The sequence below is a fragment of the Sander lucioperca genome, chromosome 18, assembly GCF_008315115.2.
Source record: "Sander lucioperca isolate FBNREF2018 chromosome 18, SLUC_FBN_1.2, whole genome shotgun sequence".
In the NCBI taxonomy this organism is placed as follows: Eukaryota; Metazoa; Chordata; class Actinopteri; order Perciformes; family Percidae; genus Sander; species Sander lucioperca.
In genome coordinates this window covers 13,130,535-13,202,623 of record NC_050190.1, presented here as the reverse complement: position 1 = coordinate 13,202,623, position 72,089 = coordinate 13,130,535, and the positions used below count along the sequence as shown (strand labels likewise).

General features: G+C 42.1%; 2 protein-coding genes and 2 long non-coding RNA genes across 5 annotated transcripts; 1 reads left to right on the top strand and 3 right to left on the bottom strand.

Moving 5' to 3' along the window:
- Positions 1 to 11,670: 11,670 nt before the first annotated feature.
- On the bottom strand, positions 11,671 to 16,635 carry LOC116035613. The gene is made up of 3 exons (XR_004101407.2): positions 15,644 to 16,635; positions 14,814 to 14,921; positions 11,671 to 12,053 (listed from the first exon to the last, which is right to left on the bottom strand). It is a non-coding gene; the product is annotated as an uncharacterized LOC116035613 (long non-coding RNA).
- A 183-nt stretch (positions 16,636 to 16,818) lies between these two features.
- On the top strand, positions 16,819 to 22,086 carry otx2b (orthodenticle homeobox 2b). Its single transcript, XM_031278774.2, has 4 exons — positions 16,819 to 17,079; positions 19,041 to 19,249; positions 19,772 to 19,923; positions 20,534 to 22,086. The coding sequence occupies exons 2-4, from the start codon at positions 19,153 to 19,155 to the stop codon at positions 21,155 to 21,157; spliced, it is 873 nt and encodes a 290-aa protein (XP_031134634.1). The 5' UTR covers positions 16,819 to 17,079; positions 19,041 to 19,152; the 3' UTR covers positions 21,158 to 22,086.
- Positions 22,087 to 34,643: 12,557 nt separating this feature from the next.
- Positions 34,644 to 41,473, bottom strand: LOC116035616. Its single transcript, XR_004101411.2, has 2 exons — positions 35,575 to 41,473; positions 34,644 to 35,350 (listed from the first exon to the last, which is right to left on the bottom strand). It is a non-coding gene; the product is annotated as an uncharacterized LOC116035616 (long non-coding RNA).
- A 33-nt stretch (positions 41,474 to 41,506) lies between these two features.
- tmem260 (transmembrane protein 260) lies at positions 41,507 to 67,654 on the bottom strand. Of its 2 annotated transcripts, none has more exons than XM_031278711.2 (16): positions 67,208 to 67,654; positions 63,923 to 63,954; positions 62,196 to 62,347; positions 51,202 to 51,379; positions 50,978 to 51,091; positions 50,499 to 50,678; positions 50,313 to 50,353; positions 48,947 to 49,033; positions 47,476 to 47,584; positions 47,056 to 47,228; positions 45,387 to 45,558; positions 44,463 to 44,602; positions 43,634 to 43,810; positions 42,401 to 42,454; positions 42,047 to 42,131; positions 41,507 to 41,904 (listed from the first exon to the last, which is right to left on the bottom strand). In XM_031278711.2, the coding sequence occupies exons 1-16, from the start codon at positions 67,314 to 67,316 to the stop codon at positions 41,644 to 41,646; spliced, it is 2,064 nt and encodes a 687-aa protein (XP_031134571.1). In that variant the 5' UTR covers positions 67,317 to 67,654; the 3' UTR covers positions 41,507 to 41,643. The 2 variants fall into 2 exon arrangements, with proteins under 2 accessions (XP_031134571.1, XP_035850496.1); XM_035994603.1 differs by lacking the exon at positions 67,208 to 67,654 and adding an exon at positions 64,090 to 64,323.
- Positions 67,655 to 72,089: the final 4,435 nt, after the last annotated feature.

Sequence of the window (72,089 nt, the reverse complement as noted above, 5' to 3'; positions counted from 1 at the left end):
TAAATACAATTTTGGACGCAGGACTTTAACATGTAATGTAGTATTTTTATATCACAATGTTGCTACTTTTACTTCAGGTAAGGATCTCAACATAATGCAATGTCAACATTTACATTGTGGCATTTTCGAAAAAAAAAATCCTTATTATGTGGAATTTTATTATATTTACTTTACAGGAACTTTGAAACAATTATCATACTGAAACTGGAATATGGATAGTACATAAAGTATTTTGTTTGTTAAGTTTTGGCAATTACAGTTCTGTAAATAAAAGTCTTTGTCTAAAGTGCACTCCAGTGTCAGCAGTTTCCTATCCTCTATCATTCCTAACTAAACCTTTAATGCTTTCAAGCTCTTTATTCTACTTTATTATATGAATTAATGATTCAAGAAGAAATCAAGCTTAGTTTGACTTTTTAAATTGGTACCTTGACCTTTGAAATCCCTCAGTGGCATCAGGTTGTTAAATTTAAGGGTTGGCTGGAGTTAAGGAGAGGATTTACCTAGCTGGAGTTCCACCTGAGAGTGAACAGTAAAAAGCAGTTTAGATATACAGTATGTGCTGTGGAGAGACAACTCAGGATCTAGTTGAAACATTGTCAAGAATTAATCCTACTTTTAGTGTGACTTAAAAAGAAAAACAAACCTCTTGGATGGATCAGGTTGGTATCTACAATTGATAATGTACCAGGCCATGATTGCCTATGTTGCCAGATCCACCAGTGGTCAGCCAGCTCTCTCCAAAACCTCACCCCAGCATCACGGCCCAGCACTCTCTCTGCACTCTGTTTGTTAGATAGCAGCTGTTACACTCTCTCCTGGTGAAGCAATGTCTGTTGCTGAACAAACGAGGGAAAAACAAACAAACTCTGGGCTTGATCAGGCCATGTGTAGCGTGCGGCGCGTTGCGCGCCCTGCCCCACTCCGCTAGCTACCCCGGCAGCTAGCCCTCGCCATGCACCAAATTAGAAACCCTCGCCATCAGGCAGACAGCTGGCAGCCTTCCCTCGGGAATGCCAATTAAGTTCGTAAATCATTTAGACAACAAAACTGTACAAGAGAAAAACATCCCATAGAGGCGGACGTCCCCACAACTCCCAACAGTCCTCACCATGACCTCCACTGCACCCCCCCATCTGCAACAGCCTCAGGAAACACCACCTCAGAGCATGCACAGACCCAAGAGATCAGCAAATATGCTCAGAGAAATACATGAATACCAACTCAAAGCCATTGATTTTGTCATGCTAATGTGTTGTTATAGCAAATTAAGAGATGATGTTTTATTAATAAGTTGGTGCCTACTCCATCAGATAAAGATTGGCATAACAGTCTTCTCCTAAACAATATTAATTGACAGCTCCAAAGCATTGTAGTTCTGAACACTTAGTTTGACAGTAGAATCAGTAGAAGACAGGTAGAAGACAGGTAGGTATTGAATACATCAAACCTGCCATTGTTATCTTCTTATGCCACACACAGTGTTGTAACAAACTAAACCACGGCTTCAAACTTTAGCACTACGCATGATCAAGTGTCCAAAGTGGTAACCTGAGTTGTTGGCCTTGGGGGGGAAAAGGCTGGGTAGGGATTAGAATAATACCTAAGTAGCTTTCTGAAAATTGAACCCTTGAGTAGGAAAGGAATATGGTGGCCTTAGGCAAGAGTGTGACCCACGCTCTCCTTGTTGTTGTTTGTTGATCTCAGGCAGCCCACTCCACAGTCATTTCAGATGTAACAGACAGAGTGACAGCGTGAGTAACTAATTGAGACGGGATGCAAAAAAGATCCTCTGAGCTTTAAGTACATGGAAGTGGGAGAATGCCCTCGTCTCCCAGCACCCCCCAACCATCCACATACACAGAGCACTATCCCTGCTCAGGGCATCTCTATCAATGTTAATTAGCCGAGCAATGATTAATATGGAAGCTAAATTAGGTTATTTCATGTAATCGGTGTTTCCTTTGGAAGATCATTCATTATGTCAATACAACTCTGAATTCCTGTAAGACAACATTGTTACAGCAAGAGGGGAGAGGTGACGGAGCTGAAAGAGCGAAAATGAAGAAACGCAGCTATGAAGAATGTAGTCTGCAAATTACCAAATTCTCCATACGGGCCCAATTTATTCATTCATGACAGAGATTTTCTTTCATCTCTGCCTTTTGAACCAAAATGCCCTTCTTCACAGTTCCCTCTCTGACTAGCACTGATTCATAAATGTTCACACAAGTACTTGTAGCTCCAGTACATCCATGTGTTCACCATTTTCTGCTGTACCTTGTTTAAAGTGCCATAAGGGCACACATTTAGACAAACTAAACAACATCATTTAGATGAAAAAACAGCATACAAAATCAGTATTCTAGCAGTGTCCTATAACTAGCATTGAAAAATATGATGAAGTTCATCAATATCATTATTATAGTAACATTAGCTTAAGTAAATGCAACATCACTTTTAATTGACTTATATTATACTGTGTTTTTTACATGTTCATGCGCATGAACCACATATCATGTATACTTTAGGCACACTTTAGTGTAGCATTTCTGTAAAGCCAGAGACTCAATCTCCACTCATTACTGCATTATTACACAATGATAATGTAATTCAGACAATAAAAGCAGACATCATGATCGTTGTGATGGGTAACCTTCATCTAGCAGGTTCCAAGTCATATCATTATCAGTTCATATTGAAATGATTGGAAACTGTGGCTGCATGGGAGGCAGCAAAAACACTTCCTGAAACCTAAAACGGTCAGCAGTGATGCATAGTAGACACATCTGCAGTAAATTGGCTGCAACACATGAAACTGTTGTTTTAAGGTAAATAGAATGTAGCCTGTAGCCAAGAATAATTTAGTGCAGCACAATGTTTTGTCTTTTTGAAAGACTGCGGGGAGTGGAACAAGCTGTAAACACAACTGACATATTACCACCATATGAAGATGGTATGGCAAACAAGTTAGCAGTTGCCTATATACACCATCAGACATCAGAGCAACATCAGCGTTCATTTCCACCAACTCCTGAGAACCATTTCTGTCTCTCTGACTGCTAAATGCTCCACTATGTTGACCAGTTAGTTGCTAACTTCTGCTTATCTGCTGTGTTCTAGGCACATGTAGCACACAGTGGGTTTCTCTCAGCTTTGTCGCTGAAAATTATGGTAGCTGAGTGCAGTGTGCAGTGAGAATGAACTAAGACAATAAAGTTGCAGGCCTTCAAACCAAAACAATGAGCTGAAAGATGCTAAAACATCATAAAACAAATTGTTAAAATAAAAAATATTATTCACTGCAGGTTTAAGCGTAGAGATAACTTCTACTAAAAATATGTATCAAACAACAACAATGGCTCTTCCCCTTCAAGTTGTGATAGCCAATAAGAACACTCACCATTAAAAACTCTTACTGTCTGCTTCTGTTGACCAGGAAACCTTACGTGCACTTATATCACAAATATCATCTTCCTGACTTTAATTCACCAATTGCATTTAAACTGCTGAAGTTGACTCCATCTGCCTCTATGGTAATAAACAACAGAGCACATTATGGGTGGAGCAGAGCATCTGCCACTGGAGGCAGTGCAGCACAAAGACTGCAAATCTAACTTTCCAATGTTTCAGCTCGCTTGTAAATCAAAAGCAGCAATCAGTAGATTAAACTGTTGCCATTGTCAGTGTTTCTGCGCCTGATTTACTCCTCCTCTCTCTCATCATCGCTGCTATCAGATGACCTCGCTTTCCACAGATGGCACAAGAGCAGACGCTGACAGCTTCATAATTCTCCTGACAAACAGCTCAGTAAATGATCACGTTGCCCCTATGTTAACTGCCAGAGTGGATGTAAAGCACTCAGACCCAGGAATGAAGCCAGAATTTAATTTCAGCAGACTGTGTGCTCCATCTAGATATACTTTTATTAAGAAAAGAAAGCTGGCAATTTTAGATACAAGCAGTGTAAATGCACAGACAGCTAATGGAGTTCCATTTGAGAGAGGCCTTTTCCTTTTTGGGGGCTTTTAGAATCTAATCTCAGCCTATTGTCAGGATGGTCAGGGTGTATAATCACCCTTAACCTTGCATCAGTGCCATAACCCCTTTTTTTTTTCTTTGCCCTCCAACAATTTAAACCTCATTTTAACATAATGACGAGACTTTAAGCATCCTAGTGACTGCACCTTCTACCAGAATCACCACAACTAATGGGATCTAATCTATACAATAAGGGACATTAATATATATGCAAATCAGCTTAGGCTACATCTCTCATGGGGGAGATAGACCGAGTTGGCATACACTTGTATCATTTCTGTCACATGTGTCACTTAGTTGTTAATTACTGTTAACATTCCTAAAATGCAAATATGTAGTTCTGCAAATACTGCAGCACATGTATCCTTAAGTAATAATGTTCTGGGAGGATAAAGCCCCCCTTCCCCCTTGAAGGTCCAGCAGTGTGGGGGGAATTTGAGGCATTGGGGGTTGAGGGCTGCAGGTCGGCTGTTCAAAGCCACTCTGTGCATTGTTGGGTAGTAGGGGATTAGGTCTCTCCAGGCTGCAGAATTTGCTTTCTAATTAAAAGGGATAAGATGTAGAAAAATAGTGAGGGGCATTACTACTGTAGAAAAGAAGGAGGTGGAAAGGAGAAATGCTGAAAAGAGGGGATAGAAGTTTGTAGTGTCACCACTGGTGTTTGATCCCAAGACTAAGCAAGAGTTACCAACCTCTTTTTCTGACTCTCACTGCCCATTTTTCCCCGTGTACTCCATCTCCAGCCTCCATCTCATTAACTCGACACACACACTTTGAACCTTATTTTTCCATATCACTATTGTTATGTGATGGCGGTAAATATGCATTATTAGATAACTGTCTGCAGAAAGTACAGTAGTCTCCAGTTTTTATTCCAATCCCCTTTTTTAAAATAACATTTAAAATCTTATTTAGTAGAGTTAAAGATCACTCTTCAGTACATTATCCTGTTAGTTACCATAATAAATACAGAACTCACACAAACAACAAATGGCTATAAGACTTCATTTATTGTGTGTAGTATAAGCAACTGGGGCATTATTGATTTCACTGTGGCACATACAAATAATGCAACTAAATACATTTACTCAAGTACTGTAGTTAAGTACATTTTTGAAGTAGCCCACTTGTAGTTTTCTTGAGTAGCCTATTAAAATGTAATTCTACTATTAGTAATAGTTCAACATTTTGGGAAATCCGCTTATTTTCTTTCTGGTGGAAAGTTAGATGAGAAGATCAATACTGCTCTGAGGGTGGTATGAATCTTCTCTTGTGACTTTCTGCCAGAAAGCTAATAAGCACATTTCACAAAATGTCCAATTATTGCTTTACTACTTTTATTTCACAATTATTCAGAGGAAAATATTGCTATTCTATGCTTCACTATATTTATCTGACAGCTATAGTTAGTTTTCAGATTACAATTTACAAAATGTGTGACCATCTCATAAACTATTTGTAACAGTAGTTAGAATTAGCACCACCTGAAACCACTACAACAGTAAAATGCCACTTACACATCAAAAAAGGTAATACTATACTAATATAATTATCACAGGCAGTACTTTTCTGCAAAAGAAGTACTTTATTTTGATACTTAAACCACTTATAAAAAAAGACAAGATGAATGAGATCAAGTATTGTGTTAAAGGTAAGTGTAAAGGAGAATATGGAAACACTTCATTTGAGCCACTTAACTGTAGAATACTGAGGCCAGGGGGCTGGTCTGTGACCCAGCATGTGTTTTTATTCGACCCTTTACTCCAGTGTCCATCCCTCCTTTAGTCAGCATGCTGCTGTTTTGTTACCTTGTCCTCCAGCAGGGGTCCAGCTCTCCCCAGGCACCTTACAAACGAAGCCTGACTTTTAAGCACACACACAGGTTTGCTTATTTTCCCCTGAGCCCTGGTAGGTTAACGACATGCCGTTGGAGAACAAGGCCTCCGCCTCACTCCCCTCCTCTCTTGGCTAACCCCCTTACCAGCGCACATGCACGTTTTTTTGTTGTTGTTCTGCACCGGCACAAACTCCTCTAAAACCACAAGCCCTGGAAACTCCATCTCAAACAGAGCTCATTTCTTGGTAGTGTCTGGTTGCAAGAACACCCCCCACACCACCACCACAACCTCCTCTATTTTAACCAAGCTCCATGAAGCTCTCACCTTTTACTCCCAGGCAATCCGATCCTATTTGGAGTGTGTGACGAGGGCCATTCTCCATCACCTCACTGATCAAGAGACCCCCTGTAAAGCGGGCCCAGGGATGAGCAGGTACAGATTTGGAGAGAAGAGGGAGTGGGGCATGTAGTGAAAGAATCTGCAGTGAGCCAAGGAGAAGATTAAACGGCGGCTAACCGTCAGTGCTCCTCTATCCCCCCTCCCTCTGCCTTCAGCACTCCCCTCTACTTCACTGGTATCCTGAGGGGGAGTACCATAGGGAGGGAGGGGAGGAAGAAAGCAAGGGGAGGCTAGTGGCACAGTGGTGGCTGAGCCATCTTGTCATCATAGCAGGACAAGCACATTCAACCGTGTCCTCTGTACCCTCCCATCTTATTCCAGACACTGTATTGCCCTCCGCTGAAATCCATCAAAACCCCTCTCTCGGCCCCTGCCCCTCCCCTTGTTGGAAGAGTGGTCTCCGCTGGTGTCTTTTCTTTTTTAAAGGGCAGAGATGAGTCCTCTGCAGTCTTTCCAGGCATCCAAATTAATTTGCGTCTGGACAGCAACATAAGCAGCACGGGGCTATTTGATGAGAGTGTAGGGCAATGACATGCACTGGCAGTAATGCCTTGATCTCTTGCTTTCTTTCCTTGTCACTTTCCACCTCACCTTAGTGCCAGACTCATGCCCGCCTCATCCACATGGGTGGCACATAGATCAAACCTCGTGTTTCTAAGAGGAGTAATAACTGGTATTATAACCGATACTTCAAATCAAGTGTTTGTGTTTTTTTGTTCATTAAATATCCTTCCTGATACAATCTTAAATTACCAAACTAAAACCACCACTAACCCCAAAATCCCATAAATCATAAAGTGTATTGTCCTCACAGCGAATAAATTGCAATTTGTGAAAATCCCTCTGCTAATTTTGTGATCAATACCTCAAGAACAGATCAGTTTCATAATAATGAACACACACTAGGACATCTACAAAACAGCATTCCTTTAGTTTGATAAATGGATGTCAAAGTGAACCTAATGCAATTTGACATGCATTTGAAGTTGTGATCCAAAAAGGGGACGACAGTTAATGCCTAATTAGCGTCCCTAAATAATAAAGCAACTTAGACTAATAATTATTGCATGTACCCATTCTACCAGTTGCACTGACAATTAACCTTTCTCAACTGGTGATTCGCAATTTGAGTAAATCCTGTTATCAGCAAATATAACACATGGCGCACACGCACACACACACACACACACACACACACACACACACACACACATTTCAAACACCACTTAAGGAAATCTATGCAGTGTTTACGGTCGGCAAGCAGAACAACAAAACAAACAGCAGATATCCACTTTCAGTAAACACCACCCAACCACTTATAAAATATCTTCCCAAAGCTTAGAGTGGGTGGGGAATCAACTTTAGGTGGCTGCTGTGAATGTCATTGAACTACTTGTGTTTACGCAGGCTTAATATTGCCATGACAAGGTCTCTTTAAACACACAACGAATGCTTCAGAATGTATCGGGTCAATTCTGCCTGAGGGTGTAGTTTTTTTAAATGCCTGGTGATGCTGTCAAGAAATTGACAATTCAAATTTTAGAGCCTAAAGAGCGGTTTAAGTAAAATGGAGCAGTGGTGGAGAACCGTACAACACAAAGTGTTGTTGTCTCTGCTGCTGCTGCTACTGCTGACCACTGTTCAAATAACAAATGCTGTCCAAGTCTCTGATATTAGATCACTGGAGCCAAAAACACGATTACCCAGAGACAAAATAAAGGTGAAAAGATTCAGGATTGAGCATTCTCCCAAAATGTCTCTCCCTCATCCCAATTTGGCAGCACTTGGCTTGTTGCCCACTCACATTGTGTGGAAGGCCCTGCCACTGTTGCCATGGGGATGTGTGGACCTGCGCAGGCCCTGAAGGCAGAATGGCCTGGTGACGAGGTGGGGGTTATCATCAGCAGCAGACTCCACTGGGCCCTCATCCAGAGGCCTGGGTGCAGGAGGAGCTGTGAGGCAGTGGAGGTACCCAGCTCCCGCCCCCTCCTCATCTCTGCAGGGCCTCTCTCCCGGTGGACGCTGCCGCTGTTTCGAACCCAGCAGAGGCTCTGAGATGGGCTCAGTAGTGTAGGGCTCCAGCCTGTCCACTGGGGGTCGGCTGCCTGACTCCCGTAAGCCTGGGCCAGACGGGGTGGGCTGGGGTGGGAAGGGGCCAGGCGAGGCGAGCTGGACTGTGGCCCAGTGCAGTGACTGCCTGTCTGCCCAGGCGCTGGGCCACGCTGCCACTCCTCCCTGGGCTCGTGCCCCTGCACTTGGATTTCAAAGGGATGTGACAGGGGGACTGGCTTTCCCTCTCCATTGCAGGATGCCTGCCCCACCAACTTCTCCAAAGCCCCCCCCTCAAACAGCTTTCAGTCCCCACTCTCCCCCAGCCCCCAAATACCCCTCCAACAGCTTTCCTGTTTCAGCCATGAACCCAGGCTCCCCTTCACACTGTGCCATTCCCACCACTGCTGCCTCACATTTGGGAGGAGAAGGGGGAGGTTGTGCTGCTACACTGCACCCATCTGCCCCATGTCTTTCCATGCTGTGGACCATGATGCTGCAGCATGGCTCTCTGGGCGCCGTAAAGACTTTGGCAAGTACACTGGGCCTTCGAGCACCCCTCCTTTTGTACTCTCCCTGTCCGCCACATGCACACACTGATGCACACCATCTGATTTAAAATGTACTTACACAAAAACTAGTGCATGTGTAATCATGCTCATGTCTTGGATAGACAGATGGTGGTTAATACAGATGGATGATTTACCCTGAAACTGTAAAACAATGATGTGTTTAAAATGCACTGACTTTACTTCAAGCTACCTCAGTTACACCCACTGAACCCCAAGCCATCTGCGAAAGATCTGAGTCAGATGCGGTGCCACTGTGTCTGTGTGGCAACCAGCTCATTCAGCAACTGGCCCATCATCAGTAAGCATCCTACAAAACCAATATGACACTGACAGGCTGCGTTTCAATTGGCTGAGATCTCCTTTTCTCCCTCTCTCTCCATCTAGGTTTCTCTCTTCATCACTCCCCGCATGGCATTTCTCTGGCAGGTCCTCCAGTGAAATTCCTCCCCTCCTGGTCTCAGCATTCCCGCAGCCAGCCTCCCTGCCTGGACAGAGCGGAGTGGCTGGGGTTGGGTGGGATGGCGCTCCCCCCGAGCTGGTCCCAAGCTACAGCTACAACTCCAGCCCACAACACATTCCTCCAGCCGCTGACCAGTCCCCCTAGCAACCAGGAGAGAGGTGAAGAGAGGAGGGACCGAGGCTTAGTGGTGGTTTATTTTATGTTATCTGCTGGGGTGCTACACTGGTCAAACTGTAGGCATGAAATACCTTGCAGGAAACAGCTTTTACTCATCAACATGTTCTTCTCTACATGTTTGGATCTGAATAGCTTTCAGATCATCTTGAGTTATCAGCTTCTTTGTACTTTCTCTACAAAGGTTCCGTTCAATAAAAAGCCTCCTCGGTGGTTCACTGATGCTCAACAAGGTACAAATGGAAATCTGATGTTTCTCAGCATGTTAAGGAGAGTACGCTCTCCTCCCCATCTCAGTCCGTCACCGAGAGTGATAGGGTGCATATCATAGTCTGGCAGTCCAAAGTTGTTCCTGGACAGCTCAAGTAGCAGTAGGACAGAAGCCGGACGGTCCCCTCCTCTACTCCCTCCTACTTCAACCCCAAGCAGAGCCAGGCGCTGTGTTTACTCTCCTAATTACAGGGGAGGGGCCGGCTGACAGGCGAGCCATCACAGATTCCCCACAGGCCCAGGGCTGGGAATGCTAGAAACACCCGTCGCTGTCTCCCAAATGTGAGGGCAATGTCCAACTGTCACAGGGGAGCCTTCACTGGCAAAACCCAAGGGCCCAAAGAGAGATATTAAAGACATGAGAGGAATTGGCAGAGTTGGCACTAACAGGGGGTATGCTTGAGAAGTCGAATTGGGAAGCTGGGGGCATCGCCAAAGTGTCATTCAAAGCAAAGTGGGGTTTGGACAGGGCACAAACACTGATTTACACACACACACACACACACACACACACACACACACTACTGCTCTCGCTCTTATCACTAAGGCGGGAGAGTTACGTGTCCCAGACAAGAAATCCAAGCAGTGGAGCCACCAAACCATGAGATGGACCATGTTCGTAAAATAAGTTAATCCACTGGATAACATTATTCACTCCTTCTGCGCGATCTAAAAAAACCAAGCCCCCCTCCACTCGAAAATGTTTTGCTTATTGTTTCATTACTTGGATGTTTTACCTTCACTGAGCAGAATGACATATGTGCAGAGTTTGACAATACAAAGCTGCTTTCAAATTAATTTGTTAAAGGAGAAACATTTCTCTGTGCTCACCTTAAATACGAGTTCAAGATTGTATTACATCACAACGAGTCTGGATGTCAATCGTGGTCCAATAAGCCACTCACACAAGTGTTATGTGGAAGGTAACTGAACTTTTTCCATATCAGACACAAATTATTATTCAACGCTGAGTATCTTATATGTCGTAAAACATGTCTGGAGGGGGCCTTAAAAATTTGACTCATTAGACTATATTATTTAATATTTTTGCTATAATATATAAGTACAACACGATACAGACGCACAGTTTTCTACTTAAATGTATTAATGCAAAGTACGAAGCACTTTACAAGTCAGGTTGGAGAAAAGAGAACAGTTTATTAATCTATGACTGGCTTTGACAAAATATAAACTGTACCTTCAGTGTGTGTGTGTGTGTGTGTGTGTGTGTGTGTGTGTGTGTGTGTGTGTGTGTGTGTGTGTGTGTGTGTGTGTGTGTCTATACACTAACCCTCCTACCAGGGAGGTATAATCCACTAGGATTGTAATGCTCCAGTGCTGTTGGGGGGTCTGAAAGCATCCCTCTGGAGGCACGGTGGCTGACCCTATCACATATTCAGGTCAATTTTTTTTCATTTTTTTTTTAAACTGTCGAGAGAAAGGTTAAAACGTAGGACTCGTCTCCCTACCGGCTCTCCCAACCAACGGCCAAGATCTCCCCTTTCCCTGCCAGCAACACACACCTCACCCCCGAGAGGCAAGACAAGAAAACCATTTGATAAATCATGAATAGTCACAGTTGTGCAAGTGCTGTGACCATTTCTAAAATTTATTATGGGGATTACACACAAAATCACACAATGTAACATTTTCAAATGTGTTATGAATGCCTCCCAGAATCCAATTCAAATCCTAGGTTACCAAATAAGCCTGAACAAATCCCCCACATTGAGTTCCTATCCTTTGAAGACTTGAGAGGTCCGATCTGCAGGGCAGGTTTTACCACGCCACGCAAACACCTCAGCACACAGAGGAGGCGACTACTGATGGCTAAGGTAAAGAGGGAGAGAGTAAGCGAGCAGTGCGGTGGTTTGACAATGATAGTCTTTATTTGCAAACTATTTTTTATTACTTCCAAGACAGTGTGGTGGCAATGAAGAAACAGAAGATTTTTTTTTAGCAAATATCCCAAAAAATAACATCAATTAAGAGTTATATCAGGCTGTAAATGATAAGGATGTATAAAATAAAAAACAGCTTGTGATGTGTGTTTGTAGAAGAAGTAAGATCTATCCAGATTGTGTGAAGTTGGGCTCTTAACACAGTTCTAGTGTAACCTTGAAGCAGCAGAGTCTTCTTCCGTCTTACATTTGTCCTTGTTGGTTTTTCCACCCGTCTTGACTTTGCCTCCTCATTGATGATCTGAAGGCGAGTGTGTTTAATTGCATCCGTTTGTTTGTTGGCGAACTCCTGCACAAACACAACACAAACAATTATGACACTAATTAAAAGGCATGTCATATTAATGGAAAGAGCAAACTTGGCAAACACACACACAGCAGCACACAGCCACGGCATTATCAAGGCACTTTTGAATTCATGGAAAAATTGTGTGTGGAAAATAAACCCAATCATTTCATGATCATGACACCTTTTTCACTACAGAAGCAAAGCACTAAAACACTAGAATACAGACTCATTCAACAGAATTTTCTATAATCATTTTAAGCTTTGAGCCAAAATTAAATTTGTAACATTGTGCATAATTGTAGAGATAAAAATCCCAGATGCAGAGTGCTGCCTGGTGAATCTGTCTGAGTGCCTCTGTGTTAAACTGTGTAAACTCTCCCCAAACTGACACTGAATGGGGTTTCTCCCCCTTTAATCCCTGGGGAGGAGACTGAATGTGTTTTGATGACCTTTAGGGTCAGTTACATGTTACATTACACAATCTTTTAGCTGCTTTGTGATAAGAGAACAGTGTGGGGAAAGCCCTGTTTAGACACCTTTCTCACTACGCAGTGCACCTTTTTTTGCGAAGCAGCAGCAGCAGCAGCAGCAAAGTATCCATCAAACCTGCCAAGCTAATTAAAATACAGCTTGTGATTATCCTACTTCAGCGCCTCTCTTTCTTTCTCTTTCTCTCTCTCTCTCTCACCCACACACTCACAACCAAACACACACACACACACACACACACACACACACACACACACAGACACACACTCACCACATTATCTATTCACAACAAATAATAATTACCTTCTACAGCCAGGTTTAAAAAATAGATTATAACCTCATCAACTTTGCTGTGCTACATACATATGACCCTAAATTAAATAATAAAGAATTTGAAAAAACATTACTAAATTTGTAAGTCAATTTTTCAGTCAAAATAATGACTAAGATATGTAATTTTGTAAAGCGAGAGTTTAAAAGTGGTGGGAAGATGTAAGAAGAAGAGGGGGAAAAATGTTGATAAAAGTAGGCTCTCTCTAAAGTAACTTATTGTTTTATAGTCAAAAGGCAATATCAACTGAGGTCAATTTAAATCCAAATGAAGAAGGAAAAGCTTTGTCTTGACATTCCCGATTATCATCATTTCTATATGAATTGGCTTTCTAGGATTTTATTCCTTTTTTTCTGGCTCTTTTTTTTAAGCTTAGAATGAATTCCACCAACACATTCCTCATATTCAGCCATGCGATATCAAACAAGGAGGGAAAAAGGCAGAGGAGAAGAGAGGAAAGCTGCCTACACACACACACACACACACACATATACATATATATATACATATATATATATATATATATATATATATATATATATATGTGTGTGTGTGTGTGTGTGTGTGTGTGTGTGTATATATATATATACACACACACACATATATATATATATATATATATATATATATATATATGTGTGTGTGTGTGTGTGTGTGTGTGTGTGTGTGTGTGTGTGTATATACACACACACACACACACATATATATATATATATATATATATACATATACATATACACACACACACACACACACACACACACACACACATATATATATATATATATATATATATATATATATATATATATATATTTATACATATACACACACACACACACACACACACACACATATATGGGGAATATATTGCTTTAAATTCAGAAAACTCACTATCAATGTTTGGGATTTATTTTACAAAAGAGCCAACATTGAATTTTTGGGCTGTGTTTTTATTTGGTCTATTTCATTTTTTTTAAAACGTACATTTATCCATGCAATAATGTATTGATTATTTCTTTTTATGCCTGGATAAGGCGATGAGCAGGGGGAGAAGGGGGCTGCCAGCCCGGAAATGATCCAATCTTGAAATAAGAATTTTCTTTTCAAGGCTATCAAACGAGGGTCAAGCATCCATGCCTTTGCAATGCATTAGTGAAGATGTATAGGCTACGCATTAACTGGTAGAAATCCCAGGTTGGAGCAGGCCTGGTGCAATCCTCAGCCTCAGGTTGAGTGGAGTAGAGGCGGAGATAAAAGCCGTCGTCGTCAATTAGCCGGGAGTCAGTGGGAGCCTGCTCGCCAGAGGCGTTTAACTCCTTCTCCCTTTAAACGTCCTTTTAAGATACAAAGTCCCTGCGGAGGGCCTGGCTTTACACTTTAATAAATTATTTAGCAATTTAAACGGTGAGATCCAGCAGATAACTGCATCACACGTCATGATTTTCCACGCAGCAGTTTGAAAGTCTCGCGTTAGAGTACAATACCATGCAGCTGCTAAAATATGAGGAAATATTCACGATTTTTTCTAAACATTTTGTTTTTAGCTGCAAGCTAATTATTCCAATGTTGCATTCTGAAATTATCCTCTTAAGGACCCGAACTGTTCAGGCGTGAATATAGAATTTTTTTCAGTCTCTATAGCATCATTTCAACTTTACATCCCCCTAAACATCTTGATTTTTGGCTGGAGTCTGGTGGAGTCTGTTGCAGTAAAAATGTAGAAAGACTAACCGTGACCTTTGTGATGGTCATAAAGCAAACAGCAACATAATTAAACTTCCATACCCAAAACTTGATCTTTGAAAATAAACCGGTGAGTTTGTGGTTTTACTCCACTGTTTCCATCCTATTAGATGACAATAGTCATCCGGCAATTGGTATTATCCGGCATTAAAAACATAAATAAAAACACACCAAAGATAAACAAACAGGGATACCTGAATGTGTAGTTCCTCGCAGACTCACAGCCAAACTTTTCCTCTGCGGATGGTTGTTAAAAGAAGTCCGGGGTTATGATCCATTCAGCCGCTTCCTTTCGTCGAAATCTGTCAAACGAGATGTCACTGAGTGTGAAAAGTTGATACATGTTGTACCAGTTTGTGTTTGCCCCAGCAGGCTGCATCTCTGAGTGAAAACCAGTTCTCCCAGCAGCTGTCACTGCACCTTTGACTCTGGCCTTCCACACAGCCACAGACAGAGGCAAAATGAAGATTCATAAAACCCACGGTCTGCCTGTGTTTATAAATCTAAATCAATATTCAAATCTGTTTGAAGTGAGCGGGTGTGTCCGTGCAAGCGCACTGTGTGTGTGTGTGTGTGTGTGTGTGTGTGTGTTTGTGTGTGTGTGTGTGTGTGTGTGTGTGTGTGTGTGTGTGTGTGTGTGTGTGTGTGTGTGTGTGTGTGTGTGTGTGTGTGTGTGTGTGTGTAGGTGTTCTTCAAAGCCTCTTAAGATGAGACATTTACCAAGCCGTGACAAAAACCTTCGGCATATTATTTTGAGATGGGCACGTAGGTTCAAAATTCAAGTGACATAGAGGGAGCGTATGTGTCCCTTGCAGTTAGGTCCTCCAGTAAATAAGAAATGATATGAATCCTGAAATAAATGGCTATTATAATATCACATTTTTATAAACGATATATTATTATTATTATTATTATTATTATTATTATTATTATTATTATTATTATTAGCCTACTACATGCTACAATGTCCCGAAAAAAACCTTCAAAAACTCAATGAATCAAATCTAAAATAAAACAGGCCTACCTTCATATTTATCTTCACATCGTCTTCTTGCAGAACGCGTGCCAGGTGAAATAAGTGAAAGTCTCCATTAGCAGAAGCGGCCTATATCTGTCTCCCCCCCCCCCCCGCTTTATTTCTCCTCATCTCTGGGTGTATGCACACTGCAGCTCCGGTGCCTTTAAATAGTCCTCGGCTGCTCGGTGTCTCTCGGTGGGAAGTCCCCAGTAAATATTCTGGGTGAATTTTTGTGCAGGCCCGTATCAGGCTGATGGGAGCAGACTGGCTGGCTCTGTGGATGGGAGGACAGTTTTCAGAAAATAAGTCGCTCTAAATCCCCTTTTTTTGCGACGCGCTGGAATGTGAGAGGACCGTGCAGCCTTCACATGGAGAGCCCTGCTTCAGTCCAGGCGATTTTTCCCACTGTCTTTTTGTCACGCTTATTGTTACACACTATTTAACACCATACAGAATTATAAACAGTAAAAAAATAAAATAAAATAATAAGCTTTCATTCGTTTTGTTCGGGTGTCCGCAGATTCATGTTAGGATGTTTTGATTTTCCTCGATTGTCTGGAACTTTTGAAATGTCAATCTGAAAAAAAAAAAAATGACATTATTGGATGACTTTTATACGCACTCAGTGAAGATGCACTGGAATATAGTGATGTACTGGAATAGAGATATACATAGGCCTATATATTTTAATGAGAAATAGGACTATGTATTCACATCACTATTATACTGTGCATGCATTATGTTTTCAGAAAACTCTTTATTTGCGCATATATCACCCCTCCTCCTCCGTGTGACTTTCCTTAGTTGAATGCATCCACTGGGTAACAGCGATGTCGAATATAAAATGTCATAAAAAGGTGGCTAAACTGACTTTTCCTCTCGGTTTAAACTCCACTTCTTGACATCCACCGGCACACCGTTGATTTATTATCAATGTACCCACACTGCGGAGGGGTGGGGTTGTTGTCAGTCGCCCTCTCGCTGCCATTGGCTGAGGACTGTGCGTCAAAAAAGTAGCTGGAGACATTTGTTTCCCAGAAGAAAAAAAAGGGAGAAAAAAAAATCCTCATCCTCCCCACCGGTGTAAGAGACTGAGACAGAGACAGACCTCAGCTCAGTCCTGCGGCTCCCATTGGCTGGCAGTTTGTACAAAATCCAACTCGAACCACTTCACTCACAACACACCAACAAATGTTAAAGGCGTACGTGCAGCCTCCTCCATCACTCCGCTGCTGTCGCACCGCTTCTAAACCTGATGCACGCGCTCAACTTTTAACTTTTATCCGCGCTGTTGTTCTGCCACTGAAGAAGACGGCTACTTCTGCTTTTGGTTGGGTTTGTGTTTTTTTATGCGCCAGGACGCTGTTCATCTGCACTGAGTTGTATTATTTCTCCTGGAGGAAACCAAGTAGACAAAGAACTTTACTGTAGTCGGTACCAGGGTAAGTTTGACTTTAATTACTAGTAGCCTGTTATTATTAAACTTATCGTTATTAGTATTATTTATATTGTTATCATTATTATTATCATTAGCCTATAGAAATAAGGAATCGCGATAGAGTCAAAGATGTAAAAAAGTAAAAACCGAAAAGGTATCACACCTGTTATAACACCACATGTAAAGAGCTTACAAAATATTTGTTTCTTCAAAAGACGGAATGCAACGTTTCAACAGTGGCACTGGTGCTAAAATAAAACCCACAAAGAAGCTCTGAGAAATGGCAGTGAGAAGGCTGCAGATGAAGGCTACATCACGATAGTCTGCTTATGGAAACAAAGACAATTCAAAGCTAAATGAAAGCTTTTCAGATAGTATAATTGCCTTTTTATAATAACGGTGTGATTCATGGAGCTCATATTTTACAAATGTCACCCTCTCACTGACTGAAGCCAGTGCTGCTACCAGCGGAGTAAAGTTTCAACTTAAAACGAAACCCTAATTCAGTTACTGCACTCTTTGTCCTCGACATGAATTTACGCAGGGAATAATGCAAACAAAAAATGGATAATTGTGAAGGATTGAGACTGGAAGCTGCACTGAAAAGAATGAACATTTAGGCCTGATATCGAATAAAATGTTTCGGGGCCTTTTCTCTCTGCTGGCTCTCCTCTGTCTCCAGAGACGAATCATTTAGAGGACAATAAACCAACACCTCACATTTCATATATTTCACTCGTGTTTTCGAGGGTCTGGTGACAGATTGCATTTATGCGTCTAAAATGGAAGTTTAGTTTGATTAAATAAACATTTATAAGATTTATTCTCCTCCATAATTCCATTTTTTTTTCTGTAAAGTGCTGATAATTACTCACGTAATACTAAACAAAAATAATATGAGTACAATTCACCACAGCATCATTTTAAGGAGCCTGGAGCACTGGGCTATTGATACTAAACTGCAGCTCCGCTTAGATGCCACTCAGATTATCTCGTTAATTCATCAACAGAAACAACATTTATCATAATTAATTCTTGGACAGGGTGGTTATTATTGAGCGGGTGTGTGCAACTTGTAGACGGGTCTGTTTTAAGTGTGACAGATTGGGATGAGGGGGTTAAAACCGTTGGATATTGGAGGAAAAAAAATGCAACTAATCAAGACGCGCAGTGGGGATAACGGTGAGGGTCACTGAAGTTGAAGTGACAGCAATCACATTTATCAATCAACATCACAGAGCACATTTATTTCTGTTTTAACAACTGTTACGTGTTCAATATGGAAGCACGTTTCTTTTTTTTACTAAATTAAATCTTCTCTGCACCAAATCATTTTTTTTTTTTAAATAAAAAATCCAAATAGTTTCACTCTAAAGTGCCTTGAAAATTCATCACTTTGAAAAAAACGTACTAGACGCAATTTTTATTCAGGATTTCTTAACGACTGAGAAGATTATTTAAAAGGTTGGTCAACTTAAATTGATTATGATTATTTATGTTGACTGTGCGTGTTTTATAAAAAAAAAAAAAATCCATTCAGTTTCATCTTTCAAATCCCACTGATTTTCAGTTTACATTTATAAACACAACTTAACGTAAAATAGAGAGCCAAACAGAGTATAAAATAAATTAAAATTAATTTCAATTAATTAAAATAAAAATAAAAAATTTTAATAGCTAGGGCAGAAAAACGTTCCTATATTTATGTTGTTGTATTTCACATACCAGTGTCTTTATTTAAAGTTTCAAGTGACTTGTTGCGATTACAGTGCCTGTGTATTGCTTTTTGTTTGTGGGAGGGGGGGGTGGGGGGGTTGTAGAGATTAGGACAGCTGGAGATGTGGTTGGTGCAACCGAGGAGCGCCCTGCGTTTTGGAGAGAGGGTTTATTTCGCGACAGCGTCATGGAAACAGACCCAACATCTCTTCATCTTCATCAGTGTCTTTTTCTCTTGTTTTGGAACAGGTGCCCGGTGTAACACGGACCACACGGCGAACAGAGGACACCAAGTACATATCGGGAGCTCCATCAATTTTTCAAAATTTTCTCCAACTTCAGCCCTCAGACAAACATTAGCATGATGTCGTATTTAAAGCAACCACCTTACACAGTCAATGGCCTCAGCTTAACTACTTCCGGAATGGACCTTTTGCATCCATCAGTGGGCTATCCAGGTGGGTTCAAACTTTAACGTAATTAAAAAAGCAGTTATGGCTTGGGGCTACACACTTAATGGAGAGGGAATGGTCAGTATCTATTTCAAAACTTCTAATAGTGACTTCTAACTGGTGGGAGATACAGACTAATATTAATTGCTAAAAAAAAATCATTAGATTAAGTAGGTCATTTTACCAAACTTCCTGCGCAAAAGCACTCAATTTGACGGGAACAGTCTCCTCTTGTGTGATTTTATTTTTTTCGATGTGACTTTCAAATTATTTTCTGGCAAACTGCTTGCTCAAACTGCATTATATTTTGGCACATTAGACTTAAGTACGTCGAGTGCTTAAATTTGCCACCGGCGTCTAAGTCTCACAGGACTCGTACGTAATAACGCAAACAACAAGAAACAATCTGTTACAAATCTGCATTTGATTACTTTTGATCAACTTACTTGTTTTTATGTTTTTTTTCTTCTTCAAATTGATACATATGTAACATGTTTGATTTGATTTACATTGTTCTTTTAATTGCAGCAACACCACGGAAGCAGAGGCGAGAGAGGACTACTTTTACGCGCGCACAGCTCGACGTTTTGGAGGCATTGTTCGCCAAAACTCGCTACCCGGACATATTCATGCGCGAAGAGGTGGCGCTGAAAATCAATCTACCTGAGTCCCGAGTACAGGTGAGTTAACAAGAAAATCTGCATATTTGGAAATTGATCGATATGGAGAAGTATTTTAGGTATAACAAAAAACTTGTCTGTGAGACAACGAAGCAAAAGTGACACTATAGTCTAACATTTTTAAAACATTCGAATTATTAAACAACTATTGTACATATTTAACAATGTGAATACAATATTTATGTAGCCTATGATTTGTGAAACAAAACAAAGAAACTGTTGAAAAAAATCTATTTTATATCTGCAATGCAAGAAACTCTCATTCTAACCCTTGACTGACACCATATCAAAAGCTAAGCATTTTGTCTTCCTTAAATCAAGTGAAAAACCTTTGCCAGTGGGGTGAGATAATTCCAGTTAATGGTAGATTCATGTTCCGAGAATTTGAGTAATGAAATGAGACCGATCAGTCCACTGGTACCAAAAATGTGGTTTGAGAAAAAGTAATTTCTCATTTTGATATAGACTGGAAACAAATTAATCAGTCGTTTTTCACATGGATTGATACAAAATAATTAACAGTTTGTGCACTGTGCGTTTGTGTAGGTTATATTTACACTATATTTAAGGGATCTCGACAATAACATGTAGCATTATGCGACTCTTCCAGGTCTGGTTTAAGAACCGGCGGGCAAAATGTCGCCAGCAGCAGCAGCAGCAGCAGAACGGGGGCCAGAACAAGGTGCGACCTGCCAAAAAGAAAAGTTCCCCAACCAGAGAAGTGAGCTCAGAGAGCGGGGCCAGTGGCCAGTTCACGCCCCCCACCAGCACCACCACAGTCCCCGCCATCTCCACCACCACCGCACCAGTGTCCATCTGGAGCCCTGCGTCCATCTCTCCGCTCTCAGACCCCCTGTCTACCTCCTCCTCCTGCATGCAGAGGTCTTATCCTATGACTTACAGCCAGGCCTCGGGCTACAGCCAGAGCTACGCCGGCTCGACGTCCTACTTCGGCGGCATGGACTGCGGCTCTTACCTCACTCCCATGCACCACCAGTTGTCAGGCCCTGGCTCAACTCTCAGTCCGATGAGCACAAACGCGGTCACAAGCCATCTGAACCAGTCCCCGGCGTCCCTCTCCACCCAGGGCTACGGGACGTCCGGCCTGGGCTTCAACTCCACAGCAGACTGCTTGGATTATAAGGACCAAGCGGCGTCGTGGAAGCTGAACTTCAATGCCGATTGCTTGGATTATAAGGATCAAACTTCCTCGTGGAAATTCCAGGTCCTGTGAACAGAGCAATCAGCTGTCAAAAAGTGCACAAACAGTGACGATCACATCAGACACGGCGCTGCCATCCCTCAATAAAACACATCGGACTGGTTAAAATGTCAGCCGGGCACGGCGAGGCAGGGCTCTCAGGGGTCTCGGGTTTTTGGCATGATGGTCTTTGGTCCTCCTAAAGGAGAGGTTTAATTTATTTTAGCACTGGCAGTTTTTCCCCCGTTCATTCACAGGTTGTAGCCCCTCATCCATGTCTGTCAGTGTGTGCCTCTATGCGTAAAGAACACCTGTTGAGGGCAACAAAGAGTGCACTCTGAAAGAAAACAGCCACGGAACTAATGTTTATCCAAGAACAGAACTCACGTTAATTCTCCTGGTGAAGTGCTCGGGCTGGACAGACCTCCTTTAAGCTTCCTACACAACTTTGCCGACCTGCTGGCAGAGACATGGGGATGGTGTGTGGACATGGATGCACTACTTTATTTAAGAAAAAAAAAGTGTTTATAAGGAATCAATATGTAGTTTCTAAGAGACAATCAGTGTGTGTCTTATATAAATGGTACATATGTGTTTTTTTTTATTATCTGTGCTAGCCTTCGAAACTGTGATCTGTTGTATTGTATGCAATTTGTGAGCCCCCCTCGCATCAGACTCTCTGCTGTGATTTTAATAGATTTCTAACTTTTTTTGAACAACGAAAGATGGTTGAATGGCCGGCAATACAAAGAGAGACAAGACTTTCCAAGCACATGGTAGTAATAATTAAGAGTTAGCCATACTGGAAATGACTCTCGGCTGCTGAGAGCTCCACACTTGCTCCCCCCATTGATCTCAACACACGGTGATTGTGGATCCTTTACTGGCTCCAAAGATGGTGTGACCTCACCGCTGAAAAGACATGAATAAAGGTCCTGTGAGTTTACTCTTTCATCAAGAAACGATCTGTGTGTGCGTGCATGTGTGTGGTGTCTGCGTGAACGGCGAGGAGAGAAAATAGAGAATGAACGAAGTGACAGGCACTGTGAGCGAAACTTAATACGTGTTTTTATTTGGTTTATTTAAATTACAGGAATATTCGTAAACACACTTCAATAAAAAAAAAGAAACGAAATAATACAACTTCTAATAACGACTGTAATTTATATTAGGCCAAACTTCAAAAATCAGAGTCAATATTTGGGGGGAATTAAAAGGAAGAAAAACATCCACTGATTTATTGAGAACACCTGAGCCTATTTTCAAAAGGTTCTTCTCAATGTCGACCACTCTGTTTCCTCATGCATCATTAGTTACTGTGATGTTATCAAAACGCCTATATTAACACATTTCTAGTGTCTATTGTATTGTATAGCTATATAGTGATAAGAGAGCATACATCCACAAAAGAACTCTGTTAAAGGTCTGTTAACGAAAAATATTCAAATTAGTCAAACGCTGAACTAAAAAATTAATATAGGGTCATGGTTTATCCCCTGCTCGGGTGGCGTTTTTTCATATCAGTTTCCGGCAGTTCAATTCAGATAGTCTTAACAAAGAGAGTGTGTGGTTGGAGAAAGCAGTGTTTAATCCCGGCCTCCAAGAGATGCTAATCCCAATATTTTACCGGCGGGGGGTTCTCTGGGGCGCAGGGGCAGAACTGGTCCCATTCAAAGCCCACCGCATGGGTTTACACGACTGATCCCCAAATGTGCGATCTAATATGGAACCTTAATATTTGATCTAGCAAGGACACACGTGGATATTTCATTATCTGAAGAAACTGCGATACATTTGCTTTAATCACATATTTTGTAGGCCTAAAGTGCATCGGAAGGAGAAACACTGCAGAATAAGAAAGTAGCCTACAAGAATGAACTGAATATCACTGCAGATATTATTTTTGCTGATGTTTTTTTTGGTAGTTGGCAGTGTAGATGATCATTTCTGTAAACATGAAGCTGGGTCGTGAAAAAGAAAAAAAAAAGTAATCTAAGGGATAAACCTGCAGAAACTCGGCACTAAAACCTACAGTCACTGCTTAAAGCAACAGTGTGTGTTGTATTTTTGAACCTGAACTCAAGAACGATTCACAATAATATTCCGGTAAAGTTCTTATTTGGGCTATCAAGTGTGTATATGCCTTTAAAATACTTTAAACAGGATTATAACGTTCTCACCGAAATACTGCATGAGGTGAATGAGTTTATTTGCACATTACTCGTCACGATAAATAAGTTATTTTTAACTCCACTGCAGTGCAAAGAAGCTTCTTCAAATAAATCTGAGGAGTCAGAAGGTTAAGGCGTTTTTTTTTTTTTTTTTCTTAAAGACGGTTTGTTTGTATCTACTTATTTTGCTCCAACTCTCAAGTCCAACGTTGCTGACAGCTTCTGGACAACAGGAGAAAATAAAGTCAGAGCGGCTATGGGATCTGTAATGAGTCGACATGGCTCTGCAGTGGGCTAATTGTTAGAAGTCCAACATTCAATTAGCATCCTTGACATTGCCAATAATCTCTCTTTCATTGGAGTCACCGCTAAAGGAGCACACTAATTAAAAGCGTTGCCTGAAATAATCGAAGCGTTAAAGAGAAGAGCGACTTTGATTCCTGCGTGGACAGAAAAATAGGTGTGTGTGTGTGTGTGTGTGTGTGTGTGTGTGTGTGTGTGTGTGTGTGTGTGTGTGTGTGTGTGTGTGTGTGTGTGTGTGTGTGTGTGTGTGTGTGTGTGTGTTAGGGTTTGGGTTGTACGTTTGAAAGACTTAATTACATAATAGCCCGTATCTATAACTTATTCAAGGGTGAAACAGAAGTAGCTGTTTATAGCCGGGTGCTGCTGGTGATGTTCTTTTAATTCATCACACAGGCTGATTTTAGCGTTCTAATATTCAAACATCAGTTATATCGCCACAATACAACGCCAAGTTTAGCAACACGCATATGCATCGTTATGGAGATAAAACAATGCAACAATTGAACTTGGAAACAATAGCCTGGGCTGACAGAAGCCTGAATATTCATGAGACGCGTCTCCTCTCACTGTGAACAACTCCTCCATCTAGACTGCTCAAGCAAAAGAGAAAAAAAAAAAGTTTCAGGCTGCAGGGTCACCTTTTAAATGTCAGCTGTAGAAAAACTCCTATTTGTAACGACTGATACATCAAGGACGAGAAGAAAAAAACAATTTCCCTCTCAATATTGGCTGGTGATGAATATGTACCACATGCGTAAAGTTCGTCTTACTGCAAACAGCCAATGAAGAAGGCCCTTATGATGTGATGTAAATATGTAACACAAAGAGTCACTGTCCGTGTCACTTTAAATTTCCACGCTTAACAATGCACCCACTTGGCCCTAATCAATGCTCACTGATACATCCAATATCAACTGAAACACAATGGCTTCACCCCGCTTGTTATTGTAACTTTGGAGTCTCGTGTCTTCAAAGTGCACAAGTCATGAGGAGGATTAGACATTCGGTCTCCACAATGCTTCATACATACAATGAGTTTTAATCAAGACCAAAGCAGCGCTAAGGAGCATATGGGGCCAACAGACGCTGCAATAATCCCTCTTGGTTTTTGTCTAACAGCGGGCTGCACAGCGCCCCTTGTCCCCCGGTCTGGATGCTGCCCGGTCGGTCACAAACCAGAGTCATCCGCAAACCATCGGCCTGTTCAAAGTTGGTGGTTAAGGCCGCAACGCATGCCGGGATGGACGGGGGATTATTCACCGAGAATGTGGTCTGATCATCAGTTATGAAAATGACATGAGAGTAGGTTGAACGAGCGATCTTATTTAGAAAATATCAAAAGGAATTAACCAGACTATCATAGGATATGGGGATTATGAGATTTCCTCAAGGTTGTCCCTGCAGAAGTCTGTAGAGTTTTCCCCTGAAACCAAGAAAAACTACGATCTACTTTTGCTGCTGTCGCTGGAACTTTCATTGAATATAAAGTGTAAGTATTAGAAATGACTAGGCAGAAAAAAATGTTTATTAATGAGAAAAATAGAAAGACAGACGGAGATAGATGTTAAAAACTGCCCAGCAATGTGGGACAGTTTGTTAAAATTGTAAAAATTAATTTATGGCTCTAAAGAAAAAAAGGATCAGTCATTTAGATTCAAATTACCACATTTCTTTTAGATCTTACAACTTGTTTGATAGCCTGCATGATATATACAGTATATGCATGTGTATTTATTGCTAGACATTGTAATGAAAATAAAAAATAAAGCAATAAGATGATGTGGAAAAATGTGCCAACAACTAATAAAAACAAACAAAAATAAATAATATTTTTAAGCTAATCCAGCAGTATCCCCTTGAAAGTGCTTATCCAGGCTTAGTCGACATTTTCTGAAATTATTTAAGTTTGTGACATCATCAATGAATCTGATAATCTTGTCAAAGATTAAATTAAAAAGGGTTTTGTATAGCCTACATAATAACAGATTTAGATGTTTTAAAAAATGAAGTCTAAAGAGATTTAAAGTAAGCGCAGTAAAAAGCATGTTATTTTAATTTCTCAGACTGCTCACACAAATCCATGGATTTACAGAGATCCAAAACTGATAATGATACTAGCAGCTTGACTAGCTGGAGGTCTGATGAAGCAAAGGGCCACACATTCTTTCTACACCAGCAAGCATCGCAAAACCATCATCAGATAAATCAAAAATACTCTAAATATTTCAGTTTCTTTCATAACCTGCAGTGATTTATTAAAGCACATTCTCACACTGTCTCATAACTGTAGGGACTCGTTTTTTCATCAGGGTCCTTTGTCCACATAAGTGTTCTTTCAAAAAACTGTCTCACCAAATATGCCTAAACATTTGGCTTATGATGTTCATAAGCCCCACAGGACACAGAGGGCTTATCAGTTCATTAGCCACTTGATGGCCCATTTCAAGTTATAGTAGGTGGGAGGAGGGCGATGGATGAGGATACACCATCCATTACTGAAGCATTACAGGGGCGCATCAAAAAAAACTCAAACCGATAAGAAGATTACCAGATCTCAGCATATGTTAAAAAAACACATTATTACTATATGCTTATGGGTTGAGTTAATACCTAGTTACTTAAAGCTCACCTAGTTAGCACTAAAGAGGCTGTCTTTTTAAAAGGATATGTTTGCTTAAGAGTGCATGTTTTATTTTGACAATTTAGGACAAATTAACTTTTTTGCAAATGTTTTTGCAAATGTTAAGACAAAAATAACAGATACACTTAGTAAATGTATGTTCAATGACAACATTGTTCTTGTGGACAGTAAAAACATTAAAATGCTGAAATTTAGTGTCTGTCTATCAAACATCTTGGATTAAATATTCCCTGACCATTAATAAAAATCTGAGACAAATGGAAATATTTTCATAGTAGATTATGCTTCATCCTAATGGTGATGTCCCTCACACAGCTGGGTGGTAAAGAGTAAAGTGCTGAATTATTACAAGTATACTCGCCCCTAACGGATGACTTATGGTCATTAATAATGCTGAAGTCCTAGAGTTTAAACAGACAATTTGGCCACTCAGTTTTAAATGGAGCCACATGATCATATAAAGACAGTTCTCATGTTGGATTCTGTCATACATGCATGTGGCATGTAAAGCCACGATATGAGAAAACACGTCTGCAATATGCAATCAGCGGTCAAAAGTGCACTGATAAATTATTTCTGCTTGAGTTTACCACTCAAAATACACGTTGACAAAGAAATCCTCAACAAAAGCCCAGCTAATGTTTGGTTTCTGAAATTTTCAACCAAATCTCGTGGCTTTGCTCAGTGGATGGAGTTGCTCAGTTCAGTTGAATATGTCATGTTAGTTGTTCCTGCTATTCCCCTCAAAATTCAGTTGTAGGAAGGCCACAAGATGTGGTTAAACGCCCCAGAAACAACAACTAAGTTGGACCTTATGTCCAGATTTGTTTTTTTTCAAGTCGCTGTTTCCAAGTTCAAGAATGAACCTTCAAGTTCAACATTTTTCTGCATGGTTTAGTCCATAAAATGTACATTATCAGGCTGTGTGGTCTAAGCCAAAGAACTGATGAACGTAACCCACTGTAATCCACTTGAAATCCCACTGAGTCAGAGCAGAGTGAGGATTTTGGGCATCAATTGTGAGTCAGAAACAATGCAGTATATAAAAAACTTCAGTAGTGGTATTTAACAACATTTACATAGGAAGCTTTTGATATTCTCTGCTGGCTTAATACTTACTTTCAACTCAAATTGGGGGAAATAGCAGGAACAGATGACATTTGACATTGCATGTAAGCCATGATCAAACTCCATAGTTAACGGCCTCAAACACACCTTTTGATCACAAATAGCTTACAAATTGAATGACTTCATGGTGAACGCAGCCAATTTCTCTCCATTCTGTCAGTATTCTCACCACAGGCTACATGGTATATCAAAAACAGCTGCAGTGTATCTCAAAAGAGAAAAAGTAGTGCAATAATACAATTTACTCATGTTACATTAATTCCTGGCCCCATAAATGTAACAATGTTAATGAATTAATCCATAAAAGGCAAGCTTTCTCTTGCTGTAATTCACGATTACCAGCAACATAATACAACGTTTAATTTTTCTTTGACATGTTTAGACAATATAAGTACATGTGGTGGTTCCCCCTGTTTCTACTAAACCACATGATACGGTAGCTACCTGTGAAAGACCCACTTCTCTCCTCCTCACCAGGCCGCTGAGCCCACGAGACTCCTCATTATGACAATTAACACAGGTGCACGTGATGAGGCCTCACTGATCATTTACACCTTTCTAACAAACATTCTGTCTCTTAATCTCCTGCAAACACTATTCTCTTGTAAGACAGTGGGCCTATAGGAGGAACTAAAATTAATTAGCTGCATCCAAGCGATTAGAGCTTGGAGACCCCCCCCCCAGCCCCCCTGGATGGACAGTTAGTTAGACTCCAGTGCAGAGAGGGAGGAAAGGCAAATCAGTCCAAAGGCAGAATCTCTTCTTTGCTTATTTCAATATTTCATTGAGTGTTATACATCAATGAACTGTTTCAGGGTGTCATCGCACAGAAGCTAAGCCTTTTGAATTCACGGCCCGCAAGTGTATGCCTTCATTTAACGTGCCTTGAATACATGAAAGCAGGCGTCTCGATCGCACAAGTCCAAAACATTGTTCAACTTCTAGAAACACCAGCAGCACTTTTCCAGTGATGTAAATACTGTAGTCAGAACCCAGTTAGAATAAGCAGTCTGTATGGACCAGGGACAGCTACAGAGTTAGAAAATAAAGGCATGGATTTATCATGGCAGATATTTTGATTAGTAATAGCAGGAAAAGCACAGGTGTAATTAATCACATTAATGATGGCTGCAGGGTCTAGGTATTGTGCATGGAACTGAGCTTTCGTTAATTACACCTGTGTGCATCCTGTGATGACGAGCCACAATGTCTGCTGTAAATGCTCTATTGTGCTGCGAGCTCCTGTGTTTAAACCTGCGACCCAGTGCTGCCATACTCCGCGTCAAGACTCAATAGATCTTTTTCACAGCAGACATTTTGGCTCATCACAGAAGGAAAAGCGCAGGTGTAATTGATAACATTAAAAACCAAGTGCATTCCATTTAGGTGAGCTAGTTCCAAGGTTCTAGTATTGAGCATGCTGGCTCACATGGCATGGCTTACTGGGACACTTGATGGAGCAGAGCCATCGTTAAATTTGTTTCATTTGTGCATTTCCTATTCTATTATGCTTTTGATCCACATTCACTGTATACTTCTCATGAATGCTGCTCACAACTGAAAGAGCATATTTACTCTCTTCTGTTTCAACTGCTTTATTACAGGTTGGAGGCAAAACTACAAATCTTTGTAAAATCACTCACAAATGCCCAAGAACATTTGATGGTCCAAAACACACACACACACACACACACACACACACACACACACACACACACACACTACTTTAAAGAGATACAACTCAGCGAAAAGGTGCACAAAACACAATATGAGGCTATTAAAAAAAAGCCTCACATTTGACCGTTAAAATGAGGTTCTGGCTTGAAAACAAAGCCAACTGCATGAACACACAAACACAGCAACAGTTGCCTGTTGGAGAAATGACGCTCTAGGGTGAGAGAGCCAACATGGCCGTTAGGCAGAGACAAAAAGTGCTTCTCATGATGCAGGCCAAACATTTAATAATTAATAAATTGATGAATTGTGAAATAAATTAATTAATAAACATATAATATTCTTATACAGCTAATTTGACAGTTTCAAAATCCCTCTATCCTCCTCTGATCAATTTTACTCTTAATCACCCCCCTTTCCTCCCTCCACCTGTTAGTCTGGGTTTGCATGCGTGCCTCCCTCGCTCCTGAGAGCATATGGGGCAGTGGCTGACCCAGGGAGTCGTTAAGTGTAGGGGACAGATGCAGCCTCTTCTCTCCCCTCCCCCTCCTCCTCATCCCCCCTCTTCATCCACCCGCCACTACCAGCCCTTCCCTCTGATCCACCTGTTTAGGTCACAGACCAGGGGGATGAGTGGCTGTGCGCGTGCCACACCATCGGCTTGGCCACTGCTTTGTTATCCCACCCAAGACAAAAGGGTATTTAGGGAGGGCGGCTGCCTGCCCAAGGGGAACACAATGCCATGAGGCTGGCAGGCCTGTGGACTCGGGCCGTCCATCACGTGCCCGCTTTATGTGAATGAGCGTCAGGGGGCATCTGTTGTATGTGTGTGTGCGTTTGTCTAACCTGAGGTCTTGTGCCAGACGAGAGGGCAGGAGACAAAGAATATGACGCGTGTGTGCATTTTTGTGTGAGAGTGAGAGAGGCGAAGGGGGGGCACTTAAAAACAATTGCATCTATTATAATTAAATGAGGTCTACGACTACATTGTGGTCTAACTAATAGCAGGTCAACTTCTGCTGCTAATGAAATTCTTATTGGAGTACTTACAAACTTGTGCTTCATAATGTATGCTTTTAACTGATTTTAACATGCAAGAAAAATGCTTCTCAGTGTTCAAAATATGTTGGCTATGGTGAACAGTGGTGAACTTGAGAGTAAGTGTAATGCGTCAGAATATGAATAAAAGCCCTAAAAATGTTTTCAGAACTCCATTGAAAAACCACAACATTCTACAAGCTGATCCAAATCTGTAGTTGAATATTTACTAGTTTCAGAAACCAGGTTAAAAAATCAACTTCCTTTTATAGTGGCCTCTATAATGGAGGTTAAATAATACATACCAACTTGAACTTCCAGTTTCATGTAATACTATTTAATAAATTGTTCTGATATTTTGATTAAATTTTGCCTCTCTCTCTCTCTCTCTCTCTCACTCGTATCGCTTCACAGATCAATACAATTGATCAGTTGAAACAAGCAATGATTAGCTTCTCCCATCAGTTCCCTGGTGGTTGTGATGCTGTGTGATTTATGAACTCCATTGGACAGCGACGTTTTACTCAATCCTATTTGACCTCTTTAGTCCTCTGTTAGATGCCGGACCTTGCTTCAAAATCTTTATTATAAAATCTTTTTTATTAGACCTCTTTCAAACGGACACATATTATCAAGTCTTAATAGCTGCATTTGTAACTGTTAAAGTATTTTATAATGTGATGTTGTTATTTTGTCCCCCCCCTCCCCTGTGTGCCTGCTCTGAAAACTTGTTTATTTATACATGTGTTTTTGTTTAGTCTAGACAATGTTACATCATTCTGGCAGGGGTGTTTGTATGTTATCGTGTCTATTGTGGCTTACTACATTGTGTCATGCTCTCTGGTCAGGCACGGTTACACATGGCTTGTGGCGCCCTGACCTACAACTCCCCCTCTTGTTTGTCAGCGGTTGTTTGGCCTACTTTCATAAAGACAAACATGGCCATTTGTTTTGTATTTCCATTTCCATGAAAATGGAATAAACAAGTGGCAGGGAGGGGGACAGTTGGAGCAGCTTTTTTGTATGGGGTGGGGAATACATAACTAGGTAGAGCAACTTCTGAACAGTCATAAAGAGAACAATTATTCCTGATAAATTATAAAAACATTAAAATGTAAACACATTTAAGAATAAGGCAATAAACTGTTTGCTATGCTAAACATTAACTATAAAGAATGAAAAGCTGATTTATACTGAATACAATTAAAGTCAAACTAATTAAAGACTCTCTGGACACTTATTGTCAAAAATGCTACACTTATTATCCAACATGTTTTTAACAATCAACAGGACAAATAATAATTTGCTAACTTTATTTTTCATGTCAGGGTCTTCCCTGACCTTCTGGGCACGAGGCCAGCAGACCCTCAAACTGAATTAGCCCTCCCCTCCTCTTTCACTCCATGGACAGTAAGGATGCTACAGTTAGTTAATGAGTGTGCTCCACAGCTCTCTAAGAGTCCTTAATTAGTGGCACACTAACACTGGCCAGCCATGCACTAGGAGGGGCATGCTGGGAAGATGGGAAGGCACACTGGGGGAGGGGAGTTGAGTTTATAAAACCACAGTTGGCTTTACTGTTATAAGAATATATGTTGTTAAAAAAACAGAGGGGACATCTAACCTATTCTGAATTATCACTACACAAATTGGATTCCTAAAGAAAATCAATTGTTTTGACACAATGAACTTGATCAAACAAAATTGATTAGGTCTTTGAAAGGGTGTGACATGGATAGCACTCCAAGGCGAGGCAACGGACTGTAGCAAACACATGTGATTGAAAAGCTTTAAATGGGTGTCAAACAAGCGGGGACATAATGTTTGACTTAAATTATCAGCAGTCCCACAGGAGGCTTCTGGGACCGCTCCCCAGAGCCGGGGGTGTGTGTGGAATACAAACAGGAGATTCACCAGTGACCAGTGGGTCAGCACTGGAATAGGGACGGGTGCTGGTTGCTCCTGTGGGACTTGGCGAGATTCCTACTGCAGCTTTTTTAATTTGCTGGACATGACCCCCCCTAGCAGGTGCTAACGGGACAGACAACACTTCTAACATACAGCCACAGTTGCTTTGAGTGTGTGTGTTTGCGAGGAAGGTTGGGGCGGGGGCTGTTGTAGTGTCCCAGATGGGTTAATGGGGAGTTTAGCATCAGGATCACAATGCAACAGTGTGGCTTCAGGTTGAGTAGTGATTACCCCAAGCTCACACTGGCTAACCCCTTCTAGTGCTCACCAACACAACCACTGGGCCAACAGGACAGACCTGGTTAGATGTACAAATAAATAAGAAATTAACATTATATTGGCCAAAATTATCGCAAAATAAAATATTGTCTTGATAATTACTGAAAAGGAATTAAAATCTCTGAAATGTTTGGACCTAAAAAAAAAAAAAAAAAAAAAAGTATACTGCAATAGTTTTTTTGGTAGACATATGTAAAAATGTATCTGGGGGCTTTTAATAACACAGGGAAATACATAACTTTGGGCCACCTTAAACCAAAAACTGATTTAACAAAAAAAGTGCATAAAACAAGTTTTATCCACATTACCAATAGAACAGAAGATAGTTTTTTTTTGAAGAAATAAGTGATACTAAAATCTCCATTTTTACTATTGTCACTGAGTCTATGCAAGTGATAGAAAACAAGATGTGCTCCCTCTCATGGCCATAGCTGGTTATTACGATTTGAAGATCTAAAGTTATCATAATGTTTCTTATTCCTAGGTAGTATTTAGGCTTTTTCAGCCCTTCTCTACTCCATCATTCTGCCTTCTCCATCCCCCCCCCCCCCCCCACCCCTCCCACCAGAAACACTCCACCAGGGTGCTAGACTAATCTGTTTGTCAAACGCGTGTCTTGCCTCTGCACCCATCACCCCTGCCTCCCTCCCTCCCTCCTTCCCCAGCTGCTGGCCATCACAGGTCTAGCTCCAGCACCGCCAACCAGCCCAGGGAGATTGAAATGTTAAGGGCAGGGAAGACAGCTCCACTAATTCAATTCCCCAGGTTAATCCCTGCCGATCCCCTCATCGCACTCTCCAACCAGGCCCTGCAAAGAGACACGGGCAGATACCGGGGAAACAACAAACAAACATTCAACACTAACAATGGCCACGAACAATTCAAAAACAAAAAAAAGAGGCTGAATGTAAAAATGAAAAGACTGAAGCACTACACACGGTGGGGGTGGTTTAAACAAGCAAATATGTGGACAAACAAGCATCTGTGCAACGCAGAAAGGACACATCGCCAAACAAACGTGCACACTAATGCATCCCCATGAAAAAACTCATGGTGCATCATGATGATAATTCATCTTCATACTATCTTCCTGATAGTATAAATATTTTTTTAATAAATGTAATGTAAAAAACAATGCTTCTTCTAATTATGGCATTTTCTAATATATAGACTTATTAAAGTTAACCAGCAGCTCCCATGTTGACTGCCTGTGTGACTCTGCCCTCACATTCCCAGGACTAGCCTCAGACCTGTCATCATCTCAGCATGTACAGTGGCCTTGTGTCTGGCCCTGTACCACTGTACTGACCAACCACTAGCAAACTATGTGACCTTGGCAGTATTAGAGGAGTTGATACATTCCACCTCCTCATAAGTCACTTCGCAGAAATTACCTTAAAACTGGTCTGACTAACATCTCGCTTTTTTATAGGCTTTTATTCTGAAAGAGACCATCAACTGGCCATTATATCATCATCCAAAGCTAAACAAATGACCCTGAAGAGGCAAGAAAAGCCCAATTTGTAGGCTGGCAATGCTTCACACAACTTGTGGAGAACAAGAAGTTATAAACCAACATGGTGAGCAGACTAACCTTATCTACTTTTGTACACGTGTTGTTAGGTGTTAAAACATCAAAATACTCTTACTAGAATGAAAAATGACAAATCTATATGCTAGCAATTTTTTTTACATCCAAGTTGTTATATTCACAGTAGATGATCATCAAAAAACAGCAATACAGGAAAATATATTACTGTCTCAATAGAGCTTTGGTAGTGAATGGATGTAGTGGGTACAGGAAAGTAGATTTAAAAGGAAATGAATAGAGCAGGTGCTTTTGTGCATAGTTGGTGTGGTGTTGGGGAAGACACGGGTGTATCACACAGTGTGGGCGTGCTGCGTCACAGACACCACGCGCCTGCGTTGTGGCTTCGCTCAGAGGTGTAATGCCTGATTAGGGGATTACAGGAAAGTGCTTCTTTGCAGTTCTGTGAGAAACAATTATTAACATGCTGGTGTCTCTAATCCTGGATAAACACAGCTTTTCAAGAACAACAGCAAGTCTTTCTTCCCCCCTTTAAAAAAAAATCTGTGTTTAAACCCTGTAGTCACTTGAACTCCAAAGCCTAACTAATACCAGCGGAGGAGACAGGCCAGTCGTGTGGAACACTGTCATTACAGAGGTTGTGCTCTTGGTGGAAGACATAGCTGGCCAGCAGGCCTTCACATCAGAGGGGAAATCCAAATTTAGCTTGGGGAGAGAAAAGCATTGTGCTGAGCACTGCTTGTTGAAAGGGCATTAGACTGAAACATGTTCACAGCCTGTAATCTTTTATTTGTTTGTACACTTTACTCATGTAATCTGCTTTCTACTAATACAGACACAATTTCCTAAATCATGCTGGGGACGCCCTGGATAACAGATCCAGGTGGGGTGGTATCACAAAGACGTACAGCAGGTTGACGCTACATCTTAACATGTACACATTTTTGTCAAATAGGCCTCCTAGCATGAGTGTTGAACTCTAAGCATGGAAATGCTGAATGGCTAGTCTAAACCACTTATTTTAGAAATGAGAAGCAGCACAGCCTCTATGGGATGCTATCAGGGCTTTTAGACCGTTGTTTAGCTATTACAACATTTATAACAATTATTAAAGCTAACCTGAAACAGTATATAGCAGCAGTTACAGTATTGACTATAACACCAGTCTAGTGATTCATGAACTGAATTGGAGACTATTTAGTGCCAGTTGTGTGCGATAAAAGTCAAGCAGGAGGCAATCAACACACTGCTGATTCCTGAGCCACCAATCTACTCTCACACACATACACCTTCGCACACACACACACACTATAATTTCAGTGTTGCCTGTGGCTCTGAAATACAGCACATCAAAACAACCTGTAAGTTTCATTTCCGATACCCTTGAACCTGCTGACTGGCCATACTGTCCACTAGCTGATACTTTGAAGAGTACCTCATTTCAGTCGTCTCTCCTGCCGCCATTCTGTATGGTCCTGAGAAGAGATGATTGATGATACATTGACTAACATGGTTGCTGTAAACATTCTCATTTAGTTAACCAATCCATATCAACAATATGCTAATAAATAGCAATTCTAAACTAATTAACTGGAGAGGGGGTATTCTTTAAATGCAATTATGGATTTATTTCAAATATGTGACACTGGGTGACTCCTTATAGAATTTATTGTGATCATGTCAATGTACTTTTATTGACCTCTGAGTCAGTTGAGAAGCGTACCAGTTATTATCACAATGGTTCCAGTTGTCTGGTTTCCACAGAAGGTGCTGGTGTGCAATGATGGGGATGTGTTGTGCCCATCTGGCAGGGCAGGGTTTAGCCCTAATCCCAGAGCCCCTCGGCAGGGGAGCCCCAGTCTGTTGATCACTGCCCCCCTGCTGGCTCCTCCACACTCCTGACCTCCTCAGTGCACAAACACACAGACTCCTGTCGCAAGAAAACAAGCCTACATACAACATCAGCACGTGAACTGCAGGGCACTATGTCAAAATTAGACCTTCATATTCCACAAACATTCTCTCATCTTTCTAGACATATATAAATATTGGGTGAAGAGTTTTGATGTCCCGTAAAGACATACAAGCTTAGGTAGCAGCTCCTGTACACAAACACAAACAGACACTGTCAAAGACAAGAAGGAAATATGACCCGGACAGAGAAACATATCCACACACATGCATAGGGTGTGGAGACTTGTTTTTTTGTGAGGCAATGTAGAATAACACGTTTATCACACACACAAGTAGAGACAGAGTAAATATACACACACATAATTACAAAAACATAGACAGATAGGCAAACACACAAAGACACCCAGAAGCAGTCACCCAGTCATACACACCACACACCTAACCACTGATAATCCCCCAGACACAGGAACACACTCACACACATTCAGAGCATCATTATGTTTATCACTGTGAACCAGCCCACCGACACCCATCACTCTAATTCCATTTGTCTGTTTAGATTCGTTTTGCTTTAATCCTCCCTTGTTTGTGTACATCTGCAAGCACTGCAATAGTACAGACACAGCGAGTCCGGGAACGAGAGGGAGAGAGACAGACAGAAAGAGACAGAGTAAAAAAGAGAGAGCGAGCTCACAGGGAGCACTCTCCCTCCTGACATCCTGGTCCCTGTAGCTCCAGCAGAAGGGGCAGACAGGCGTATCTCCTTACCCAGGGAGAAGCTCCCTGTCCCAGCAACGGAGCAGCCGCCAGGCCCGCAGGCCCCTGTAATCACTGCAAACAGTCAAACATCCAGTCACACAGGCTCTTACACCAACACAACATTACAGGCTTTTTACACAGTATTACACCACATCTTATTATCCCATTCAAGTCCCTCTATTAGCTCAATTGGATGGTGGGATTTTCATTTGTAAATTGGGGGATTTTAGATTAGCTTGTCTCTCAGCGATGAAATGCCCCCTGAGACTGTGAATTATGTGACCAATCACATATGAATCAATGCTTACGCATACTGTAGTGCATGAATGGATGGTGTCAGAAAGAGCAAATGAGACAACCTTAACCTAGATTATGTACTGTATGTATACTACATCACAGATTCTATCGATGTAAGCATCATAGCTGGCTGCATGGTCACAGATTAGACACACTATAGTCTTTAACTCCTAACTATACAGGCTTATGATTTAGCCTTAATGTATCAACAAAACGTGAATGACACCATTTTTGTATAGCTGACAATAACCAGTGTTAGCAAATAATATTCAGGTCTAATAGAGAATTATTAAAGAGATAAATATTAGCTGCTATACACACCTAGCAGCAACATTATGCAGAACTGAAGCCGGTTGGTTGAAAGGAGGCGAATGAATTACCCCTCTTCCTCCCCAGGCCTTCCATTCAGACACGGAGTGAGAGAGAGGGAGGAGAGAGAGGAAAAAAGGCACCCCCGAGCAAGTCGAGAGACCCGGCAAATTATGAAAATGCCTCTCTGTGTCCTAAATGGAGGCCGAGCTCTTTAATGTGGCACAAAATTAGAACCTGGGGGAGGAAGTGTGGCCCGCTTGATTGGCGAAACCCCTCCTGGCCCACTACCCTCCTTCCCTCCTCCCTCTCAAAGCACACAGAGATATTATCCTGTGGCTGGTGGCACTCTCTTGTATTGGGGAAACTAAAGGACCCCAGAGAGAGCCCAGGGGCGTCCATAAAGGTGCCTAATTTGTCAGTTTACTCCTCAATTATTTAAATAGATCTAAGAAGGGAGCGGAGAATAGGGCTTTTTCTGCCTCTTCGCAGTCAAAAGCAGAGAGACCTTTCTCCACGGTAGCCATTTTCAATTGCGCTCTGCACTGCTGTCTTTGATATACAGAAGTGCTGTAGAGGAGAGAGGCTGTATCAAATAAACAAATGTGTGTACACAAGATAACGGGAACTTGGGGATAATATTCAGTTTGCGCTAAAGAACTCTGTTATTTTACATTTACAAATTAAAACACACTTTATGAACATGTGCACACAAAGTACACAGACACACATTAAGATTGGGTCTGTGTCATACATTGGCAAACACACACACACACACACACACACACACACACACACACACACACACACACACACACACACACCTATCTGTGAGGATTTAGGTGAGGTTTGAAAATAAAGCAGGGACCCTTTGTTACTCATCCCTGTGCTCTTCCATACATCCACACTATCAGGTTATAACCCCACTCCCCACTATCCTATCAGCCCCCCACAACCAGGAGAAGTACCAGCTCACACCGCCTGGCAATGCCAGCTCTCAGCCAGAGAGACCACTGGAGGTATGTGGGGCCTGGGGCCAGAGATTACCAAGCGGTTGAAGATTGATCCAGGAAATGGAGATGTTGCATTCCCCAACCCTCTGACCTCTAATCCCTCACATATCTGCTTCTATTGTTTGGTTTGTTTTACTAGAGGGGTGAGGTTGTGCAGGCTGAGGAGTATGAGGACGCTGTGACGGTGGAGGGGGTCCACACAGGGTCCTAAGGTGACCTTATCTTTCACATGCGTCTGGTGGAGGCAGGTAAAGGACCCTCTCTATGTCTGAATGCTTTGCCGCAGACCCATATTGAGATTAACTCTCATCTGTGCAACAACAATCACTTTCAATAAGCTCTATATCAGCAGCGATGCCAGCACTGCGTCCAGTGGCAGTACAATAGTCTGGGTGCGCCTACATAAAGACGTGAGCACCAAGACAATAACATAGTCCTTTAAATACAGAAAAGACACTTAGAAAGAGTATAAACACTTTGTCCATTTTGGCACAATAGACGCATAGCAACCCAAATACAAACAGGAATCACAATGGAGAGCACGACAAACACCTGTACAAATAAATTCAGTAAACCTGCAAACATACTGTACCTGACATACAAACAGAGGATACCACACACTGAGAAACACACACATCAAGAGTGATAACAAACAAAAACCTGAGACAAGTCAATCATGACATCATGTCAACACAGACTGGTGTTAATGGGCCTAATTCTACCCAATACACATTGCTGAGTTATATAGGAAAATATTTAATTTAGCCAAAATAACTAAGTATGTTAAGAGATGTTTAAAGTTAAGGTTCCACTGTGTTAAAAATCCACTGTTAACTAAGACATTGCAGTTAACTGAGAAGTTAACTGAGTTTCCATTTCGGATAAACCTGCAACTTAGTGCACTACAATAACCACTATCCAAAGCTAAAAATATGTGTGGAGTTGGGTAGCAAGCATTGGCAACCTTCACAAAGATGGGTGGTACCTCGTAAACATCCTTGAAACAGGTTTCTCATGCTTAGGAAAGGGATCTGCAGGCAAAGTTTTTTAGAGTGCAAGATTCTGCAAAATCTGTGGCCAGCTCAGTATATCATGCCTCTCACACCCTCTATTCTCTTCCCAAACACTAACCAACACACCCCGGCCCTCCGCCTCCCTCCACTCCAAGCTTCCATCCAGCCAGGGAGAGGAGAGGAGATAGGCCCAGTTGCTAAAGCTGTCTTTTCAGCCCCTGCTCCCGCTCGGTCTATCTGAGATATACAGCAAGCGGAGGTGTCGCTTTTCCGCTGGCATTTCGGACAGTATCTACTTATAGACGGGAGAAAAAGAGAAAAGAAAAACAGAAGGGGTATTATCAGGGAGGGATGAGAGCAGCAAAGGCATTTTGTCTTTTTATTCCCCTCCTAAGCCCTGGGCTTTGCTCCCAATCCGATTGGTCGATACGGCCAGGGATGTAAATGAAATGCAAAGCGGAATAAGGCTGGCTTCCCATCTCCAGTGTGTGCACCCCTAAGTCCTCCGCCCCTCTTTCTCAGTCTCACTCTGTCTTGCTCTCTGGGCTGTTTATGGTGTTGTGTTTGTCTCCCCATTCACAGAATTGCTGCTCTCCCTGTTTCCGTCTCACCCTCCTCACTCTGCCCCCCTCTCTCGCTGCATCCCTCCCCTCTCCTTGGCTGGGCTCACAGCTCTTATCTCCTCAGACGCCCCACATTCCAGCGTTGCCGTGGCTCCCTGCCTGCATCCCTGGTCACAGTGATTCCATGGGTTCCCACAATCCTCGGCAGCTTGCTGATTTAGGGTGGGCAACTGACTCTCAGAGAGAGGGGAAAGGAGAGGAACAGAGGGGTTAGGGAAAGACAGAGTGAGAAGGGATGAGAGGGTGGGAGACAAGAGAGGGATGACAAAGGAAAGGACAGGAAGAAAGTAAAAATAACAAGAGACAAGGGACGACCAATGACTGTGATGTTTACACAAAAGCAAACATGAATATGTAAGTAAGGTTAAAAATGGTTGAACAAATATGATCAATATTGATATATACTGGGCCCAGTCTACCATGTGAAAAAGGGTCCAAAATGTATTAAAATAAACTTTATTGAAATTTTTGAATTTATAGAAAGTGGTTTCCTTTTACGAGAAATCAAACCATCTGTGCTACAGCAGGTCAAATCTCATCATTTAGCCAGCTAACCAGGCCTGTGAACAGAGAGGGCAGATTACATTCTGAGAAAACTACACATGCACATACTGTCCTTCACTTTCTAGTGGCATCTCAAACAGCAGGTTCTTTTAGCAGTGTTTTAAAACCATATAGCAATAGACTGGTTTGACCTAGTGCAACAGATGTCATGGCCACAAGGTTCATTAACATCAGCACCAGCAATTAGATTTAGTGTGTAACTGAGGTTTTGGAACCTAAGAACACGCCAAAGACGAGTGAGTCTGGTCCACTCACTGCGTTTGTATGCTACATCGTCTCTCCAGCAACCCTCACAGGGCAAAAAGTCCTGGGAGCTGGGAAGCTGACAGTCTTGCGTATCTACGTGTGTCCCTGGAGTTTGCATGCCTTTGCGCTTGTATGATGATCGAAGTGCTTTTCTTTTCAGTGTACCCATCGGTTTTTTGGCTGTTTTATGCGGTTCCGGCAGGGAAAAGGCTTAAGCATGTTGACACACACGTCAACATGCAAACACTCACAACGCACATGTACACAGAAATGCACCTCTAAAAGGGTCCCTGGCATTGTGACATTTCACATTTCATTTAAATCCATTAGGGATTATAGCCCTCCCGTTAGGAAGGAAGAGAGGGGGGGAAAAAACACTCACGGAATCCATTAGTTTTAAACATTTAAAGGACCATCAAAGATAGACTGATGGCAGGATAGAGGGGTGGGTGGATGGGTGGGTAGTGCTGGTTATACGGAGTGAGGACTGTGTGGCACAGCACAAGTCTGTGCTAGATTAAACAGACGCTCTAATCCCCCATTTCTGCCCCCAAATTGGTTTTCCCTCAATCTCGGCCTTGCCATCCTAATGTGAGAAAAAGAGAAGTAGAGCAGTGGCTGAGACAAAATAATCAGCATGTTAAAAGCTGTGAGAGCAGAAGAGGAGAGAAAAAAAAAAGAACGAGATGTAACGATAAAGCAATAGAATGGGTGATTTTAAGGGGAGCACACAGTTTGATTGGGGTCAGTCAAGGCTTCCTGAAGTCAAGCTCTGTCCCTGGTCACCTTGACGGAGTTCTGCTTGATACCTACGTCCCAGTACGTGTACATTAGCATTCCTCTTGACTCCCAACCTCACACGTCCATTTTGGCCAAAACTTTAACTAAACATCATTTTATCGTTCTGGAGCACCACCTTTAAACCAAAAGAAGAGGCACATTGGCTCAGACTTCGTCCCCAGTGCCTTGCACTTCGGCTGGGCTTGCGGCACACTGAGTGTTCCAGCTCAATGTAGGTCTCTCCAGGTTGTTATGGGGTTTGCCTCCGGCTCTGGCGGAGCTCATCTCTCTCTTTGAGCAGGTTAGTAATGGCCGAGCGTATGGCCGGGGTCTGGGGATCTGTGGGTTCCTTCTCTAAGTAGAGACTAAAGTGCTGGGTGCTGCAGGTCAGCAGGCTGTCTGGACTGTAGCCCCGGTGACCTGAGCGTAGCAGCCTCTCACAGGCCAGTGCCAAGTTCTTGTCCCAGTTTGGAGGGTAGTCTGAGTGGGCTTCGACAATCTCCTTATACAGCTGCCGAGCAAACACACAGACATATACACACAAAAGCAGATGTTACAGCAAATAACAGAAAAAAAAAACTTGTACGGCACTTAAATCTGCCCCATTATGGTAAATGAGAGTATTGTTGCATGTTTGTTGAGGTCAGACTCACAGTATAAGACAGCTCAAAGAGGCGAGCTTTCCCTTCTCCTTGCATCCTTTCTGCCAGGTCAAACAGAAAGAAAGCAGTCTTCATCCTGAAACAAAGCATAGAGGCTCAGGGCTAAGTGCTGGATGGATGAGCCATGCAGATCCACACTCACAGATGCACCACTCCAATGGAGTGATTTATGTAGATGCCGCCACCAAATAGAATGTACATGTAGATGCTCTACCACACAAGACTGGTTTATGGAGATGTTCTAGCGGGCTAGTATGCATCATGACACAGCTTTTTATCTGCACGCTAAAGTATACAACCTCTCCAAAAAGGAAACCAGTCTCTTTTGTAAAAACGTTACTGTACCTGGCTTGCCACATCTCCTCATTTGCAACACGCTCCCAGGATGCAGGATGGAAACTGTTCACACATGAAGAAAAAAAAACGTTTCTTTATCTAAACAGCTTCAAGCGTTGGCTGGTGCACAGTTCCACTAACTATAAATTATTATTTATGTGAATATATTGTTCCACTCGACTGTGCAGGTTTTGATACACTAAACATCAATGTTTGCTGCATAAACATTAAATGACTGAGCAACAATACCAGCTAGCACATTAGACATGGAGTAAAACCACATCTCCCTTTTTCACTTTGTTGACTGTAAACACTTGACCTCTTCTTCAAAAGAATATTTTACTAGGGTTCCCGAGCTAATATTTGGCTTGTGGGCATCAGCAGACACGCTTGTCGTGGGGGTGTGGGAAATAATGTCACAGTATTCAGCCGTGGATATCTAAGTGAATGAAGGGCTGCTGGCAACAGCAACAAAATACGGAGCTTTGACTAATTCCACTTTGGACACAGTTATTGACAAAATGCAATAAGAAACTCATTATTTTTCATCTTCAGTCTCATTTCAGATGGCTAAGGGCCTTATGTCTTGCTCTGGTTGAATTCACAAAGAGCTGGATCACAGCATGGAGAACACAGGACAACCTCACTGAAGGAAGCTCTGTGGAGTCTGTGGAAGGGTGATTGGGAAGACCACAGAGAGACGAGGGGGCGAGGAGATGTTGGTGATGAATTACGTGGTGAGGACTTATTAGTTGGGGTTTATTATCTTTCTGAGTGACTCTTAGTTGCATTTAAAGATCATTTTAAAGTTGTTTTAAACAATAAGCAAAATTATTCTTCTAGTAGGCTGATTTAACCTCTTAAACCCAACTGACTTGCCATTGGACCAGTCTTTACAAACTCATAATGTTGAGCTAAACTCCAAAGATAACAAATATGTCTGGCTTAACTTAGAGGAATGTGTATAAAATTATGCACAAGACGTAGAATATTTCCACTTGGTTCTGCCGTAAAAAACACAGACTTTTGTGTTTCATTTCATTCAGTGTTAACATCATATTGCTTAAATGAAAAAGTGGAACAAGTTGATAGAGTACCTGTGTTATTGTCAAACAGTGTGAAATTAGGTGATTTTTTTTCAACCTTAAAGTTACTTAGGAGGAATAGGGGAAACTGCACGTTTAGGGGTGAAATGCATACCTGTGGAGAGACGTTAATGATTCTGTATATTTGTGTATGCACCTGTTGTGTGGCTCACTCCAGTTGTAGATGTTGCGAGTTCGATGGACCCACTTTTCAGGGTGAAACTGCCTCTGAGCTGGCACCAAGTAGTCACAGACACCCATGGGCCAACGAGAAAAACTATGTCCCCAGCTTGGGTCTCCATCAGGCAGCCCAATGCAGGCAAACACATGCCTACTGCAGAGAAACAATCAGAAAGAGGCTTGCTCACATACTCAATTATTATCCATGTAAACACCCCTCTTTCCCCAGGTAACTGCTGATGATGAGACACACAGGAACACCATGTAGACAAACAATTCCTCACATCCCAACATTTTCTAGCTTCCCTCCAGTCCTGTGCTGCTCACCAAGGCTTGTACCAAGGGTTAATCCCATGGGTCAGTGTTGCCCCACTGAGAGACAGGCATGTTGGCCTGGCAAACACTGCCCCCTGGTGGGCTTGGTATTAACAGGTCTCCAGCCGGTTTCTGGGTCTCAATTCCACTTGGGGGAGCGAGTGATGAGAGTAGGGAGCAGCAATCAGTCCAGAGACCGTTTAACCAAATCAAGTAGATTACTCGACTTCTGTAGTTCATCAAACATCTTTTATGGCCGCAACAGTTCTATGGGCTTATCTTCTCCCTGCACTCACCGCTGTGTCGACCATCCCACTGTTCTCTGCCTCATTAGATCACCCACTTGTTCATTTGGACCATTGTTGCCCTCCTAATTCACTCTCTCTCTCTCTCTCTCTCTCTCTCTCTCTCCATTTTACACTCTTCTATTTATCTGTTCAGACCACTCTTTTATTCTCTCTCAGCTCTCTCCCTGTGTCTCAGTGACTTACTGTGTGTTGTGGGACAGAAACTGCTCCAGACTGAAGGTGTCTTTATCCTCGGGGTGGACCGGGTCCCACCAGCGGCCAGGAAAGTGCACCCCAGGGTGGTGCTGCGCCAGCTTGGCCACATACCAAGCGTACGTCATCATCTAGAAAGAAGGAGGAGTACCACCAACTCTGCTCAATCCTTTGTATCCCTGTGATTAGCAGTTAAAGTACCACTCAGAGTACAGTTCACTTAAAGAAAAGGATTTATTGATTTATTTAAGTTGTTTTAACTCCCTATTTGAGGTCATCAAAGGGTTTTTTCTTTTCCCAGTTTAGAGTCTAAAGTTGGAGGCTCTTGTTTTCACTTCTTATTTTCATTGCATTGCTGTCCTAAAGCACTTTGAGATATACAAACTTATGATGTACATAATGACTGCATGCCCAACTCAGAAAGCCTGCCAGAGACTTCCAGACATTAGGCTGTAATTTATTGTATTTTATGAATTTCAGTCCGTTATTACACAGCCATGGTACATTGCTATTTTGTCCAAATCTTTATTTGAAAATAAAGAAATCCTTTTCTGAATTCTATCTTTCTTACTTGACAACCAAAACAAACTGAAGCAATGTTGTCATAAATCAAATTAGCAGCTTATAACATGGACAAAGAACATAATACAAATCAATACAATACACACAATGCAATGATGTTAAACTCGGTGTTCTTCTGGTTGGCCAGTTCAGTATTCCTATTTTTATACCTACGTTTGTTATACTACTTGAATTGAACACTCAGAGGGAACTTTTACTTAAGTTGATTTTTGGTTCTGAAATTCAGCTGTTCCTAATAATACTAAATTATTACTTTTGATTTTAATCAAATATCAAAACTTCAATGAGAACAGCTCAACAAAGACAAGATGGTGGAGAAATCACAGCTCTGACCTCCTGGTCGACCAGACGTGCATCGGGCCGTACACCCTGGCAGTAGTATAAGTAGCGCAGGGAGTTTCCAGGCAGATCTCCTCTAGTCAGGATGATTGAGTCTGTTGGGAAGGAGGCCAGAAGCTCCCTGCCGAACCTCTCGACCACACGGTTTCTGCTCTGATCGCACTCCCTTAGGATTATCAGCACATACAGCATCATATTGTATAATATTAACAAAACACAAGTTGTGTTTACTGGAATTTAAAATAGGGGTTGAGTGCATCCTTACTCCTGCTTAGAAGTGTGTGTGATGTGTACCACTGTGTGTATGCGAATGCTTGTAGGTTCGCTTTTAAGGTGCTCTGAGGGTAAGTTGTCAGTGCCCCCGCCCCATCCCCTCTGCAGAGCACTCTGGCTGCCTATCTAATCGTGGGGAGACAGGTGTGATGGGTCTGACAGCACAGGCCATGCTCTCCCCTTGATCAAAGCCACTCAGTGATGGCTGTCTGGCACTCCCCAGTACTACGCTGGTGTAATCTGCCTTCTCGGACAGCTAACATCTCAGACTGAGCTCTGTGAGTGGAATCTATGTGCTAACCGTGCCTCTCTTTAGCCCCTACCATGGGGTGAGCAGAGAAAAACCTGACATGTGGAGTTCAGACCTGCGGTGGAGCGCAGAGGAGAAACAAATCAGGTTGACTCAGGGAAAACTAATGCATGAGGATTTTAGAATAAGAGGGGAGTTTTTTTATTTCACAACTTTACTAAACAGCAGTATTTAAAAGTAACTTTGGATAGGGCTGCTCGATTATGGGAAAAAATATAATCACGATTATTTCGGTAAATACTGAAATCACGATAATTTAACACGATTACTCGTTGACTTCTGGAAAGATGTTGCAATTATTAAACTTAAAAACAGTGGATAGAGTTAAATAAATCAACAGTAAAAAAACACATACAACTGTGAACTTTGCCTTAATACTTTTCCTATTGAAACTTTATTTTTTCATTCAGAACACAAGACAAAATAAGAGTTTACTTGCAAAACGTAATGAGCTAAATAATTGTTATTCTCGATTATTCTGTTTTTGTGATCATTGGGAGCCGAAATCATAATCACGATTAAATTTCAATTAATTGCACAGCCCTAACTTCGGACACATTAGGCTCTAGTATAGTTACTGCAACAGGGATATTGTTTAGTAAAATTGATTCAGTATCAGGACAACCAACAGAAACTTTAAAACAAGAGCAGCTTGACAAACTATTAGAGTTCACTGGTGTACTGTGATCACAATCTTTGCAGTTGCAGAATTAGATTTTATAATTGTCTGGAAAGTATACGTTACAGACTTCATGTCTTAGCCGTACAAAATAAGGTCTTTTAAAGACTGTTTTTGCGCTACAATCTATATTGAATTGGATTTGAAATGAAACAACCAATGGGCAAAAAGGACTGTGAGTCCCACACCTAAAATGCACATTTTCGCCAACAAAAATCTTAAAACTTAAAGTCAGCATTTTTATCTCAGTCATTGTTTCATTTGAGACCCAATGTGTTGTTGTACCCAAACAATAAAATACATAATATTGTATCTGATATTTATGTTATATTCTGACTACAATGTACGTTTTCATCACACCCAACAAGAAGTTGGTTATTGTAACTGTGTACAATGCTCACCTGTGATTGGTGTGCACCATATGTGCCAGCACAGCCATGGTGAGGACCCAGCCTGTGGTCTTCCACACCCCCCCACAGCCCAGCCTCCTCTCCAGCTCAGTGTGTGTCCGGCTCAAGCCGAGGCCTGCCAGCACACACACTGCAGCATCACTCTGGAGCCAGAAACGCTCAACCTGCAGGAAGTACACACACACAGACACACACACAGAGACACCATTTTTCATTCACAGTTTCATTGCTTTTGTTTGGATTTATTTGTGTGTACTGCCCACTGTAAATAGATTTCTCATAGGAAATTGAACTGTAATTGTAACTCAATGTATAAGCATGCTTTTTAGACCACTGCAGGTAAACGAAAACAACAGAAACACTTTGGATTAGAGAGAGGATGTCAATCTGAGTTGAAGTCTCATGGCTCACCACTCCAAGCAGTAGGGGTCTGCTGATGTCCAGGTTGGCTCTCCAAGCAAAAAACAGTGAGTAGACCACCAGCATGGCAGTCAGCAGCCAGGACACTGAGCGACACATCCTACGATAGGAAAGGCCAGTAGTTATTCAGTTTACAAATATTTCTCATTTTCATTATCACTTCATGAATATTGCTCCTTATACTCCTGGGCTGCAGTTTCCACATATCTAATCTTGTTTTGAATAAGTCCATAAAAACATTAACGCAAGGATGGAGATCACAAGCCGGGGAGAAAATGTATACGCCAGCTAGGGAAGAGGTGCATGATTGATTTTCTAATGCAGACTGAGTCATAATGACCTGGTGCCAACCACTGAATCACAAACTCATTACAGTACAGCTGTAAAATGTACTTGTGCACTAAAAAGAAAACACGCTACCCTTGTGGGAATAACAAATCATCATCTGAACCTGAAGAGACACTTTCAAGCCAGAGAAAATTACTTTTGGTTTTCCTGCCAAAAAATGTAACTAACCAGTTCCACTGACTGGCCACTAATGCATACTGTCTCTTCACATTGTTGTTACCTTGCACAGCAGCTGGAGAATCGCGGGATCACATATCACACGAAAATCCATCTCATCAGGCTTCAAGTAAAAGCATTTGTATCGAACCAATCAGTGTCCGGTGAGGAGCTACTGGCAGCTACGGGGTTGGTATAGGTGTATGTGTTCGTTCAAAAAAACAATGGCGGACGTGATAACAGATGGTTCATCCAATCACCTGCCAGGTATTTTTTGAAATGCCTGCCCTTTCCAAACAGTTTTCAATGACGGCTTCTCAGACGTTTATGTGGAACAAACCATCTGGCTCAACAGGATACACATTATGCACAATTAGTTTAAAAAAGTAAATGCTGATTTTTTATTTAGTTATAAAATGTTCTGATGTTAACATAAAAAGTAGTTTCACGCCACATTTCAACATTAGGAAAATTAGCATTTGCATGGCTTCCTTTTGGCATCAAATGACATGACCTTGCTCTTTTTCATCTGTGTGTGTATGAAGCCAAGTTTATAAAAGTGCACCCCAGGGGCGCGGCGGTCGAGTGCACTACAGAGCCCCAGGGCTACACTAGGCTTTATCAGCTCCACCCCACAGACCACAGAAAAGGCACTGCTTTAATGAATTACTGGATCACACTGCCACATATAAGCAGCGATTTACTTGTACACACACACATTTTTTGAAAATCCAAAATACACATTAACCTCTCTTGATTTGAATGCAGAGCCCCGCGACAGCTTGACAGTTAGGTGCCTCAGTGTTTTTTTGTATTCTCTTTTTCTAAGATCAGCATTTTGTCAGTGGTTTTGTTCCCTGTCTTTTACTCCAGGGGATTAGATTTTTGGTTGAAGTGGCTGCTGAGATGTGTGTGACAGAGTTTGGTGTTTTGTATGCCGGCGTCTCGCTCATCCTACCTGTCCCATGAGGAGAGGAGAAGGCCTATTCCTGCCAGCACCAGAACAGGAAGTGAAAGGTCTTCCAGGCAGTGGTCCAACTGGGCCCTGCACACACACAAACACACATATAACATATATGATGGACACCAAAGACAAGCTCAATTACCCTCCCTGCTTCTGAACTCAAGGACACCAATTATTAAATGCCCTCCATCCCCTATCAAAACAAACTCCTTGGACTGCGCGTTCCTTCTTTCAATCGGATTGACAGATACAAATGACTGTGTCATCCACCCCCCGCTGTCCCATCCTCTCCTCACAGTGCCTGTCAGTCACAGAGCGCTTGCTCAGAGCAGAGAGATAGTTTCCTGCCTCTTCCTTAATACCCATCTCTATTTGACAGCTTATTGAGTCTCTATATCTCCCAATGTACACTATGTGTGAATGTGCTCACAAGCGTGTGTTTGTGGGTGTGTGTGTCAGCTTCTCCAGCGGGTTTACGTCTCCAGTGCGACATGCCTGTCATGTTCCCCTCTCTTCCCCATCTTGAAGGTGTGCTTGTCCATCAAGCAGCAGGGGTGATGGGAAGGGGTGGGTGCCTGGCAGAGGGGGGGCTGGTAGTGGGGGGTCTTAAGACGCACATGCACCCCCATCCCGTCAGCTGGAGAAAGATACCAGGAGAGGGATGACTGCGGTAGTGGTGGTGGTGGTAGCAGGGAGCAGGGGAGGAAATCGGGTGGAGGAGGTGGGGGGGTTGCTGGAGTGGAAAAATACAATTTCTCCAGCTCTATTGCAGTGTCTGTCATCACAGCCTGTCACGCTTAAACACCAGAGCTGAGTGATCATTTCAAACTGCTGGAGAAACAGAACACAGAGATTTGGCCCTCTAAGCAGGTTCAGTTCTGCTTTGATGGGAGAGAGTGGAATGCGAAGAACAAAAGCTGCTGGGGAGAAGAGAGAGAGATGGGATGCAGAAATGACTCTGGGCTCTCAGAACAGATTGGAGTGTCTGTGGTTAAAACTGTAAAACACCATAACCAGCGCAAAAAGTGGTTGGGTCTCCATCTGTAGAACCACATGTGCCCGTACTGTGCCTCAGATCAAATCCCCAGTTTTCTCTATTGGTTCTTTTTCTACTCCATCTTTGAATCTAATGTCTAAGTAGAAACAGACACCAAATAAATGACTTTCTGAAACCCGACGATCTGACATTCACGGCATGAGCCTTCCAGGAAAGACTGTCTGAAAATATGCACCGCTATCCAGTTCAATTCAATTTAAAATACGTAATAAACAGTTGCATTTAGAATTTAAATGTGTGAACAATTCAGGAAAAAAGAAAGACAAAAAGTAATTAAAAAAAAAAAAGACCAACCAGACTCACTTTAGCATTAAAGTCAGGTTTACTGAGCTCTCCGTCTTTGCCTGCAAACAAATAGAATAAAATGAAAACAATTGGTATACAAGTTAAAAAATGTCACCAGAGCACATATACAGACTAATGGCAAATTATTTAAAAAAATCTAGGGTAGTGTGTTAGATTTATTATAGCAGGGTAAGCAGCACGTACCAAACTGAAGGTGCCATATTCAGCCCTCAGCAGGTGGGTCAGCAGGCCAGACAGGGTGGTCTGATCCCCCCAGCTCCAACGGGCTGTGTTGAGGTAGGAGGAGATGGGCAGGTAGATGTACGGCAGAAAGCCAGCAAGGAAACACACTCCCAGAGACACAAGTCCCCGCAAAGACAGCTCCTGTTGAGATTGTTTGGGGAGAGATGTTCTCAATCTTTGTATGTTCTCCAAAATGGAAGTAAAACTGACCCACATTTAAAAAAGCAGCATCCCAAGAAACAATATTTTGGATTTTTGTTATTACACGACTTGATATTTAATATACAGTATGGCAAGTGCCTACCCTGAAGATGGGATGGCAGCAAGAATGGGGAAACCTACTGTACAATTATCCTTTTCTTGCCTGTCCTAAGGTTTCTTAAACACACATTTAGAATGTGTTCTATGAGAGCTTTTATAAATAAGACCTCAGAACTTACCCTGAGAGAGTAAAGTCGGTGAAGGACCCAGGGAATGATGACCAGTACATACAGCACCAGAGTGTGCTGGTTACAGAGCCCCAAGCCACAGCACAGCGCTCCCCAATGTGCAATCTGACAAAGTCAAGCATTTTAGTACAGCACTGTGAGTTCAATTTGAAGTTATTCAAAGAATAATCAGAGGAAACTGAAAGACAGGTTTCCAATGAGGGTGAAAGAGTTACCTTCCCCCTCTGGGTGGCGTTTTCAGTACAGTGGAAGCTGGCAGACAAAAAGAAGAGCAGACCAACAAAAAGGTTGTTGAGGGCGAAGACCTCTGCCACCATGGACCACTGCCAGCTCAGCCTGGACACAGCGAACAGCCCTCCAGCCAGTACTGCTCCGGGGCCAGGGCCTGCCAACCTGACAGTGAGGGAGGAGAGGCCTTCATAATTATACACTTACTTACTATTATACACAACTTTAGAAAGATTTGCACTTTCCCACACAAACCCAGGAATATATTATGTGTATTTAAAAACACATACAGTACCTGATTCCAACCAAACTAAGTAATCAGACAACCCAACATTCAATATACTTACTTTTTGTTCTTAGTCACTTTTAAATTAAACTGTATTTTATTTGATCCAAGTTATACTTCACTGACACAAAAAAGGCAAAACAACAAAATCAGCAGCTTCACACAAAATTAAATTTTTGCAGTAACAAAAGCCACCACTTCACCCAGACTAATTTGGGGACCCATTATAATCTTCCCTCGACCTACGTTTGCTTTTCGGACAAGACCTTGAAAAACACCCAGTGAATTGGGCCATTCACATATCATGAGAACTCCCTCCCCAGCAGCCAGTTGATCTTGAGCAGACTGGCACAGAAACGTGGCAGAGATAGCACTTTATCCTCAGCTTCTTAAATATAATGTGTGCACAAAAGTTTCCCCTTCCTCCTCTCCTGTACTGTCTCCATCTCCTTTGCGGTAATTGAAGCAAACTTGGGATAATCTGTCATACGCTAAGACCCACCACTTACTAAAAATGAGAGACAGAGGGGGAGAGAGAGAGGCGACAAATGATGGGGAGAAGGGAAAGAAAAGAAAAATAGTGCAGAGAAGTGTGCGTTTAAGGGGTGAGACAGCGTGCGGGATAAAGGATGAAATATAGAAAAGGGAAGAAAAAAGTTCAAGAAGAGAGAGGGGGAAAAAGAGAAAGGAGGGGAAAAAAGCAGCCCAGTCCCGGCATGCTGGCTCTGAAATATGAGCAGGCTCGACAATTAGGGAAGTCAGGCAGTATGGCCCTTTCCACCATTGTGTGGAGTGGCTTAGAGTCCTCATCAGCCTATCAGCTAACTGACAGGCAGAGAGCTGCTCTATTCAGCACCGCAGATACAAGCTGCAGGCCAAACGGCTGCCAGGTCCCTTATGACCCCACAATCCCTTGCCGGTGACAGCTTCAAGCTCCATAGCAAATTAGGCGCTCTCACATTACAATCGCAGAAGACAGATTCCATTAACGGTATCTGAAATTGAGTAGAGAGCAGGCCCGTTATCAGACCTGACTCATAAGCACCGCCATTAATCACAAGGCATGATACCATTTATACATTTCCAGCTCTCTGCCTGCCGCTGTGATAGTCAGCCACAAAAGGCCTGATGAGACTTAGGCTAGGGGAACAATGGAGCTTTCTGAGGAAAGCGCGGTAAATCAGGAAAAAAAGGAGAGGGAGAGCGAGAGCAGGGTAAAAAAAAAAAAACTCTTGCTTGCTGACTACTTCCCCTTTTTTTCTTGGGTTTTCTCTCTCCTTCTCTCCACTATTTTTCCTCTGTGTTCACTGTAAGGCGAGCTTGGTGAACGTGTGTGCGTGTGTGTGTGTACTTAAGGGGGGGTGGGCTGTGTTGATGGGGCGTCTAGGAGTGGGTCTTAATAAGAGATAGCAACGTCTTTCTCGCTGCACCGCTCCAGGAATTAGTTGTAACTTGAAGGAAGGATGAAGAAGGATGGGGTGGAGGGGGGCAGATGGGGACTTTTGTTGAGGTGCAGAGACCCCCCGCACCCATAAATTTCCCTCCCTGCATGACAATTAACCCACAGCTCATACACCTAGCAGGGGGGCTGATTTTGGTGCAGCACTGGGTGCAGAACAGTCGTGGGGGTCCACGGACGAGGTTATTACACCAAGTATGTCCCTGCCTTGAAGCCTCGTCTGATAGTCAGGTAGCACTCGTCACATATTCAGAGACACACACAAACATGTACACACGCACATTCCGGTTCTTCAACTTCTTTAGTCTCCCAGAGTGCCTGACAAATCTCTCTGTTAGAGCTCGTCAGTCCATAAGAGCGCAGTGATGTGTGTATAGTGCTGCTGTAAATGACCTGTCTGTCTGCGTGGGACCACCTGGGTCCCAGTCAGCCTCTCAGCCTCTCCACAGCTCATTCTCCAGGCTGGCTGCTCCCAGGGCGCGCAGATAAAGCAGGACACATTCTGACACCAGTGTGGCCGTCTTCCCTGTTATCATGACTCAATGCAGTGCAGGATGCTGCTGTGCTGAAATGTTGTGGCTCAGTGACAATGGCCTGGTTGAGACGCGGAAGGAGAATAACACGGCTGACTACGAGACTATACTACCCTGAACTGATCCACCCTGCCAAAATGGCTGTGTCATCATCACTTGGGTAATTAACTGAATCAAATATTATGCAAAAGCCTGGAATGAAGCACAAACCTGGTAATACATGGTTAAAAAAGGAAATTACCAATAATTTAAAAAAATATTGAAATATTTAATTTAATTTAATACAAAACTATTCTGAGCACAAGTTCAAACTGAAAGATCAAAGGTAAATAAAAAAACTAATGAATGACAATGATACAACAGGCTCTGGTAAGCAACGCCCCCTTCAAGGACACAACAAAAGCTCAATATAATCACTTTGAAGTGTCAAAATGGGACCTGCCTCATTTACCCCCTCAGTTCTACAGTATGGGCCAGAGACATGCCAGCACCAGTGTCTCTGCTAAATAACAGCACACAAAAAGCCTACACCAGCACTCTGCACTGAAAAAGGCTTCACAATGGAGCTGGCCAAGGGAGCCACTGTCACACACCACCCCGAGGAACAGACAATACCACAGCTGTGCCATCGCGGATCAGCACTACACTGTTCTCTAACCGAGCAGTGGTTTGGGAAGCAGCGCTGGAAAAGAATCACACATTCCTGAAGAGGGTAGAGAGCCCGAGAGAGGAGGTGGCCTGCTCGGGCTGAGGCTGAGGTTTCCAGCTGGCCCTCGCTGACACCCTAGGGCTCTCCTCTGGCCAGGACACCAGGCAGGGTACTTAGTAGCTATTATATGACAGTGGTAACTAGTGTCTGATGCACTGCTTTGAAATTTCAATGCCAAGTAGCAATTGATATGCAAATTTAAACTTTGAAATGTTAAGTTACAGTATGTGTATGTGTCAGGAAACCAAATAATAACAATTACACTAAATAAAATACCACTAAGTGTTTTAAAGCCAGTCAATGTATGGATTGGGGTTGAGCAATAATGTCTTTTCAGTGAAATTGTTTCATTAAAATATCATATCATGTTATCATTTTAAAATGATAATACACTCCTCTAATTTACACATGTAGTTCAGTTTACTTGTCAAATGGAATACTAGTCAGCCTGTGAAAACAGATGTGTAATGTCTTCTGTGGCTTTGAAGAAGCTCTCCATCTAAAAACAATAACACTGATGACATCAGCATTATTATGGTTTGGGATTTTTAGCAGAAAGCCTGTGTTACAAACTGGGGGCATGGACCTAAAAAAGACATGGACATTTACCAGGCAGAAACAGTTTAAAGAAAGATTATAAGGAGTTGCTTTATGGCAAATTTGGATCTAGCGTTTTGGATGCTTAAGCTATACTTGACACTGAATGTCAGAATATCTCAACCTCTGCTGCTTTGACTTTGACAATTATTCTTTTAAATTCATCTCGTCTAACTTTATGGAAGTGCAATACTAAATCACTGGCGTGCCCATTTAAAATAATGATTTCAAGCAAATTGTAATTAAAGACTAACCAAATTATATGTTATTGTTTTTGTTTTACGTGTGCAATGACTATTTGTTATGTAATTTTGCATAAAATTGCCATAAAGTACACAATATTTCTAATATTACATATTTTGAACTCATTAGGCTGTTCTCATCTGTTTGTATCATATCTTTTTCATTTTTCCAAATTATTTGGTGTGAAATTCTTTCAAAAAATCCAATAGTCATCACCAAAATATCACATTATTGAGTAAATAATATAATACATTATTTTATTCTTTCAGTATTGCCCAGTCCAAACCTTTTTTATAACTGACTTTTAAAACAGTATATTGGAATCTGAGATGCCACAGCCTAATTTTCAGCCAGTCACTAAACCTGGCACTTCCATGTCTTTCCTGCCTCCCCCGGTGTGCAAGAGGAGGATGTTTGCTCAAACAGAGAGGAGGGTAAAAAAGGGTCCATGCTCTGCTGCTCAGAAACCCCTCCTCCAGGAGACCGCTCCAGTGCGTGTAAAATTAATCACCACAATTCTGCTCAAACAATGCAGCAACTGACATGACAATTTCTTCCAGAATGCCATCTTAATCTCCACCCAATACACAAAAATTACAGGAAGAGGAAAAAAAACTATTTACAAAAATCCTGTGTTTATGCAATTCACTGAATGCCATTTTTATTGCTGTTTTTTCCAACAAAGTCATTAGGCACACACCAGTGATACACAAATGTTGCTGTAAAGATTCCATTAACTAATTCTGGGTGAATTGTAATTGCCGAGTCTGATCCGTCTCCGTGCCTGGTGCCTTATTAAGACTGCCTGTGGTGGGTGAGAAATGTAATATTGACGTCCGAAGCAGACACAATCTTGGGCCCACGGGCGAAAGGAATATTAAACTGGTACTGTATTCTGCTGTCTATCTAGCCCTCCTCCTCTCTTTCCCCATCCCATAGCCAGTAATGAGGAAATAACATCTTCATTAGACATCTGTTTAACTGTATTAGAGGATGAGTCCTGGGGGAACCATTGGTCATGCTGAGGATGGGGGAAGTAAAAGAGGTCTGTTGGACTACAATATGACGAATAAGATACTGCAGAAATGTAACAAAAGGTCCGGAGATTGGGGCCTTTTAAATAGACAAACCTAAAATTGTCTTCTGCATTTTCAGGGCAAAATAGGAATGGGTGTATTCTATATTGCCACTTGGGTAGAAGATTTTATCTGACCATAGCAGATGTGAGAGGGAGGGGCAGCTTTGCCACCTGCAGGGAGAGGTGAGAACATTATCCAACAAAACAACTCTATTTAGCTGTTTACGAAATATAACTCACACACAAAACTATGCAAATGACTGTAAACAACAATCTCCACACACATTGCTCCTGACATGACCCCAACAAGATACACACAACCACACCCTGTGAAAAAACGACCCACCTGAGCAGGGAGGGAAGGCACCATCAGGACCATATGGTGAAGTTCCTTATAAGGAGCTGGGGACGTAGCACAAGGCAGGGGATGGCACACCGCCCACCCTCAGGTCCACTGAGGTATCAGCTGTGCCACATGGGCCAGCTCTTGGTAGGGGAGCCTCTCGCAGGTGTGCTTTTTGTTTTTAGGGCCGCCATGGAATGGGGAGGCCAGGCACCTTTGGTGCGTTTCAACAGTCTCGTTATGTAACAAAAATTGATGACTGAGTGTTGTGAGGTGGTTTTTCTGCTCTGATGGCTGTCAGAACACTAACATGTCTGCAGCTGATTTCTCAGGAAAAGCTCGGGAATGGAGAGAGATTCCTCCCAGGTAGCAGAGATTCAGAGCAGCTTTAGCAGATAAACTGTGAAACGAAAGAGCACAGAATACCAAGCTGTCTGGATTATCCCACTATAAAGTGTGCATTCCTCTAGAGACTCTTGGCTAAGGCCTTTAGCATTCCACAGGCAAAATGTTTCTTTCTGTGAACCTCCAAGTGCAATCAATAGTAATTATCATTACGTCCACCATCCTCAAAGGCTTGTCAGGCCATGGTGGGAAAACATAACAAGACATGCAATTTGGCCATCAAACCATATGATCAAGCCAAGAGAACTGTAATTGACAAATCAAAGGATGGTTAAGTGCTACATTTAAACTTATGCAAGAGAGAGAAGTGGCTTCCAAGCCTATCAATTTACATTCCCCCACATTAAACACGGCAATCTGGCCGACTAATTTAAATTGATACATCAAAGGCTTGCCATGTTGGGTGTACTCCAGATGAATTTCAAGGTCTTACAATTTACTATTTGAGAGAAACTGCCTTCAAGTACCCATATTAACATTTTGCCATCTGAAAATAATCACACAAAGTGATGATTTGTTTGGGGAGGGGTCTACTTCTCAGCTGATGCGAACCTAAAAATAAGAAGTACTGAAAAAGTTTATAAGGGCCTCAAAGGGACAAAAACGACAAAATACATCTCAGAATTTAATTATGTTGGGGGAAAAACACAGCAAACTGACGTCACTGCAAGGATGGAGCAGGTACGAACGGGTGTCAACTGGTCAGTTTTGGCATTTCATCTGAGGGAAAGGCCTAGCCAGACAATCCCTGCAGGGATGTGGCATGACATTAGGGTTGCACGATATTGACAAAATGTGATATTGCGATATCGATTAGGAATATTGCGATATTGATATCAATTTCGATATTTTTAGGCATATGTAAAATTACAAAAGTTACGGGAAAACGCATCAAAATAGATTCATAACAAATTAGTTTTCTTACAACGCAAGGTTTATTTCAACTGACAGTCATATTGGACTGGTACACCATGAATAAATAAATAATGACCATGTCTACAGAACAGGACATGTTTTACTGGTTGTACAGTATAAAAACAATAAATAAAGAGAACAGGACACAACTTTTCTTTCGCTTCTCTGATTCGTTCCGTTTCGTCTCTATTCATTTCTTCACTTACACTGTCACTCTGTTGAAATATGCACACACGTGGTATGCTCCATAGGGTTTGTCACGTAGTGGACACGTGCGCTGACGTGCACTAACATGTGCAAGTGGCACGGTAACTGGCCAATAGGGCTGTGTATTGGCAAGAATCTGGCGATACGATACGTATCACGATACATGGGTCACGATTCAATATATTTCTATACTATGCGTATAGCGATATATTGGGATTTAATTTTTTTAAGTATAATTTTAGAAAAACTAACATTTAAAAAAAAAGACATGATGTTCATAAAAGTCAAAGAAGTTTACTTTAGGTAAACAATTCAGTACACAGAAAATCAAACTGCAAGTTTGGGACTGTGGTTCACAGGTTCTTGGTAAGCAAATTTTTATATGCTAAAGTAGGCCAAAGTTCAGCCATAGCTACATTGTTAGCTTCTAGCAAAAAGTCAGGCACCGATAGGCACTGTTAGGCAAGGACACTAGTGGTGCGTCTCAGCATAGCCATCTAGCGGTAGGGGGTTTAAACACAACATAAAACGTGAACCACTGTCTTACATGAATATTTTTAATTTAAAAAAAAATATCAATATTGCCTTTTTTTTAAATCAATACAGTATTGCAAAATAAAATATCGCAATACTACGGTGTATCAATTTTTTCTTACACCCCTACTGGCCAATGAAACATGATCATTATAGCGTTTCAAACGGGCTCTAAATCGAACACAACTAAGCCACACAGCCAATGGACGGGACGCAGCGCTACACAAAATATTGCATACTTGCAGACACTTTCGATATGATAACGCAATAACGATATTGAGTCAAATATCTTGCACCCCTAGATATAATACTGAGCAAAGTGATATTGCGATAACAATATTGAGTCGATATATCTTGCACCCCTACATGACATCTATGCTAGTCGTCTTGGTATGGTCAAAGTACCCAATGCCCTCCATGCCAGAACCGAGAGGGAGGTCTTGACCATCAGAAAACCCTCTCCCCCCCCCCCTTTCACCCTCATCATCTTGTGCCCTCTCCAGTAACCCCTCACCAGGCAGAGTCTGCCAGCTGATCCACAGCCACAAGCTCATCCCAAACTAGGCCCTGAGTAGATAATGACTAAAACCTTTTATGCTATTTTTCAAATTGAAAGCGTAGATTATACGTTCATACTTAAGAGCTTATATGGTGTGACTGGGTACTCTAGCTGAAGTCCTAACTACCCATCATCCCTTGTTGGGGAGTGGGTAGGGTTGGAGGTCCTGATAATGACTTTTTACTTGACCATAATCCAAAATTGGATCTAAATCCCCAGAGATTACAAACAAGGCTACAGTTAACATGCACACTGTGAGCCAAATATCACTCAGACTGCATGGATATTTTCTGGTCCTCAAAATAGCTGTCTGTAAATGTCTGGCCAAGAACAGAGTCCAATCCTCCAATTGACTGGTAACTCATCAAATGTATTAAGACTAGGGGAGCAGTATGGATATGAAGCCTAAAAGCCCCAAAGAAGTCTTACTTCCCTTTCTTGTTGTCCTCTCTTTATTCTTTTCCTGTCCTGTCCTGGAAAGAGTGGTTGAAGCTGGCAAGTTTTGATTCACCTCTGAGAAGCAGTAAGGCGAGGCAGGGTGTAAGGCTGATGCAGTCTGGGCTTAGGGCCAGTCTCCTGGGGAGCACTTCCTCTCAAGCCCCTGCCCTACTGCAGCAGGGCTGACCCTATACCCTGACCTACTCCGGACCACCTGCCACCTAGCACACACTGGCCAAGCACACAGGAAGTATGCCCACAGGGCTCGACAGTGCGAGCGTTTCACTACCATTTGCCACTAAAAATAGATGTGTGCTAACTATAAAATGTATTTAGAAGCACATGTGCGAATGCCCTAACGTTAGGGTATTTTCACCCTTTCATCGTTTTTTTGCAGATTATATTCATAGCGAGTTCAGACCAAAGATTCGCGACGAGAAGTGTTGATACTTGCAGGTACTTGCACTTACAAATGCTCCGGTCTGCAATGTTCTGAAACCTGCCAGATTACACCAATGAGACGAGACAGTGTATCATCTCTATAGCAACGACTCTCTGTACTTCCATTCTAACTTTCAGCTTTCCGGCCTAAAATATGAATGAGGATAGTGATGGTGAGATACTTGCTACAGCTGCATTTCTAGTACTGATGAAAACATGATTTTATTCTCTGTTTCACTGCCGCTCCCTCTCTTCAGTCACTCTAACTCGCTTGACCATACACCGTGCTCGCGGGCGCTCGTTGAGCCTCCGTCTAAAACTCTGCCATTTCCACCAGCTGACAGTTTGTAACATAGAAATAAAATGGATTGTGGCTGGGTTGGCTCAATGGGTAGAGCAGGCGCACATATACTGAGAGGCTTATGCTTTGACGCAGAGGTCCAGGGTTCGAGTCTGACCTGTGATGACGATTTCCTGCATGTTTTCCCCCCTCTCTCTCCCTTTTCTCACCTAGCTGTCCTGTCAATTAAAGGCGGAAAAGCCCAAAAAATAATCTTTAAAAAAAAAAATGGATTATGGATCATTTTAGTTCTATAGTTTGTGGCGGACTTGACTATCTGAATTCTCTATTGGCTGTTGAAACAGGTAACGTCCCTTACATTCTAAAACCAGCCTCTGGAGACTTGACCAGCTGAGTCGCAGCGCCACTATCAGCTGGCTTGAGTCGAGCTGAGACAGGCCGGTTCAGACCGCTGCAACTTTTCCCTGCAACGTTCTAAAACAGTTTTGTCTTATTGCGAATTGGACAATGACAATAACTGAACCTTGAACCATACACCATAAATAATTACTTAATAATTAAATAAATACAGTTGGAAGCAGAAATTATTACAAACCTAGTATACTTTTTGTATTCAAATAAATGAAATCACCTTGCTTGCAAATGTCTCCTCGTATGTCTTATTAAGGAAAAACACAAAATATTTGATAGCCTACATGTTCATTGCGCACCTAAATTTCTTTATGCGTGCTGCTTGGCAAAAAAGTTACTGTCAAGCCCTGGTCCAGTGCCGAGCACCTGGGAACACACACAACTCCATTTTCACCTGCTTTCTCCCTCTATGACTGGGTCATCACAGCTTGCCAAGGAGTAGAGTAGGAAGAAATTACATCATATTCAACAATTCCTATTCTGGAAGAGTAAATTAGAAGTATATGACATGCTTGGAAATGCCTCAGTATGCATAAACAGTGACAAAAAGGAAAAATGTTGACACTAAGCTGCCACCAACAATGCAATGTGGAAAATTACTAAGATCAGCAGAAGGGTGATGTAAGGTAGTCCGGCCAACCGTGGGAGATAAACACACACACAAAGACGGAACTGGTAAAATACTCCTTACGTGATAGGGTCAGCAGCAGGCAAAACTGCTGGGTGGGAGATGGCAATACAGAGACCGTAAACTGTGTTCATGACTGAGTGAGGGGAGAGATGGTTGAAGAGAGGGGAGAGGGAGGAGCAGAGTTAGTGATCCTGTTCCTCTCAGACCCAGGAGGCAGAAGAGGGAGATAAGAAATCGTGCCATGTCAGGATTGGGAGCATGCTGGGCAGTGGGGGGGCAGGAGAACAGGGACGTCGAGGTGGGGGTTGGAGGGCGCGATAATTGTGATATACATACACACACACGCACGCTCACAACGGGTGGCTGATGGGTAAACAGGCAGCGCAGGGTAGTGGGAGGGAGGAGTGTGGCTGGGCTCTGCTCCTGAATACTGAACAGAGGATCAGGAACGACACTGCCAGTCTGTCAGGACCCAAAAATACCACTCTCTGTTCTAGACAGCATCAAGATGCAAAACGTCAGTAAGGGAATGTTTAAAGACCCCCTCCACTCAATAAAAAAGGTCTCCTTTTTTATTTTTACTTCCCTTGGATGTTTGACTTTTGCTATTTAGATTGATGCATGTGCATCATGTCACTAGAAGGTTGCTGTCAGATTTCTCTCCTGAAGGGGGACAATTTCTCTGTGCTTTCCTGAAAAAAGTTTGAGACATATACACACAAGCGCAATTTTGTGACATCACATCTTTTGCAGATGCCAATTATGAGAGAGAGCTAGACCACTTAAAATGCCCTGACTGGGCATTATTTTAACTAAAGCACATTCCTTAAAATAAAAGCACAGCAATCGCAGAGCAGAGGAATAACTCAAACACATTAACAAATTGCCTACCTGCAGACAGTAATGCAGAGGGCACCGCAAGCTGCAGCCCCCAGCAGGCTACTCATCATGTTGACACTGTGGGCTGGAGAAAGTGAGGGCAGAAGACACATAGCCAGGCGAGCTAGTAGGGTAAAGACAGGGTATCCTGGAGGATGGGCCACCTAAGAACAAAATGACAAAGTATGAAATCCAAATCCAGAGACGCAATGAGAGATAAAGTCACTGCTTCAAGAGAGCAGCACATAAACAAGGTAATGCTTTATTCACGATGTGCTTGAGTAGACAGCAAGCTAAGATGTTGTACTAGTATATAGGATTAGGAGGAGTGTAAAGAATTTTGAGAAAAAAAGCAAGGATAAAAAAGCCAGAATGAGAATAAAGGAGGTGACCACGAAGCAAGAGTGAAGCAGTAAGGTTGTGTTATTATTACTACCCACATCTGACTGAGTGGGTAATCTAGTTGCTCTTCTGCCCTCGGTAGATGCCAGTAGTGGTGTGCTGTAGAGCTGCAGTAATGGAAAAGCAAGACACACCTCCCCTGGCCAGACCGCAAACTGACTCTGCTATGATACGAGAGCCCTCCTCACCCTCTCTTCCTCCCTCTTCTCACTTATTTTCCTCTGGCCTCTTCCCAAGGACAGTGCAGCTCCCTAAAGCCCGTGGTAGAGCACGTGGTGCTCACCAGCCCCAGCCCCCAAACCACCTCTGAGCCGCAGTCATTCTCGCCTGGGGATCTCGGCAATCACAGCAATTAGCCGCTAAGTCTCCTCCACCCAGATAAGGGCTCAGTCATTAAACACAGGCTCATTCGCTGGCACTGATAACACGAATCATGCAGGCAGGGAGAAGGGGCAGCTCTTCAAATGAGCACAGAGCTGAAAGGTGAGTGGGACTACCTCGCCAGTCACCTCAGACACAAACAACTCCACCCAAACCAAAAGGGACAGGTTAGGAACAGAGCATGTAGGTCAGGAGAAGTCAAAGAGAGAAAGAGAAGAAGTAATGTAGTGAATAAAAGAAAGAAAAAAGATAGCAGACAGCTTGGTAAACTAAGTGTTTGCGTCAGACAGGTACGTGACTCCACCAAAATGAGCATCAGTTAAGAGCATGTGGAGGAGGGACTGTGTGGCCGACAGGAGTGGACAGACATGCAACATAAGGACAGCTGAGGGACAACGGCCACAGGGAGCATGGGGAAGCAGAACTCTGGAGCTCTGGGGATCAGAAGGGGGGGCCAGCAGCCTGGGGCCCAGGGACGGCCTGCAAGGCCCTGGGGAGGCCTGAAAAGCAGACAGGCAGGCCACACGGACTGCAGCACTAACGGCAGGATTACTGGCATAGTGACACCGACACAGCCTCCCTAAAAGGATCACAGCGGCGTAATAAACTTTATTAAATAATAAAACTTATTATAACTGTTAACCCGATTTAGTTCATTCTTCGCGGCTTACACACACACAAAAAAGAGGGGTGGATATAATAAGCCTTATACCGTACATAAGGCAAAGCCTACAAAAGCCATCGCCTTACCATTGACTTTAATTGGATTTGAAAAACGGGTTGCAAATTATAGCATTCTCTACTTGCAACTTAGTAAAATAAGTGTATAGAAAAGAAGGGGAAAACCTGTGGACTGAAAGTAAATTAATCTGCTTTCTGCCCATGCTTAATTAAACTTCCTTAATGCTTATAAGAGTTAATGAGTGAATTGATTAAACAATACAGCTAATACTTACCCCCAGCTCACAAGCAGTGGTGATCAGCTCTCCTGTGGAAGAGAATAGGGAAGGAAATTAATGTAAACCCAATAATTATTATTAAGAGACAAGTCTGCTCCCAAAGTTTTCCCAAATCAAATACTTGCACTGGGGTTTTGCATTAATTTGCCAGGATCAAAACCTACAAATCTTCCCAGTGTGACATTTCCTAAGCGGCACGCTCATTCTCTTCATCTCTCGCTTCTCCCCTGATGCTTCCCTCCCCGTCTCCAGCACACACAGATATAAACACACACACACACAAACCATTAGACTCCCTCTCCAATGCTCTGTCACACAAGGACACACATATGCTGATCTGAGAATAATGCTTCCAGTCCCATCCTCCCCATGCATCAGGGTCCTTTCCCTTCCTTTTTTTTTTACTGCCGCTCTACGTGCCTCTCTCCTGCTCCCACACTCCCAATGCCTCGTTTAGTCCGTTGGGCAAAAACAGAAAGGCAACGTTGGTGACAGCATAGAATGAGGTAAGCTGTAAAAATAGGAGCTGGTTGCACAATTTTTTGACAAGCTCTGTGTGAGGTGCAGAGAAAACCCATAAAAGCTATTTGAGAAAGCTTTAATGTATCTGGGCACAAACACATTTGTGCCAGAATACACCCAGAGCGTTTCAAATTATACTGATTTCCCACCCAATGTTTGCATCTCCCACTCATGAAAATTGAAATTTGGTTCAGATTAAATGACATTGATAAATGTTTGGGTTCAAGACAGCTCCCTCTACTGGTACTAGATGGTTAGTCATCTTCTCCATCCAATACAGCCAATAAAACAGCGGCCTAGTTTCCTGCATCAGCAGCACTGACAGGATAGTCAATTACTTCACCAGCATACAAGCTACAAGTAGGATGCCTAGTAAATTAATACACAAAGCCTTTTAAACAAATTATATGAAAAAGGTAAAAATTTTGACCAAAAATGAAAAACTGCAACAGAGTAGAGGTGGTTATTTTCAATCAAAGCATCCATAAGTTTTTATACATGTTCAAAATAAACATTTCGAGAGCAAGGACATTGAACAGAATGGCTGAGTTTCAGAAGGCATTGGCTGCATCACGTATTTTGCAACTTTGCCGATACAGTGAATTATTATGCCTAAATTTCTGCCACATGAGGAGCCCTAACTCTTATCACTCTAATTGACCATGAAGTCAGAACTCCTCCACCTGCACAGCTTAAATGTTTTCTCAGCTCCATTTCACCTGGCATGAGCCGCCAGCTACCTGCCATCATTTTACATCACACTTTTTCATCTCTCATCGGTTTCTCAATTTCACTTATTTTCCCTCAGTAGTGACACACTTTTACACCATTCAACACTGAGAAGCTCAAACTAATACTGAGCCAAAGCATCCATCTCAGTGCCACATAGATGCAGTTCTGCAGCCCCAATACTAAAAAGGGAGAAATATTGACTCAACAGGGGAGCAGAATCGGTGCCAAGAGTCTTTGTGATAGTGGAGCATGGGCACCCACACCAGTCTTCCCATAATCCCCATCATTTCCACACTCCACATTCCTAGACAACAGCGTACCCGCGGGGCTGTGCTCAAGCCTCTCCAGGGCACACCACACCTAAAGAGATTAGGACACAGAGACGGAGACCTGGAGAATTCGGAAGGGTGTTCAGCTGGCACTATCAGAGCGGGCATCCTGCACGGTCCCTAAACACTGTGGAGAAGGGGCTGGCCATTTTTTTCAAAGGCCCCATTCGCTAGACAGCAGCACAACCAGCAGGGCTACTCAGCGCTCCAATTGCCTGTGCAAAATGTGCATTCCCCTCCACAGCAGCTTGTATTCCAGAGCAGCGCAAACCTAACAAGCAGAGCCTTCATGCCATCAAGTCCACATTTACAAGTTTGTAACCTTGCTATCACTTCTAAACACTGTAATTGTGAAAGGCAGTCCTTCATAAACTGCATTACAAGAATGTTGGAAAACATGTTGGCCTACAACATAGGAAGGTACTGAGTGAAATACATTGTACACTGTAAAGGCTGGTTAAAGAAGAGTGCAAATTAAATGTATGCATACACACATTCAATTACAAACAACCCATATTATTTATAAGTCAAGGGCTGTCAACAATACTTTGTCATTACAAACGATGTCTATATTATCCACCATGGCAGTGCAGTCAGTGGTAGAAATAATGCTCTAATATTTTCTTCTTCTTCTTCTTCTAGCTCTGAAGAAAAAAACAGCCAAAGTTAGTCAAATGATTATTGCAGATTTGTAAAAAGGGAGACAATTTTGACACAGTCAACTTTTTAATAACTAATAAATGTTTAATTTCAGTGCAGGTGACTGAAATTAGGTTTGGATCAAATGGGAAAAGTTAATATTGTAAAAATTATCTTAGCATAAACTCATGTTAATCCACTGGGCCAAATTTGTTTTTGATCCTGACATCAGAGTATCATTAAAACATTTTTAGTTTCAAAGGAACCTTCTTATCACATCCTTTCAGTCAAAAGTAACACTGAATTTCTTTTGTAGACATTATCTACATTTTAAGAAGCTTTCAAAACTCATTTATGTAATAGAATAAATTAACTTAGTTGCCCCACCAGAACATTCATATTTGTGTCACCAAAGACAATGAACACAGTAAAAACAATGAAAGCAATATAAACTTCATAAATCATCAACAATACAGAACTATTTGTGCAATAAATAGGCTACAACTTATGTAATTGAAATCTCAGGGCATGGGGATATACGTTTGTTCATTATACTGACTGCACATGGTACAAAGAATCCCTTATATATATTTTTCTTTACCAGAAATGTTGTCCAGAAGGCATCATTTCAAATGTATTAACACTATTCAAGTCTGCCTTCATCAATATTAAATAATTAGCACAGAGCAGACTGTGAAAAAAAAAACGGTGCTGGTGTGTGAACTATGTATGTTCTTGCCTGGTTCTTGCAGGTAAACTTAAAGCTATTAATTACGGACCTATGAAAGCTCTCTAAGAATATATCTTGTGTTTCTTATGTCATTAAGATGTGTATTTTAAAATATATGTATGAGTGTATGTTGTTTTGAAGCAAGCTGTATGTTTCTCATATTAGCATAGGATTGGGTTTGTCGATGTTATGCACCTGTACCTGCAGTACCACGGACAGCACCCGCTTAGCTGCAGGAGCTACACCAACAAGGAGACACACGATTGGCTGCCTGGTAACACAACAAAGCCACATGACCAGGCGAGCATTAGCTAGCTAGCTAGCACCAACCTGAGTCTCCACCGGGAACAGTTCTCTGCACACAGGGAACATACAGAGCGGTTACACAAGCGACAGTAGTGCCTGTCAGTATCCAGCTTGTCCTCTGCTCCGCAGACATTTTTCTTTATGGATAAATACCGATGGTTTTCAAACAACTGCGACTAACTTGCGAGCGAGCTGCCGTTAGCATCCACACATTTCGGACGCTGGGGACTAAAACATAAAATAGAACTGTAGCTAAGCTACCAGATACCTGTAAACCGACGTTAGTCTAGAGCTGAAGTAAAGTTAATATGCCATCAAGTAAATACTTAACTTTACGGTATAACTGAAGGAGGCGTAACAGTTAGCTAGCTAAATTGAAACGTTTCTGTTCCCGGGATGAAGCAACTTAGTTCACGCCAACGAGCCGAGGTAAACTCGCGATACTACCGGACGCGCCATTTATTTTTTTAAAGTTACAGCAGTCATTGAACTAATTGTGATTTTATATTGTAGCTGAATAAATAACAATGTACGTTTGTTGCAGCGGATGTGTTGCTTGTGGAAAAACCATGGATGTAAAAAAACCTAATGACTTTACTTCCTAGTTTACTGTGACTCAGAAGCTAATGAAGAGCTGAGATCTCTTTCATCACTTCTGTTCACGAGGCTGACTGAGGGAGGAAGGGTCTGTACCAGTCTGCACCATGGTATGCAGCACCTGTTGTCTCCACAAGCACAACGCTATTTCTGTGTAAATTCATCTGAAAATAACTAAAATAAAAAATACTTGAGCCTGTTTTTTTGTTTCATTTGTGTTACCTTATCCTATTTCTAAATTGTATTTTTTAGATTTTCGAGTAGGTCTGTAATATAAATGTATGCTAGATTATAAGGAAACTTACTTAATTGTACTATGTTTTGCCAACTGCTCTAAAAAATTAAATGGAAGTCCTTAATGTCCGAAGAGGTATGAACATTACATAACATCCACATATTCAACAGCTACTGAATGGACCTTCTAGCGAGATTGTTTTGCAGGGAGCTGTTTCCAACATCAAACATGAACTTCCAGTCTTGATTATGAAGATTATGTATTTGTGCATACCCTGTTTATTTCTACAACTTGAACTGTAAAAGTGGTTTGCAGTCTTTGACTTTAGCACAACAGGTCTCAACCCTGACTCAATGGCCCAGCCCCCATTTCCTTCACATTAGGTTGCAGCAACTAAATGTGTGCTTCATTCTCTTCACTATTGTTCTGTTATTGTAGATGCAGCCAAAACCTGTTTTCTTAGTGGACTGTGGTGGTGCTGTTGAAGAATCATGTGAATGATGCATTACAAGGGGTTCAATACAGAGGGCCAGCTTAAGAGTGTTGACATTCCAGGTAAACCCAAACTCAAACATAGCTGCCTGTCTCATCCGATTTGGAGCCTTTAAAAAAAAAAAAATCCACGCCACAGTCACTGTAGCCCTCTTTAAACTCCTAGGAATTGAAGTATAATGGATGGATTTGTCTGAAATACCTAATAGATGTTTTATTGTGGCCCGCCTTTTCTAAAAAAGAAATAAAAGACAGTTTGTTGTGGCACACTGCCAGCACACAGACACTTTGATTTCCCTCTGAAACTTTACATTTAGATCTTGTAGTACGAGTAATACTACTTCATTTAAACACTATTATACCACTTTTCCTGCTGCTAATACACATTTAATTTGGAAAGTATTAGATTATAACTGAAACAAGATACATGCACCCATAGATGTCTCACAAGTGTCCATATTTCACAGGTTGAAGGGTGACTATAATAAAGAAATTGCCCTATTGAACTGATAATAATCCCAACCCACCATAAATGAGTCTGATCCCTCAGTAAATTGAGCCCTTGGTGAGGTGGAGTGGTGTCAGCACCTAGCCAACTCTCAGATGGCTCTCTAATCCTCGCTTCCCTCTCACCACCACCCTCATCGTCTAATCAGTCTTGAACACACACATAACACTCACACCCATCTGACACACTCACACGTACACGCAGCCAACTACTCACCCTTCCTCACACTCGCGCTCAGCCATCTCTCCAGTGTGATGTCACTGCTAATCCACGCTCGGTTATCCGCTGGGCTGCAGTGCTGCCAGAGGGATATGAGGAGGAGATGGAGTGAATTTGGGGAGGTGGTGGTGGAGGGGAGTGGGGGCGTAATCAGGCACGTCATAAAGTTTTCTCTCTAAAACCACTACTTCCATTAGAAAACCAAAGTCTTGCACAGAGCCAAACTGAACAGCATATGCACAATTGCTCAATGGAGTGTATATGAACACATATTTCAGCTCTGATAGGGAAGATAAAACACGGCTGAGAGTATATTCACAGAGGCCTGTAGCTCCCATTCAAGGCACAGAGGAATCATTAGAGAGTCTACTGGATTAGGCACATCCTCCAGCCCCCCCCCCCCCTTTCCTCTACCACATGCATCCACAAAATGCAAGGCCTTTTTATTGACAGCTTGTCCAAAAAGAGGAATTACCCACATGGTTGAGGCCCTCATTCCATATGGCACCAGGCTATTAACAAACATTAGTTGACTGTAATAGCAGTGGTATTAAATTCATTATCTTTTCTATGTATAGTGTGTGATTTTGTGTATGTGTGTGAGTGGTACTAGTGCATGTACACACGCAATGTGTGCCAGTGTGTGTGATTAGAGACTTCTAATGTTCCAGCTCTGGGGATTTGTAGCATGAGATAAGAAAGGGCATTAATGGTGAATTGTGACAGTCCAACAGAGCAAAACTGTTGTTTGAAATGTGCGTATGTTTTTGCATTCCCAAATCATTTTTTTACACTAACAATCTACATATTGTCTCGCATCGAAAAGCATCAGATTTTTTTAACTCAGTGCCTCACAAAAGCACACAGGATAGCCATGCATGAGCAAGTGGCTTACGAGACCAGTGAGTAAAATTCAATCTATTTGATTTTGTATTTTCCTCACTTACCACATATCTGTTTTAATCTTACCTTAAGCATCCTTGAAATGAGTTGTAATCCAGTTAAGCCCTTTTGAATCTGCTTCACAGCCATATAACACCCATTCATCGTCCCATAAACATTCGCACTTCTAAGCAGTTAGCTCACTAAGTGTGCACAAGCCAAAAATTACATACTGTGGATGTTAAAAGAACAAACACTGTGGTGTTTGCATTTGTGCACGTGTGATGCAGGCACTGCAAAGAGAAACCAAGGTTAAAAAAAGTTTAAACAATAAGCAATATAACAATACATCACACATCTTAGGCACAATATGATACGGTAGACAGTGAGTCAAGTCACCCTGGAGACTCGCCACTTCCTATGATGCAAAATTGTCACAATCTCCTTTTACTCAGAAAACCATGGAGCAATATTCTGGGCAAAAACTGTCAAGCGAAGGCTGCAAGATACATGACAAGTGTTTGTATTAATATACCAAACCTTGGATCAAATGCTGGGCTAACAGAAATCAACAAAACAAGTCAATGTTCCTGCATTTTCTCTAAAATGCAGTGAGGCCTTGAACCAGTGAATACGTCTTCAGAGAGATTAATTCTCCTCTGTGATCCTGTCCTCATTACAAGAAGCAGGGAACTCAAACACATGTAATAACAGGGCTGACTGCTGTTCCTTTGTAACATGTGGCTACCTAAATGATCCTAAATAAGATAGATGACAAGGATAAAGCAAATCATAATCGGCATTTTGCACAATGAAACATAATAGTCTGAAGAGAACAAGGGACAACATACAGAGCTCCTGTTTTCACCGCCTGGAGCAACACACCTAGTCGAGAGCAATTAAAATGAGAGGATTCAATTTTGTCAAACACCAGGAACCTAAGATAAATCTTGTATCTCATTTTCCAGCGGAGGGCACTGCCTCACGCCGGTGCTATCATGTTTGTTATGGTATTTTGAAGAAACAGCTGGCTACTGACAGAGTTGGTAAAACAACCCCCTTCCCCAAATGATGATAATCCCAATCATGTCAGTGTGAAACCCAGGGGTGAGAGAGAGAGAGAGAGAGGGAGAGTCGGGCGAGACTGGGAATAAAAGATGGTCTCAGACTGTGCTGTTGGTGGAAAATTTAGATAGAGCAGGAAGGGGGAGAGGAAGACAGCACGTCTCTGCATGGTTTCCATGTGGGAGAAATCCACTTACTTCAACTGATAAAGATTTAATTAACACAAGACTCTGCAATTACTCCATAATTAAAGTAATTTGTCCCCTTGATTGGGTGAGTAGGCAAGACGCCACATGCCTCTGTAAGAGCAGATGAGAGAAAGAGGGCATCAGTGGCTGAAAGAGGTGCACTTTTAATGTGAATATAATGCTTGATTTTCCAAACCTATTTTCCCCTCATATGTTCTAATAAAATATTTGTACCAGCATCTCATTTGCCTGTTTATTTGCCTTTTATTTGACAACTCATTTGTTATTCATTGAGAAAGTAATAAGCTGAGTAGGCTGAGTACAAAGTATCATCAAGAGCCACATGAAATAGTAAATAGGCTTGATATAATCATAATCCTCTTCAAACTGCACTGCATACAGCTTGAATTGTGTAATGTTGGCGCTACAAAGCTCGCTGAAAGCTAAAAAATACAGAAAAAAATATGTAATGCTTTTGTTTGACGAGACCAAATTGCATGAGTCAAAAGTGAGAGTCCTGTCAGTGTGAGGTGTTTGACCTTGGGATTGGATGGAGAAAGGCGGACCTAATTTACAGCAAAATATCAGTGCAGTGTTGGGAGAAAAAAAACATTCCCCGTAATAAATTTAGATAGTGACTAACCTCACAAGACAGAAATAGTGAGGAATTAATAACATCGTCCAATATGTGCCACCACGCCATGGCAGTCCAATTTGCCG

Coding starts and splice junctions, on each gene's coding strand:
- otx2b (XM_031278774.2), top strand. CDS start 19,153: ATGATGTCGTATTTAAAGCAACCACCTTACACAGTCAATGGCCTCAGC. Junction 19,250..19,771: donor TCCATCAGTGGGCTATCCAG/GTGGGTTCAAAC, acceptor TTTTAATTGCAG/CAACACCACGGAAGCAGAGG. Junction 19,924..20,533: donor TACCTGAGTCCCGAGTACAG/GTGAGTTAACAA, acceptor CGACTCTTCCAG/GTCTGGTTTAAGAACCGGCG.
- tmem260 (XM_031278711.2), bottom strand. CDS start 67,316: ATGTCTGCGGAGCAGAGGACAAGCTGGATACTGACAGGCACTACTGTC. Junction 49,034..50,312: donor AACCTGACTTTAATGCTAAA/GTGAGTCTGGTT, acceptor GTGTGTGTGCAG/GGCCCAGTTGGACCACTGCC. Junction 45,559..47,055: donor ATGGTGCACACCAATCACAG/GTGAGCATTGTA, acceptor GATAATCCTAAG/GGAGTGCGATCAGAGCAGAA.